Genomic DNA, 72,089 nt, shown 5'->3' with positions numbered 1-72,089 from the left:
CTTGTGGACATAGACGGGGAAGGAGAGAGTGGGATGCGCTGAGAGAGTGGCACTGACATCCATACACTATCACGTGTAAAGCGGACAGTGGGAAGCTGCTGCGCAGCACAAGGAGCTCAGCTCGGCGCTGCGATGACCCGGAGGGGCGGGATGGGAGCTGGGAGTGGGAGGGACGTGCAAGAGGAGGGGATGCATGTATCCATGTAGGTGATTCACTTTGTGGTACAGTAGAAACTATCACAATATCGCAAAGCAATTATATTCCAATAAAAAGTAAAAATAAAATAAAACCATGGGGAAAATAAGAAATTCAACAAACCGAAAAAACCATTTGTTGTTCATTAAGGGATGCTACAGAATTAAATGATGCCTTTGCTGCCCTCCGGTGGCTGTCCTGGATCCTAACAACTTGTACTGCCTTTGTCCTGCAGCCTGGTCTCACCCTGTCTTCTGCTTTCTCTGCTTTTTCAGTTCAGTTCATTTCAGTGGCTCAGTCGTGTCCGACTCTTTGCGAACCCACGGACTGCAGCACTCCCTGTCAGGCTCCCCTGTCCATCACAAACTCCCAGAGCTTGCTCAAACTCATGTCCATCGAGTCGGTGATGCCATCCGATCATCTCATCCTCTGTTGTCCCCTTCTCCTCCTGTCTTCAATCTTTTCCAGTATCAGATCTTTACCAATGAGTCAGTTCTTCGAATCCGGTGGCCAAAGTACCGGAGCTTCAGCTTCAGCATCAGTCCGTCCAATGAATATTCAGTGTTGATCTCCTTTAGGATTGACTGGTTTGATTTCCTTGCAGTCCAAGGGACTCTCAAGAGTCTTCTCCAACACCACAGTTCACAAGAATCGGTTCTTCAGCACTCAACTTTCTTTATGGTCCAACTCTCACATCCATACATGACTACTGGAAAAACCATAACTTTGACTAGATGGACCTTTGTCAGCAAAGTAATGTCTCTGATTTTTGATCATTAGATCAACCTAATGTCTAGGTTGGTCATAGCTTTTCTTCCAAGGAGCAAGCGTCTTTTAATTTCATGGCTGTAGTCACTAACTGCAGTGATTTTGGAGCTGAAGAAAATAGTCTGTCACTGTTTCCATTGTTTCCCCATCTATTTGCCATGAGATGATAGGACCAGATGCCATGATCTTAGTTTTTGAATGTTGAGCTTTAAGCCAGCTTTTTTACTCTCTTCTTTCACTTTTCATCAAGAGGCTCTTTAGTTCCTCTTTGCTTTCTACCATAAGGGCGGTTTCATCTGCATATCTGAGGTTATTGATATTTCTCCCGGCAATCTTGATTCTCTGCACTTTAGCATCCTTGTTCTCATCTTCAGTATCTGAAGGAACTGAGCCCCTCAATGGCTCATCCAGATTCATGGCTCCGTTTTGACCCCGAGGTCACAATGTTATCCTCTGCTAGACTCCATCTCCCTTTCTCCCATGTGTGGCTGAACACTCCCTTCCTCTTGGACTGGGAGGGTACATTCTCAGTAATGGTGCATTCAGTTAAGTGGTCCTTTGTTTAAAAATTATATTCTTAATTCTTGTCTATACTATGGCTCTTCATCAGCCAGATGAGCAGGTTGGGCACATCTTTTGCAAAGCTTGGCTTGTTCACTGAGCATTCTATAAGCATTTCTAGGTATACTCATTCTAGGGGACCCCTTTTCCTATGTTTTTGTCTCTCCTCATTATCCTTTTTGTGATTCAGAGAACCTCACAAAGATTTTATCTCCAGTACAAGGTAGATTTCTAATTCATAATCATTTGCCAAAATGAAATGCCTGATGCACTTTATGGGAAATTAATCATTTAGCTTTTCCTGGCACTTCCTCAAGTTTTTGGAAAACATTTCCTCTCTTCTCCCAATGGAAACAGACTTGAAAATTTACCTCCAGAATGGGAGAAAATAATGGCAAAGGAAACAAATGACAAAGAATTAATTTCCAAAATATAAAAGCAGCTCATACAACTCAATAACAGAAAAGCAAACAACCAAATCAAAAAGTGGAAAAGGGACCTGAAGAGACATTTCTCCAAAGAAGACATAAAGATGGCTAACAAGCACACGAAAACATTCTCAACATCACTCATTATTAGAGAAATGCAAATCAAAACTACAATGACATACCACCTCACACCAGTCAGAATGGCCATCATCAAAAAGCCTACAAACAATAAATGCTGAGAGGGTGTGGAGAAAAGGGAACCCTCTTGCACTGTTGGCGGGAATGTAAACTGATGCAGCCACTATGGAAGGCAGTATGGAGATTCCTTGAAAAGCTAGGAATAAAACCACCATATGACCTAGCAGTCCCACTTCTAGGCATATGCCCTGTGGAAACCAAGATTGAAAAGGACAAGTGTACCCCAGTGTTCATCACAGCACTATTTATAATAGCTAGAACATGGAGGCAACCTAGATGTCCATCAAAAGATGAATGGATAAACATGTTGTGGCATATATATACACACACACACACACAATGGAATACTATTCAGCCATAAAAGGGATGAATTTGAATCCATTCTAATGTGGTAGATGAAACTAGAGCTGATATACAGAGTGAAGTAAGTCAGAAAGAAAAATATAAATATTGTATACTGACACACATATATGGAATATAAAGAGATGGCACAGATGAATTTATTTTCAGGGCAGTGATGGAGAAACAAACATAGAGAACAGACCTGTGGACATGGTGGGAAGAGACGAGGAAACGTATGGAGAGAGTAACATAGAAATTTATAACACCATATGTAAAATAGACAGCCAATGGGAATTTTCTGTACAACTCAGGGAATTCAAACAGGGGCACTGTGACAGGCTGAAGGGTGGGGTGGGGAAGGAGGTGGGAGGGAGGTCCAGGAGGGAGGGGACATGGATATACCTATGGCTGATTCTTGTTGATATGTAACAGAAAACCACAAAATTCTGTAAAGCAATTACCCTTCAATTAAAAAAAAGTAAAATTTAAAACCATTTACAATTGAAAATGCTAAATTTCATTAAAAGATAAAACCAACATTAAAAGTGAGCTAATAAATGGAGTGACATCAAGATATTGCGTTAAGAACAATTGCTTAATTCACTGTCTCTCAGCTAAACACACTAGTACTAAAAACACAGGTGAACAATGTAAGCTACTGGATAAATGACACTGTACAGTGATCTAGTGATTAAAATGAGTATTCGCTATCTCTGTAAGCAGGTCACTTGACTCATCACTGCCTCAGTTTACTCATCTTTAAAATGGAGGTAATAACATACTTTTCTGGATTGTTATAACAAACCAATGTGTTATTTTTACATTTAAATCAAGATACAAATATAAAGCACTATTATTTGTATTCTATCTTCTTTTAGAATAAAATTAAAAGGAAAACGACATTAACACAGCCAACCAACAAAGATGCTTTCAAATGGGTCCTTTATAATTATTAAGCACACATAAGCATCTGGGAACTGATAAGTCATAAAAATAAATTTTATTCTAAAGATAGCTTCCCCTATTTATCTATCATAAATGAGAACATTTGTACTATATACAATGGATGTTTTATTCCATTAAGTCAAAACAAACCTCCAAACACAGAAAGACATTAGGTTGAAATTCATAAAGCAATGATTCTGGACTTTTAGGGAGAAAACAGGACAATGCCTTTTTAGATATCATCACAAGTGACTCTGGCCAGTCTCTGAGTCCAGTTGATTTTAAGGCACAAGGCGGACCTTAAGCAGTCAAAACAGTCACCTTACAGGAGAGAAGATGGTCTAAAATGGAAGAGCCCCATTCTGGAATCAAGGAACTCCTCTACACAATCTGGAAAGAGTGGTCAGGAAAGGCTACCCACTGAGGCGCTGCTCTCCCCAGCCCTCTGGCCTAGCTTCACCCTGGGGCCAGCATGTTTCTTCAGCCTTCATTCTGCACAACTGGTGACTTTTGCTTTCTCCTTTGGGTCTTATGAAGTCTTAACTGTCATGTTAAGAGTTAGATTTCATAATGGTTTGATTTAAACACTACAGTTATTTTTGGCACAGTAGCCTATGCCAGATCATTTTTTGGGAAAAAGCAGAACTCCCTTTAAAACTAGTCCTCACATGGAATTCCAATTTGTGAAAAAATTCAGAGAAGCTGTTCCAGCTGAAATAGGAGTTGGGGAAATGTCCAGATCTCTTTGAGAGCTCCTTTAGCCCACCCTCCAATCTTCTGATAGTGGCTCCCAGGCCACCTTCACGGATCTTCAAGGCTCTAGAATATAGAGTGTAAAACCAATGGCCTATGCCAATCTGACAATTGGCTTTCTAAGTTAAAAACTAGGATAAACTGAGTCAGTCACTAGGGAGGAGAATGCCTGAGAAGGGGAACAGGGAAATTTTTAGAGTAATAATGATGCTCTGTAACTTGACAAAGGTGTGAGTTTTACAGGTGTAAGCATGTGTCACAACCAAACTGTACCCTTAGGATCTGTGATCTCACATATATGCCTCCATAAAATAACTGAAGGCTAGACCAGGTTGAATCTGATAAACAGATTAATTCCCAGGTAAATATTGATTCACATTCACTTAACTAAAAAGATGCCCTGCAATTTCAATGGGTTTCATATGTAAACATCAGGCTCATGTTTATGGAGCACCATCTACTTTGGGCCAGTTAATACTGTAATTCCAAATCAAATAACACAGTCCAGTGGCATCAGCTCGATGGTTGCAATATGTGCCGCTGTTGAATCGGTAGTTCTAATTTATCTTTGATCAAGATAAAAATGATGTAACTGCCCTTATTAAATTGATTAAGACTTTGTATCACAATTATGGCTAGGACTAATATTGTAGTATTATTCCTAGAAAAAATTATTCCATAAAAACATCCTAGTTTCAGGTCAAATTGAAATGTTAATTCTCAAGTGATACTAAGAGTTAAGAAAGAGTCTTCCTCTTTTTTCGTCTTATTATATTTTTTCCTACCTGTTTTTGAAGCCAATGATCTGCTTTGCTGGGTGTCTGATGTCCTCTGCCAGCATTCAGAAGTTGTTTTGTGGAATTTACCAGCGTTGAAATGTTCTTTGGATGAATTTTTGAGGGAGAAAGTGGTCTCCCCGTCCTATTCCTCCGCCATCTTCCCCAATCCTCTCAAAAGAGACACAGATGTATAGAACAGACTTTTGGACTCTGAGGGAGAGGGAGAGGGTGGGATGATTTGGGAGAATGGCATTGAAACATGTATACTATCATGTAAGAAACGAAGTGCCAGTCTATGTTCGATACAGGATACAGGATGCTTGGGGCTGGTGCATGGGGATGATCCAGAGAGATGATATGGGGTGGGAGGTGGGAGGGGGATTCAGGATTGGGAGCTTGTATACACACATGGTGGATTCACGTCAATGTATGGCAAAACCAATACAGTATTATAAAGTAAAATAAAGTAAAAATAAAAATAAAAAAAAGAGTCTCATTCCAAAACAGTGGTTCTTGTACATTTAAGTTCTTAGATACGTTTGTGAATCTGCTGAAATATAAACCTTCCCCTTCAGATATAAGCACATGGACACACATGCACGTACATACATGAACTTGCACATGTACACACACATGCACACGCACACACACACACACACACACACACACACACACCAAATATTGGATACATTACAGAAACTTACTTTCCCTGAAGCCTATCCATGAATTTCAGGCAAACAATCCATTCGCTGAATATTTCTCAGCTTCAGAAAGAAGCTGAGAGTAGTCTTAGAGTAACCACGGGGGCAAGGTCAAGATGGCAGAGTAGAAGGATGTGCGCTCATCTTTTTCTGTGAGAACACCAAAGTCACAACTAGCTGCTGAATAACCATTGACAGGAGGACACTGGAACCCAGCAAAAAAAGATATTCCATGTCCAAGAACAAAGGGAAAGCTGTAACTAGATAGTAGGAGGGGTGCAAAAATCACGCTTAAAATTAAATCCCATTCCCAGCAGGTGGGTGACCCACAAACTGGAGAACAATAATACCAAAGAAGAAGTTCTCATACTCTTGCGAAGGCTCTAGGCCCCCATCAGGCTTCCCAACCCGGGGAAAGGGACTGGGCAAAGGGACTGGGAATCCCCAGGGAAATTGACTTTGGAGGACAGCAGGATTTGATTACAGAACTTCCACAGGCCTGGGGGAAACAGAGACTATTGGAGGGCAAAAACAAAATGTTGTGTGCACCAGAACCCAGAGGAAAGGAGCAGTGACCCAACAAGAGACTGAGCCAGACCTGCCTGTGAGTGTTTGAAGGTCTCCTGCAGAGGCATGGGTTGGCATAAGTCCTCTTGGAGGCCTCCAGTAGCCCTACCATAGAGCCTGCAGATACTAGAACTGGGTTGTCTCAGGCCAAACAACTAATGGGGGGAGGAGGAGGCAGAGGGGAGCACAGCCCTGCTCATAAGCAGACAATTGGATTAAAGATTTATTGAGCATGGCTCTGTCCACTAAAGTAAGACTCAGTTTTCCCCACAGCCAGTTCTTCCCATCAGGAAGCTTGCACAAGCCTCTTATCCTCATTCATCAGAAGGCAGACAGAAGAAGCAAGAACTAGAATCTCTCAGCCTCCAGAATGAAAACCACAATCACAGAAAGCTAACCAAAATGATCACATGGATCACAGCCTTGTGTAACACAATGAAGCTATGAGCCATGGCCTGCAGGCCCATCCAAGACAGACAAGTCATGTTGGAGAGTTCTGTCAAAACATGGCCCAATGGAGAAGGGAATGGCAAATCACTCCAGTATTCTTGCCTCAAGAACCTCATGAAAAAAAAAAATAATAAAAATAAAAAAATAATAATAATAAAAAAAGAACCTCATGAACTGTATGAAAAGGCAAAAAGATGTGACACCAGAAGATGAGCCCCCCAGGTTGGTAGATATCTAACATGCTTCTGGGGAAGAGTAGAGAAATAGCTGGACCAAAGTGGAAATGATGTTTAACTGTGGATGTGTCTGGTGGTGAACATAAAGTCCAGTGCTGTAAAGAACCTTACTGCACAGGAGCCTGGAATGTTAGGCCCAAGAATCAAGGCAAATTGGATGTGGTCAAGCAGGAGATGCCAAGAGTTAACACTGAAATTTTAGAAATCAATGAACTAAAATGGATGAGAATGGGCAAATTTAATTCAGATGACCATCATATCTACTACTGTGGGCAAGAATCCCTTCAGTTCAGTTCAGTCACTCAGTCGTGTCCGACTCTTTGCAACCCCATGAATCGCAGCATGCCAGGCCTCCCTGTCCATCACCAGTTCCCAGAGTTCACTCAAACTCACGTCCATCGAGTCAGTGATGCCATCCAGCCATCTCATCCTCTGTCATCCCCTTCTCCTCCTGCCCCCAGTCCCTCCCAATATCAGAGTCTTTTCCAATGAGTCAACTCTTTGCATGAGGTGGCAAAAGTACTGGAGTTTCAGCTTTAGCATATTTCCCTCCAAAGAAATCCCAGGGCTGATCTCCTTTAGAATGGACTGGTTGGATCTCCTTGCAGTCCAAGGGACTCTCAAGAGTCTTCTCCAACACCACAGTTCAAAAGCATCAGTTCTTCGGTGCTCAGCTTTCTTTACAGTCCAACTCTCACATCTATACATGACCACTGGAAAAACCATCCCTTAGGAGAAATCAAATGTTATTCCCTGAAATTTAGTTTCAGAGGAAAGCAAGGAAAGATAAGAAAGCCTTCTTAAGTGAACAATGCAAAGAAATAGCGGAAAATAATAGAATGGGAAAGACCAGAGATCTATTCAAGAAAATTGGAGATACCAAGGGAATATATCTTACAAAGATGGGCACAACAAAGGGACAGAAATGGCAAGGACTTAACAGAAGCAGAAGAGATAAGGAAGAGGTGGAAAGAATACACAAAAGAACTATACAAAAAAGTTCTTAATGACCTGGATAACCATGGGTGTGGTCACTCACCTAGATCCAGACATCTTAGAATGTAAAGTCAAGTGGACTTTAGGAAGCATCACTATGAACAAAGCTGGTGGAGGTGGTGGAATTTGATGAATTTGAACTATTTCAAATCCTAAAAAAAAAAAAAAAAAGATGCTGTGAAAGTGCTGCACTCCATACACCAGCAAATTTGGGAAACTCAGCAATGGCCACAGGACTGGAAAAGGTCAGTCTTCATCCCAATCCCAAAGAAAGACAATGCCAAAGAATGTTCAAACTACTGTACAATTGCACTCATTTCACATGCTAGGAAGGTAATGCTCAAAATCCTTCAAGCTAGTCTTCAACAGTATGTGAACCAAGAACTTCCAGATGTTGTTGTTCAGTCGCTCAGTTGTGTCCAACTCTTTGTTACTCCATGGACTGCATCATGCCAGGCTTCCCTATCATTCACTATCTCCTGAAGTTTGCTCAAACTCATGTCCATTGATATACAAGCTGGAGTTAGAAAAGGCAGAAGAACCAGAGATCAAATTGCCAAAATCCGTTGGATCATAGAGAAAGCAAGAGAATTCCAGAAAAACATCTACTTTTGCTTCATTGACTATGCCATAAATCCTTTGACCGTGTGGATCACAACAAACTGTGGAAAATTCTTGAAGAGATGGGAATACCAGACCACCTACCTGTCTCATGAGAAACCTGTTTGCAGGACAAGAAGCAACAGTTAGAACCGGACATGGAACAACTGACTGGCTCAAAATTGGGGAAGGAGTACGTCAGGCTGTATATTGTCACCCTGTTTATTTAACTTACATGCAGAGTGAACCATGTGAAATGCCAGGATGGATGAAGCACAACCTGAAATCAAGGATGGTGAGAGAAATATCAACAACCTCAGGCATGCATATGATACCACTCTAATGGCAGAAAGCAAAGAGGAACCAAAGAGTCTCTTGATGAAGGTGAAAGAGGAGAGCGAAAAAGCTGGCTTAAAACTCAACATTCAAAAAACTAAGATAGCATCCAGTCCCATCTCTTCAAGGCAAATATATGGGAAAACAATGGAAACAGTGAGAGACTTTCTTTTCATGGGCTCCAAAATCACTGCAGATGGTGACCACAGGCATGAAATTAAAAGACTGCTCTTTGGAAGAAAAGCTATGACCAACATAGACAGTGAATTTAAAAGCAGAGACATCACTTTGCTGATAAAGGTCTGTATGGTCAAGGCTATGGTTTTCCCAGTAGTCATGTATGAATGTGAGAGCTGGACCATAAAGAAGGCTGACCGCTGAAGAACTGATGCTTTCAAAATATGGTACTAGAGAAGACTCTTGAGAGTCTTTGGACAGGATGGAGATCAAACCAGTCCATCCTAAAGGAAATCAGTCCTGAATAATCACTGGAAGGACTGATGCTGAGGCTGAAGCTCCAATAATTTGGCCACCTGATGCAAAAGGCTACCTCATTGTTAAAGACCCTGATGCTGGGAAAGATTGAGGGCAAGAGGAGAAGGAGGCTACAGAGGATGAGATTGTTGGATGGCATCACTGTCTCAGTGAACATGAGTTTGAGCAAACTGTGGGAGACAGTGAAGGACAGGGATGCCTGGCTTTCTAGTCTTTCAGATTGCAGAGTCGAACATGACTTGGCCCCTGAACAAGAAGAGCCGGGGCAATGATAGGCTGCTCTCTTCTTTAGAATTTTTTCTTTTTCTGTTGAGAAATTTATTTTCTCCAAATTGGCTCATTTCTATTGAAAGAATATCTAAGATGCATTCAGCACTGTTTGATTTTCAGAGCACTGGCATATAATGCCATATGACTTACCTTGGGGCTTTTGCATAATATATATCAGTTGAATTAAATTTTAAACTCATGTGATCTTCCCAACAATTCTAGAAAGTTTCAACTTCATTGGTGGATAGGAAACTTCAAATACAGAGATATCCATGATGAGTTGGCTAGTCAGTGTAGGAATGAAAAAGACTCAGAATCATTGTTCTGGTGTCAGTCCCTTTTCTTTGGGCTATGTTGCCAACCAATGTTTTAAACAAATAATCAGCAACACCAATAGTAAAATGGTTATGATTTGTTTACCAGTTCTAAGCATTAAGCTAAAATTTGCCAAAAAAAAGAAAAACACATTCAGTCTGAACCATGAATTTCAAACCAGAATTTTAAATGTGAATTTACTCTGAATGATGACTTAAAAAAATAATATGAACATATTCTTCATCATCTGGTGATTGTCCTAACACTGAGTACTGCTACTTCATTTTAGTGTTCAAGCTTGCATTAATGCCTGCCTTTGTGAAAGCCAAATAATTCCGTGGCATCCCATAGTGAGAGAAGTTTCTGGCAGTTCAAATAGAGAAATGAAATGACAGATCTCTGTTCATAGAGCTCATAGTAGTTTGAGAAATCTGCTCAATAAATCCTTGTTGTTGAATAAATACTTAGTTTTGAAAATAATATTTAACTTTTCTCCAGAATACTACTTTTGCAAGAGATGTTATAAGTATAAAGAAATTATTTCCTATTCCAGAAGTAAATGGATCAAATTCCCATTTATTGAATATTTTAATTCCCTTAAAATATTAACCTTAGTGCTAATCTTTAGCAATTAATTAAGACTGGCATGTAAGAATTTCTTGCTGGAAAAATTTTGATAAATTATGAGGTCTGACTAACTTGAACTATCAAACAAATTCTTGGAATTTTAATTTTCATTTAAAATTTAAATTTTAAATTTCATCTTGTACAGCATATTTATGCAAGTAAATCTCTTCTACACTGGAACCAGTGAAGCCAAAATGCTGAAAGTTATGGAGGCTGACATGAAGCCTCATTATGTTAATTTAAATTCAACATCAGTGATTTACTGTTGGCAAATGACATTATCTGTCATGTTAAATGAATACTGCTAACTTACACTGTGTTTTTATTTGATTTGTGTATTCATCTTGATTTTTAAATATTTATGATTGAATAAGGCCTGCAAGTGTGAACAACTTATTTCTAGATTCAGGTTTATATGTTTAAATAATATCATAATAAAAATTTAAATCCATATTGTGGAGGTCTATGAGCATATATTTCCCTTAAAAGGGATCTATGTGTTATTCAAGACCGAGAAATGCTGGTCCAGATTAGCACTGATTAATTTATCAGTATTCTTGAGATGTATTTTTGCCACTTCATTATCCAACTTTTTGGGCTTATTTACATGGATGTCATGACAAAATTTGTCAAATACCTTGATGAAGTCAGTATATTTTTGGTGCCTTTTTGACATTTTTCAGTTCAGTTCAGTTCAGTTGCTCAGTCACGTCCGACTCTTTGTAACCCCACGAATTGCAGCACGCCAGGCCTCCCTGTCCATCACCAACTCCCAGAGTTCACTCAAACTCATGTCCATCGAGTCGGTGATGCCATCCAGCCATCTCATCCTCTATCGTCCCCTTCTCCTTCTGCTCCCAATTCACTGACATTTTCAGTGTCTTTTAAACATTTTTGACATTCTCATGGTCCATTCATTTAGTGATACAATAAAAAAAAGTAACGAATTTTGGAACAAAATTTTGGGATGACTTCATCTATCTGGAGACTCAGTGAAAGCTCTATTTGTTCTATGTGATCCACTCTGAAGCCCATTCTTCACTGAGAGAAAACAGAAGCCAAAAGAAGATTTAAGTAGCTTTTGTATTACATGGTAAGATTGGGGACTATAGGAGCATAGTACTCCACTTTGGATAAGAAAGGGCTAGTAGGGAAAGAAGATTCAAACATTGGGGTGCAGTTTCCATCTCTCAAGAACCTTGCTTCTTTTGTTCATCTTTCTGTTTTGAGCATCAAGCTTGGTACTCAGCATATAGTTTGCTTTTAATAACTATTTAGCAAGTGAATGGATGAGTAAATGAGTGTAAGCCTTGAAACACAGCCTATTCTACTGATTAAACAGACACCTGAAGAATTTCTTCTCAATTCAGAAACACAGCTGATTTTTTTTTTAAAATCCCAGGTTACTTCATTTGTGTAGTCTCCAAATTCAGCACCTTTGCTCCTTGTGGTCATTCTAACTTTTAAAAAACTCAAATAGAAGGCTCTCCTCACATGTTTCTCAATCTTGAAGTGGGAGGAGACGCAAGATTTCCAGGGACTAGGGGTTGTCACCCCTTCTCTTCTGGGAAATTAAGGAGAGAAGACTCCAGCTGTCCAAACAGTGGAGGCAGAGACCTCTCCTTTATCTCAAGAACGAGAAGAATTCCTCTTTACTCTGCTCAGAAGTCTAGAAGTTCAATATGAATACAAAACAAGATTTTTAAAAAATCAGCTTCAGGAAATTTCTGTAGTTACAGTCATTATACTGTTCACTCAAACACCCTGCTTTGACAAAGTACTCCCCGGTCACAGCTCAGCAACCTATATCCATCTTACTTTTGCCTTTGCTTGGGAGGGAGACCTAAACAGACATTTCTCCAAAGAAGACACACAGATGATCAACAAATACAGGAAAAGATGCTCATTAATAGAGAAATGCAAATCAAAACTATAATGAGGTGTCACCTCACACCAGGTAGAATGGCAGTCATCAAAACATCTACAAACAAAAAATGCTGGAGAGGGTGTGGAAAAAAGGAACCCTCTTGCACTTTGTTGGGAGAACACTATGGAGAACAGTATGGAGATTCCTTAAAAAACTAGGAATAAAAATACATACGACCCAGCAATCCCAATAGTGGGCATATACCCTGAGAAAACCATGACTCAAAAAGACACATGTACCCCAACGTCCATTGCAGCACCATTTACAGTAGCTAGGACATGGAAGCAACCTAGATGTCCAGTAACAGATGAATGGATAAAGAAGCTGTGGTACATATATACAATGGAATATTACTCAGCCACAAAAGGAATGCATTTGAGTCTGTTCTAATGAGGTGGGGGAACCTAGAGCCTGTTATATAGAGTGAAGCAAGTCAGAAAGAGAAAAACAAATTTTGTATATTAATGCATATATATGGAGTCTAGAAAAATGGTACTGATGAATGTATTTGCAGGGCAGGAATAAACATGGAGACATAGAGAACAGACTGTGGACACAGCAGGGGAAGGAGAGGTTGGAACAAATTGAGAGAGAAGCGTTGAAACATATACATGATCATATGTAAAATAAATAGCCAGTGGGAATTTGCTGTATGACACAGGGAGCTCAACCCAGTGCTCTGTGACAACCTAGAGGCATGGGGTGGGGTGAGAGGTGGGGGTGGGGGTTCAAGAGGAAGGGGATATATGTATAACTACGGCTGATTCACATTGTTGTATGGCAGAAGCCAGCACAATATTGTAAAGCAATTATCCTCCAATTAATACATTTTTAAAAAGTATCAATAGCATTGTTCATTTTAATTCTAGATAAATGTTCTAGAATGAAGAGCTGTGATTATGATCAAACTCTCAAATTTCTACTTGAATTTCAGATTACTCTCCAGAAATCAAGGACCTTTTCACAACAGAAAGAACTTGTTTTTTGCTACAAAAGGCCACACTCATCAAATAATGGTATATTTGAGGAGAGATGGCATAACTAGAAATAGAATGGTTAATAATGCCTAGCCAACATCTACTCTTAGAATAAAAACTGTCACATTGTCAGCATCCCATCATGTGCTCATATGGCAGCAATGCTTATGGCTCCATGTCACTCTTCATCAAGCAGTATTTCTTTCTCCCCTTGACACTGAGTTGAACTTTGCGACTAACTGCAAAAACAAATAGAATATGGTGGAAAAAACACTGCATACTTCCAATGCAAAGCCATAAGAGTTCCACCCAGCTTTCTCTCCAAAGATGACGTCATGAGGAAGTCCAGGTCACATGGACAGGCCACATAAAGGTGTTTCTGTCTTCAGCAAAAATCTCAACTGTCAGCAGCATCCCCACTAGACCTATGAGTAAGCAAGCCTTCAGATCATTCCAGGCTCCACCTTCAAGCTACCCTGAATGAAGCTGTGTGGAACAGGAATAACTATTCCCACCATGACCTGCCTGAACTGTAACTGAGTAAGTAAAATAATTGTGGTTACTTTAGGCCACGAGGTTTGGGGTTGTTTGTTATGTAGCAATAGACAACAACCAGTAAGCAAATATTGTTATTTCATTCAATCTTCATAATCACAGAAAGGTAGATATAATTACCTTCATGTTGCTGATGAATAAACAGGCCCTGTGCTGAACCATGGAAATCCATTAGTGAGTAAGGCAGACATGATTCCCGTCTTCAGCAAGCTTTAGGGTAGTTCAGTTCAGTCACTCAGTCAAGCCCAACTCTTTGCGACCCTATGGACTGCAGCACACCAGGCCTCCCTGTCCATCACCAACTCCTGGAGTTTATTCAAACTCATATCCATCGAGTCGGTGATACCATCCAACCATCTCATCCTCTGTCATCCCCTTCTCCTCCTACCTTCAATCTTTCCCAGCATCAGGGTCTTTTCAAATGAGTCATTTCTTCACATGAGGTGGCCAAAGTAATGGAGCTTCAGCTTCAGCATCAGTCCTTCCCATCAATATTTAGGACTGATTTCCTTTAGGATGGACTGGTTGGATCTCCTTGCTGTTCAAGGGACTCTCAAGAGTCTTCTCCAACACTACAGTTCAAAAGCATCAATTCTTTGGCACTCCACTTTCTTTATAGTCCAACTCTCACATCCATACATGACTGCTGGAAAAACTATAGCTTTGACTAGATGGACCTTTCCCTTCCCAGTAGTCCCTGTATTCCTTCCCTATAGAACTATAAGGCATAAAGCCACCTGAGGCACTGCTGACCCTTCACTACACATATGAGAACAAAAATCATGTCTTTCCCTAGACATTGTCTTAGTTGTAATAGTCCCCAGCAGAACTAAATCAATCATATGTTCCCTTTGGCTTCAGATGCAGTGTGTGTGTGCATGCATGTGTATGTGACAATTTTGTTGTTGCACTAGAATTTTAGACTATGAATCTTAAACTATGATGGTTGGCTTTCTTTCTTTCATTTGAGTCTTTCAAATATTTTTTCTGAACTTTCTTATTATTCAAGTACTATAGGTTTAATGGAGGGAAATCAGAAAATGTAATGAATAGAAAGTAAATTATCCAAAAATGTCTGTATAGACAGATACCTCTATTAAATATTTTAGCAAGTAGGCTTCCAGGAATTTGCTATGCCGGTATATATATATATATATATATCTCCTTTCACTCCTACTCTTGCTGCCCCACCCTTAAATTTTCGTTGCTGCCTCATTTCCATACTAGTAAGCTTTCTTTTAAACAATCACACTCATAGCGCTCCAGGCTTCACATCAAAGCAAGCCTCACTGCATCCTTAATTAACACACTAGCACCTAAATCAACTAACTTTATTAATATCCTGCATCCTGTCTTGCTTCCTGGGATGAGCGTTTTTGGATAATAATGCTGTTAATTTCTCTACGTCACTTCTCAGTTTTAATGTATGTCCTTCAATCTTCTGGTTATGGCCTCGGCCCCTACCTACTGCTTCTGTCCTTGCAATCCACATGTAACCAACCCTGTCAGCTTGACCTGACCTAAGATTCATTCCACCTAGAGAATGCACATACTTAACATATCTGTGCCCTGCGGGAACATTCCAGGCATCAGATTCATTCCGCCAACCTTCAGCACTAAGGAAGAAGACAAAGTAACACGTTAATCAGATGGCAGAATTTTGCGGAATGTACGCTAGACTAAACTTCATGATTTCTTACAAATTCAAAAAGATTAATGGACTCCTACGTTTATTGTAGCATTGTTTACAATAACCAAGACATCAGTTCAGTTCAGTTGCTCAGTTGTGTCCGACTCTTTGCAACCCCATGATATAGAAGCAGTCAAAGTGCCCACAGATAGATGAATTGATAAAGAACAATGGAACATTACTCAGCCATAAAATAATGAAATCTTGCCATTTGTGACAACATGGATGGACCTAGAGGGTATTATGCTAAGTGAAATAAATCAGACAGAGAAACACAAATACCATACGATTTTGCTTATACATGGGATCTAAAAAAAACAACAACAAATGAACTAATATAACAAAACAGAAACAGATTAATAGATACAGACAACGAACAGGTGATTGCTAGGAGCAGGGTATAAGGGGAGGAGTGAAATAGGTGAGAGAAATTAATAGGTACAAACTCCCAGCTACAAAATAAATGAGTCATGGGGATGAATGTACAGTGCAGAAAATACAGTCTATTGTATTGTGATAACTTTGTATGGTGACAGAAGATAACCAGATTTTTGTGGTGATCATTTTTGTAATGTATAAAAAGATCAAATCACTGTCATACACCTGGAATTAACACAGTGTTACAGGGAAATTATACTTCAATAGAAAACTTTTTCAAATAAAAATTTTTAAAACTTTTATAATTTCTTACATTTTTACCTTATTCACATTGGTACTAGAAGTGAAATGACCACTTGTTATGCTTTTCAAAGCCAAGTTGATTTACTCTCTTAAGGTCAATGTTAGTAAAATCAACTTGGCTTTGAAAAGCACAATGAGTTTAGAGAGGACTCCTTTCAATTTTTTAAAATATTCTTTTACTTTAGTAAAGAAAGGTCATTTAACTAAACATAGAGTAACTTCGGTGTTTAAGGACTGCTCAGCCTTTGGGCTCACATATGTTCCTGTGTATTTACAATGATCTCAGATATCCAGGGTCATTAACACATCGGCTGTGACTTTGAAGCATTGGTTATGAAGTTGTACTGCTCCCATTAGCAACATCCCACATTCTTGAATGGCTACCTCTGAATCCTAGTTTTAGATGATTGTGGCAATCTGGGTTTCATTATTTAAGAGAGATAAGATGACATATTGGGTTGTTCCCACTATCTCAGGATAGCAGCCTTAAGTATTTGGAAAATGTAAACACAGAAATATTTAGGGATTTGAAGAGAGTAGGTTATTTGCTGACTGGAAGAGAAAGAACAGAAGATTATCACCCAAACAATGTTGATATTGGGTTTTATCTTCCTGCAACAAGCAGACCATAGTTGAAAGAGTCTTTTGCCATTTACCATGAAACTGTGGATTTACTCATATCTCTAACATCTCTCATTTATTTTTAGCCTCCTGTTTAGTCAGTAACAGTGGAATCTGTGTGCCAACATGTTTTTAGCAAATATTGTCCAGATCTGCCGGTGATATTAGCTGCTCATGGCCATGACGAGACACAAACCAGGCAAAGTGATAAAGAGAAAAGGAGCTTTCAGTGAGGGAATGTTCAGAAAGATTTCATAAGTTATAGTTCAACTGCATTTATGAATTTCAGTTTATTGCCCCTTTTCTTTTACCTCTTACAGTACTCATGTCTGAAGAAATGATCCTGGAAAATAAAGTCATTTTGGATTATCTTATTCATCACATGGACAGATTTTATAGCCATTGGGCTATATTTTGCAATCTTTATTTCCAAAAAGACAGACTTCTATTTGCAACTACTAAACACTGCTCTGCTCCTTAAGAGACAGTCTTCCCTCAGGAATGAAGAGCGGTCACACATATCAGAACTTAGCAGATGTTAGAGTTTAGATCAGTCCTCAGGAAACCTGGATAAGCTGGGTTTCCCAGGCTGAGGTTTTCAGAGCAATTAAAACTGCATTGCTGAATGTAGCTTCCACTTGAGGTACTCATTCTTTCTATCCCTCATATGATATTCTCAGTTCAGTCACTCAGTCATGTCCGACTCTTCGCAACCCCGTGAATCGCAGCACACCAGCCCTCCCTGTGCATCACCAACTCCAGGAGTTCACTCAGATTCACGTCCATTGAGTCAGTGATCCCATCCAGCCATCTCATCCTCGGTCATCCCCTTCTCCTTCTGTCCCCAGTCCCTCACAGCATCAGAGTCTTTTCCAATGAGTCAACTCTTCTCATGAGGTGGCCAAAGTACTGGAGTTTAAGCTTTAGCATCATTCCTTCCAAAGAAATCCCAGGGCTGATCTCCTTCAGAATGGACTGGTTGGATCTCCTTGCAGTCCAAGGGACTCTCAAGAGTCTTCTCCAACACCACAGTTCAAAAGCATCAATTCTTCGGCACTCAGCCTTCTTCACAGTCCAACTCTCACATCCATACATGACTACTAGAAAAACCATAGCCTTGACTAGATGGACCTTAGTCAGCAAAGTCATGTCTCTGGTTTTGAATATACTATCTAGGTTGGTCATAACTTTTCTTCCAAGGAGTAAGTGTCTTTTAATTTCATGGCTGCAGTCACCATCTGCAGTGATTCTGGAGCCCCAAAAAATAAAGTCTGACACTGTTTCCACTGTTTCCCCATCTATTTCCCATGACGTGATGGGACCGGATGCCATGATCTTCATTTTCTGAATGTTGAGCTCACTTCCACTGTATAATCATAAGGGATATTCTACATTGATTTTAATGAGACCACCCAAATGGAAAAGAAATGTGACCAGCATTTATCAGCATAGTTGAAAATATAAAGCCAAAATCAAATGGTCCGAGAGATATTTGCTATTTATATTATCTGTTTCCTCATGTGCATAAATAAAAGTACCAAAGAGAGGAACAGAAGGCCAAATCAAACAGCTCAAAAACTATAGGGCAAATCTACAGTCCATTCGCCTTCTAATTTCATTCCAGTTCTTTGCACCAACCAATTCCAGTTCTATAGCACTACACAGACTTACGGAAGTTAGTCATTATTTTGCTCTGTGACACTAACTCACAGTGGGGTGAATAGGCAGTGAGACTGCAGGAGGTTACAGCAGTTGAACAAAGGGAAGCCAGTCCAATATATTTTTTTTCTTATCTGAAAGGGCATTTTAATGTCACTGAGAACAAAAGAATTATCTTACTCTCTCCTTTTCTTACCCCTGACCATCAAGAAAGACTTAGAAATGCTATTGTAATTGTGACTTACATTTCATCATTTCTTGACACTCTGGAGTACATCAAAAATGAAAAGATAATGTTTTACCTTGAATGACTGAAATGGAAAAACCTTCTGTTCATGGGATCTCTCTGGAATGTAGTGATTTGTGTGATTGCAATCACAGAATCAGCTAAAATAGCATACGAATTCTCCAATGTCTTCTTTCTGTCAAAATGAACATTTCTATAAAACAACCTTTACAGCCTGGAATGGCTGCCTGCTTTCCAGAAAGAGCTCTAAATAGGTATTAAGCAACCAGTAACTTTGTCTAATGGAGAACAATTAGAACCAGTCTCAAAGTTTTGAAAGGTTATTCTAACCTCTCCCCTTCCTTTGCCAAGATTAGATGGAATCAAGAAAATAAGGAGCTTGGAGATGAGGCATTTGGTGGAAGTTTCCTTAGAGACATAAACGAGTCAGCTTTATGTTTAAAAGTGAAATGCACTGGTGCCTTTAGAGCAATTTTTGAATTTTTAATTATTATGATTAACTGGGAGGAATGGGACGCCATAATCACAGAAAATCTCCCTATTCAAAACAAACAAATGAATAAACGTCTCAGATTCAGAGTTGAACTAATCCTATTAGTTTAGGCAGGGCACATCATTATGCATCCATGCAATGTTCGTCATTTTTTTGGTTATTTTTCTCCACTTGATTTCTTATTCCCACTCACATAATTTACACTGCAGCCCCCTCTCCAAAGTACCTCACATACGTCCATATATATGAATAAATACTTATAAATATACATTGTGTGTGTGTGTGTGTGTGTTAACTCACGTGATGGTACTGTGGTACAGATACTGTTTTGTTTCTTACCTTTGGGACAATACTATGCTTTTTAGATCGACCCCTCTTGCTATATGGGTACCAAATGTATCCTTTCCGACTACTGCAGAGTCTGGAGTGTGCTTCTGTCACTTTGTTTTTATCATTCCCCAATACAGACACTTAAGTGACCTATAACTCCCCAACCCAATAAGCAACACTATAATAAATATTATTTTATTGTCCTTCGTGGATCTGCAAGAGTGTTTCCCTAGGGTATGAATCTAGGAGTAAGAGTTCATGGTCAAATATGCATACAACTTTACTAAGCACTATATTCACTGGAAGAACTGATGCTGAAGCTGAAACTCCAATACTTTGGCCACCTGATGTGAAGAACTGACTCATTGGAAAAGACCCTGATGCTGGGAAAGATTGAAGGCAGGAGGAGAAGGGGAAGACAGAGGATAAGATGGTTGGATGGCATCACTGAGTCGATGGACATGAGTTTGAGCAAGCTCTGGGAGTTGGTGATGGACAGGGAAGCCTGGCGTGCTGCAGTCCATGGGGTTGCAGAGTCGGACGCAACTGAGTGACTGAACTGAACTAGGACGTACTCGAGTTCTCTAGGGCAGCCAGGCCAGTTTGTTCTTCCATCAACAAAAATGGAAACTTTTGTCTCTCTTCAATCTCGCTAAAATTTGATTTCTTTCTAAGTTTTGATAATTTAATGGATATCAAGTACCTTGTTACTTTAACAACGCTGAGATATTGGCATATCCTTGGGGCGCAGGTTGAATACATTTTTGTTTGTATGAGGGTAGTCATACTAGGTAGGAACATGCAGTTGCTTCAGAATTTGAGAATGGGAAAGAGAATGTGAATGGATGCCAAGCTGAAGCGGGTATCGAAGGCAGACATAAATGCTCAGCTTAGTCTGTTTTGTCAGCCCTGCCAAGGATTCGTGAACTACACATACATTTAATAAAATCCTTTTCTGCTGAAAATAGAGAATGTTCTGTTGCTGACAACCAAGAAGGCTGGTCTATGTAGTAATTGGTACCGTGTCCTGTGCTTAGTCACTCAGTCATATCTGACTCTTTGTGACTGTGGACTTCAGCCCACTAGACTCTTCTGTCCATGGGATTCTCCAGGCAAGAATACTGGAGTCGGCTGCCATGCCCTTCACCAGATGATCTGCCCAACCCAGGGATTGAACGCAGGTGTCCCTCATTGCAGGCAGATTCTTTATTGTCTGAGCCACCAGGGGAGCCCAACTGGTACCATAAACGGTTGTAAACTCTCAAGGAATAAAATGAGAATTTAGGATTGGTTATTCACATAGATCAAGTCTGAAAACAGTGACAATCTGGTTCCTATTATAAGATAGGTCATACAGGATTTTTTCTGCAGACTTTTATTTTTCTATATACATTCTGGAATCGATTTTATGAGAGGCTCAAAAATACTCTAGGATTTTTATTAAAACAAAACCGAATTTATAGAATAAGTTTGAGATAACTAATATCATTATAACATTGTTATCCACTGGTGAATATGGTATGGCTTTCTAGTATTTCCTTATTTTATATCCTACAATAGTATTTTTAAAATTTCTCCAAAAAAGTTATGTAAATTTTTTGTTTGATTATTTCCAATTCTGGGGGATATTCATTTCTCCTCTAGTTCAGTAGCAATCCAGTCTTGATATCCAGGAAATTATGGACTACTCTTTTAATGTTAACCATTATAACCACATTACATTACCACTATAAAATAGAAAGGGAATGGCAGAAAAAAATAATACAATTGCTTATTAAGTATAAATATATATTTTACAGGTTTTTAAATGCTCTTGTGAATGATGCCTGGATTTCTAGAATGCATTTTCTAGTTGGTTGTGCTGATATAGAGTTTGGGTGAAGGAAACTTGCTACACTTTCTTATTAGTTCTCAATTTCTCAGTTGATTCAGCTTTTTTTTAAAAGTCAATTATCTTATTTCCAATGATGATTGTTAGTTTCTCCCCTTCCAACATTTACCCTGTTATTTATTTTATTGTCATATTTTGCTGATCAGGCAAAGCACTATATTAAATAGAATCAACGTTAGAGAAAGTCTATTCTTAATCCAGTGTTGAAGTGAAAGCATGAAACGAGAAAGATGACACTTTGCCATCTGGCTTCCCAATTTTCCACCAATCCCCTCACTGCCACCTGCCCATCCCTGTACTCCACTGTTCTCCTTTTCTGAAAACTGTCTTGCTCAGTTACAACTAATAGTTTTCGGGATGTGTAGTGGGAGAGAGGTTGAGGAGGTGGCAAAGCCCAGGGCCTGCTCATTTGCCTACATTTATCTTATTCCTCCCTATCTTTTCCTGGGCTCGAAGATTATGGCTGTGTTACTAATCTGGGCTTCTCTTTTCATGCCTCAAGTTGCAACAGAGAACAAGATTCATTCAGGGCTCCCCTTTAGACCTATGCTATCTTCCATCTGTGGCTCCTTGCCTCTTTCTGTCTAGGATCTCATTTCAGAGGAAACCTGAAACCCAGCCAACTTTTCTCTCTCTAGAGACGTCTCAGTCTTTTCAGGATTAAAAAAAAAAAAAAATCATCATTTTCTCTCTCCTTTCTGTGGCATCTTCAGGATTGGATTTAGTGTACAGTTCCAGAAATTCCTTCAAATAGCATCCTACATTTTTGCTATTCCGGGACTTTTGTCTTAAAATGAAAACAACGGAGATGAAACTTGGCTGATACTGAAATAAAGAGGTAGCCCCATGGCCTCCTGCAGCCTCCTGCGTGGCCGACTGTGAAACATTACGTGCGAAATATGGTGGAAGTTAGCCAAAGACTATAAAAAGGAAGCTGAAGGCTAGTCCATACCTATGCAAATCTTGAGCTAAAGACAGATTTCTCTAAAAGCTGGTGTCATAATCCTGAAAGGTATATCCCAGTTCTTAAAGGAAAACTAGCAGGGGAGCTGGTTGGAGCTGAAAAGGAAGATGTACTCATAGTCTCTTTCCACATTCCTAAAACCTAACTTTTAGTCTGTAGAACTAGAGGTTGTGAAATTGGGTAAGAGAAGAAGAGAAGATCAGCAGATCGTAGTACAGAAAAATGGTGGCCAGACATCTTTGCTTTTGAACACCAAAAGCTGAGACATACCTCCTGGGCAAAGAAAACACACCGACGAGATGGCACGTAAGATAAACCTCCAGCAAAGCTCTGGTCTGCCTGTCCCATGCCTCCTGCTTCTTCCTCACATTACTCTCTCATAGGAAATTAGTACTTCTCAAAGATAAGCATGAATCAAAGAAGTGCTGACACTGGTACACAGATATTAGATGTAAGTGGAGGAGAGGAGCATAAACTAAAGATAAAAACCTACCTCACAAACTGGAACTTTTAAAAATGAAAAAGATGTGCTTGAGAGAATAGTTCATTATCTCAAAGCAGTTATAAATAATGGCCAGTCCTCACAGACTTCTGCTGTTGGAGCCCCCTATTTTATGAAACTCCAGGTCAGCTCTCCCTTGCTGGATGCACAGTTACTCCGGGGGGAGCACCCTCCTGGCCCAGTTCATGGTGGGAGCCCTGTTACCTCCTGTTCTCAGCCTTTCTGCCCCTTGCTGGGTATGAACCCGCCACTCGTCCAATGTGTTCCCCCACTGCAGGGCACATTTCAGACATGTTAAAAGTCCAAATGATGCTCACCTCCTACCTCTCCCATCAAATTCTCTTTTAGGAGTAAAAGAATTACCAAGTAAGTATTCAGTATGAAAAGAAAAGATTACATTTTGTATGAATTAAAAAACCAGAAGGATACTTGTACATCTATAGGCAAATATATTTTTCCACATAGCATTTAGCTTTCTTTTTTTTTAATTGTGGTAAAGTATTCATACCATAAATTTTATCATTTTAACCATTTTTAGCTGTACAGTTCAATGGCATTAGGTACATCCTCTTTGCCATGCTTCCGTCACCACCGTCCATCTCCAGGACTTTTTTGTCTTCCCAAACTTCTAGCCATTAAATAATAACTCTCAATTGCCTTTTCCCTCCAACCCCTGGAAATCATTACTCTACTTCTATCTCATTGAATTTGAGTTCTTTGGGCACTTCATATAATCAGCCTTTAACATTCTTTTAAGTGTTCATTCAGTATTCTTAAAATGAAATAAATCACATTTTATAGAAGTCTTAGAGTAGTCTCTACTTTGCACATTCTTATTTTCCAAACTGATTCAAGCAAGATTCATTTTAAGCCATAACTTGTTTGGATGTAACAATGTTACCTCTTTTTATTTTTCCTGGGATGAACAAAAAAGTCTCTCTGGACTTTAAAAATTTATTCTATATAGAGAAATAAAACTGAAGGAGAAATTAAGAAAACAGAGTTACAGAGAAACGCTTTCCAGAAAAGATCCAACTGAATTCAGTGACTCGGTTGTGTAAGTTTAATTCAATCAATAAGTAAGTTTACCAGTCGGTTTGAAACCACAGGGCTGAATATATATGTCCTAGACTGAAATAGAAGGCAAGTTATTTGGCTTTGGTTCACCATATAAGCACATTCATAATTCAGAAAAAGAAAACATAGTCAGGCATTTGTTCTGATTCCTGGTTTGGAAACTTTCAAATGCTAAAACTGTTAAGAGACTGTAAGATAACTCCTGAGATTTGAAATGGATTCACTGGCTCTTTATAATAGATAATGACTTCTTATTTATTATTCCAGGGTTGCCTTGAACTTTGCGTAGATAAAATCCTGAAAGACATCATTCACTAATTGTCAATCCTTTAATGAATTTATACCTTGTTTCAGATTCTGCATGGAGCACTGGGGAATAAAGATACTATATTCAAGTGCTTCGTGAGGGAATAGATGATAGGAAGGTAGTAGGTAGCTGAGTAGTTAGCTGATTAGCTAGTGGGAATGGAGAGGAAAAGAGGGAGAGAGAAAGGAAGGAAGGGAGAAAAAATGAAAATATAATGTGGTAAACTAAGAAATCTAAGTAAAAGGTAAACAGGAGTTCTTTGTACTCTTCTTACAATTTTTCTAGAAGTACAAAGTTATTTTTTTAAATTGTTGCAAAAAGCATAAGAAAATAGGATATGTAAATGACTAGTTCATTTAGAAAGTTATGTTATAAAAGAATCTTCCAACGTTATGAAAGACTCTTCCAACCTTATTTTTTAAATAAATGATTCCTCATCATGTTAATGGATATTTTGAGAAAAATTGTGTTCCATGGTAGTAAGTTTGCAAACTATCTACTATTCACCTCTTGTAGAAGGTCTAGTATGCATTTCCACATATTCAAGGATCAGAGAAGTCCCCCAGGAACGAAAGCCAACTACTTCATTCTGTTTAACACAGGATATCCCAATGTATTTGACCATAGAATTCTTTTTCTTTTTACAGTAGCATTTATTAATTAGAGATTTCATAAACACCCCTGTAATATAAGAAACATTAACTCAACTTGGGTGCTTTCAAATTCACTTACAAGAAGGAAGCTACTTGTAATGTTGTTGTGTTGCTGGGTTTATGTAGATACAATTGCATTTGGTTCTCAAGTACCTTCATGTGTAGTTAGAGACATGTGGCCCCCTCTTTAATTGGAAACTCTTATTCTTAATATGGTATTTATTGAATCTCATGCTGAGATAAATAGTTTTGGTTTATGTGATTTCCCAGGAATAATTGCCGAGTTTTTAAAACAGGCAACTTAATGAGTACAATTAAATGAACCACTGAGATAAAATAAGTCATCAGTTCAGCCACCTATTGTGAATCAGTTGATCTTAGAGCAGATAAAGTAAATGCAAGCTCATTGCACTTTTCCTGAGATTGCTAAAGGCACATTACCAGATAATTTCTTCTTGTTCCCTTTAAGTCTTTCCTCAGGATTCCACAAGAGGAGAGGATGGCTTCAGAAATGTAACATCAGGCTTTTCTCTTCACCAACAGTGAAACCCTGGTTACACAAACTGTATGCTTCTTTAGTAGAAAAAGGTTGCATTTGGATACTTTGAAAAGTTCTAAGAAGCAGTTAAAAGTAGTTTTTCTTTCACTGAAAAAAAATCAATAAAAATCTTGCATAAGATTTATTTCTTAAGTGAGAAAAAGACTTCGTAGAAGTGAAATTAGAGAATGCTAATTCTTAAAGTACACAAAATAAATGTGTATTCAGGTGTTATTGATTAACTCCAATATTCTGCTTTCTTCTATATGTACATTTAGGACAAATACTCAATACCATATCAAAATTGGAAAATACTAATTCAGTTTTGTAAGGGTATAGTGAATTGTCTCCATAATACTATGCAATTTCTAGTAATCATAAAAATATTTCCTAAGTTTTCTCTATAATTATACATGTAAATTCATAGAACAGAATACAGTGATTCTTGAAGGGCAGGTATCATCTAATAATGCACCAATTTTTATTCAATTAATTGACTATGTTGCTAAAAAAAAAGAAGTGCCTTAATATAAAACATTAAGTAGATAAAATTAGAAAAATGCCAAAGAGACAAGGCTTCAAAATGTCAAACTGTCACTTTTCAATGATACTCCTAACAAGCATATTTCTTCATTGTTCTTTATACCTATGATCAGCACATGATGTAAATTGTCATTTAACCATGTTAATTAGTTACCTTGATTTCTTTGACTAACGTTGTGCCTTAGATTGTATGAAATAATGAAAAGTAAGAAAAGAAAGGGGGCTTCTCTGGTGGTTTAGTGGTAAACAATCCGCTTGCCAATGCAAGAGACACAGCTTCAATCTCTGATTGGGAAGATCCCCTGGAGAAGGAAATGGCAACCCACTCCAGTATTCTTGCCTGGAAAATCCCATGGACAGAAAAGCCTTGTGGGCTACAGTCCATGGGGTTGCAAAAGAGTAAGTCACAACTTAGTGACTAAACGACAACAAAGAAAAGAAAGACAGAAGAACTAGCTGAAGATACAAAAAGAAGAACCCAACATGCCCTACTGACTCAAGAGGCAGTTTTTGTATTGAAGTATAAAATGACATAATTTTCATTTATGATGACAGGTTGCTATATGAAAAATGCTTATTACGTTTTTTCTTGGTTAGACCAAAGGAAGAGAAGATAAGTTTAAATTATTTACAAAAGAACTACAAGTCAGAGTTTAGTTCAAATCATTGAAACATTTCCTAATCACCTACTACTCACTCATTCACTCATACATTTCATCCTAGAATTTATAAACTGTAGCCCCTGGCCAGCCACCAGGCTTTACTAATAAAGTTTTAGTGGAACAAAGCCTCTGCCTGTTCCTTTTATCTTCTATGGCTGCGTTCACACTAAAACAGCAGAATTGAGTGGTTATAACTGAGACTTTGTGGTCAACAAAGCCTAAAATATTTACTATTGGACTATTTACAGAAAAAGTTTGCTCATTTCTGATTTAATCAGGCATTTAGTCATTTTTTGTGTGTTTATGTGTTTTTCAGAGTCTAACAGTCACTAGTCTCAGTGTTAAGAATAAATCAGTGAACATTCATCGGTAGTCTCTGCATCCATGGAGTCTAACGAAGGAAATGAATAAAGCAATGACATCAAGAGTGTGACCCAGTCTAGAAAAGGAAAGGAACAGCAAACTATGGGAATACCGATCAAAGGCACCAAGACCTAGAAGAGAGAGGACTAAAGGAAGGGTGATTCTGGAAGGAAATGATATCTAAGCTGAAATCTGAAGGATGAATAGGAGTCAGTTAGGAAAATAAGACCCAGGGCTGTGAGAAGGAAAGAGTCAGAGGTGGCTTCACATGCTGGGTGTAGGGATAAAAGAAAGTGTGGCATGGGTGATATCCAGTCTGGTCTGAGCACAGACTTCTAGGGAAAAAGTGGTCAAATGAAAGCTAGAAAAGCAAGCAGGACCCGCATCATGCTGACTCTTGTAAGGAGATTATTCTAAGGAAAACAGAAAGCCATGGAAGCCTTTAAACTATGGACAGATACCACTAGATTTGCATTTTAGAATGACCACCTAGGTTTCAGCATGAAGTTTGTAGGGAAAAAGGCTACCACTGTAGGGACAGAATTCCTGGCTATAGCCAAGTGAAGAGATTGGCAAATCCTTTCCCCTTCAAAGCAACTATAAATCTGGACAAAATTGACCCAAAAAGGGGGGAAAAATCATTTCCCAGAACAATCTGAGAAGCATTTAACAATCTGAGAAGCATTTATATGTAAAAATCTACTTAACTTCTCAGGTAGGAACACTGGGAACCTATAGTGCTCTGACTGTGAGCTGCTCCCGCGCCTCGCCCTTCCCCCGCCACCCCCCACCCCCCCCACCCCCCACCCCCGCCCCCAAAGCCCAGCTGACAAGTAGGTTTTCCTGGGCAAGGCAGGTTTAAAGGACCAGGACCTTCTCTCTGACTGTCAAAGCAGCTCCCTCAAGTTGGTCTGGTGAGAGAAGTCCGCACCCAGCCGTGTTATCAGTGGAAGTGATCATCACAATCCTGGTTTGAGTAAGGAATATTCATAATTTCACTAGCCTGAGGTTGTGGTCACTGTGGGAGAAGGTCTATTTCTTGCTAGACTGGGCCAATGTGCAGCAGACCCTGGAGAAAAACCAAACTAGTTACAGATGCCTGGCCAACCCTGGAGCAGAACACGTGCAGAGGAGACCCAAAAGGGCCCAGGAGAAAGTAAAAGCCTGGGCACATTTGAAAATGGCATGAACTTTGACCACCACCCCCCTTACCCACACACATGTCTATTGGCAGAAGACAGATGCCTTATGGGTCTGGAGTGGTTGAACACCATCTCTGTTCCACCTAGGTCTGACCCAAGTGATGCAAACAAGGGAGTGATGTCAAGGAATAAGCATAAGACTATTTTTAAAAAGCAAAAGACCATAAGCAGAGACAGCAGCAATCACAAACCACAGAGGACATAGATTCCCCAGATCTAGTTGAGGAAATTCCTAAACAGAAAAATAAACAAATCAACAAAACTGCAATAATAATCCTCAAGGGTGAGAATGCTGCTTTAATATGTCACCTATAATGTCCAGATTTCAACAAAAACCACTAGACACATGAAGAAACAAGAAAATGTTGCCAATACTCAGGAAATAAAATAGTCAATAAAAACTTGCCACATGTCACTGAGGTACATATTTTGGCAGTTCACAGGCCCTGAGAAGCAGACCAAGATGAGGTCAGATGTGCCAAGAGATTCACTGGGAGAAATGCTTGTGAAGGATGAAGGAAGAAGGGAGCCTTCAGATTGCAGTGCAGATCTGAGATCCATGACGTATGGAGGCACTGGAGGATTTGGGTAGGAAGATCCCGAACTGCAGTGAGGTTCTAAGCAAGTCTTGGCTATAACAAAACGTCTCTGAAGGCTGACTAGTAGAGGTGGCCAGCATTGGACAGGCTCAGCTCTGGTACCCATACTACATATGCTTCATTATTGGCAGAAGTAAGGGAGGGGCTCAGTGTGAACAGAGACACCTGAAGATGCAGCACTGAAACATAAAATCTTCCACGTCCCCATAATACATCCATTCCTGTGCACTCACCTCCATCAGCCTCTTCATTCTATTTCATTCTCCTCTTTGACTTGCCAGGTTCATTCAGGCCTTCCCACTGTACTTGGCCATCCTTTTCTCTAGCCTTCTAAGAGCCACCTTGACAAGTGGGTCTTCCTGACCTTCTGGGGATGCACCAGGGTGTTAAATGATGTGTCATGAGAGAGAGCCCCAAAGTTAATGAATTCTTTCTTAACCTTTCTTTGGTTCCAACCCTATTGATCAAGCACTCTCCGAATCCAGTTCAGGGATAATCCTCCATTCTTCATGGTCCATGCTAGCTAATTCTGAAAACTCTTACAGAGTGTCATTTCTTCCTTATCAGCCCCAGGACATCCCCAGCCAGGTCCTGGGTGGGGTCCAGGATGGAGATTTAACCCTTGTTTTTCCCCCAGCAGCCAGGAAAGGAGGTGGGATCAGCTCCTGAGGGAACCCCTGCTGCCTTGCAGGTGAAAGGTCTCTTCCTTGCTTGCAGCAGGGAGTGACAGCTGTCTCTCAGGGAAGGTGGGAAATCTCTGCAAGTTCTAAGCATTTAGGATTCCAGGTTTTTCCAACTGGGGCCTTGACTTCAGCTTGAAAGACCTGCCTTATCTATTTAAAAATCTCTTGACTCTATCATACTAATAGTTCCTCTTTGCAGCTCAGCTGTTTTTACACTTCCAATTTAGAAGACATAAAACCCTTCTTAAGCTGGCAAAGAGGCCCTCTGGCTCTCACACTTAGCCTTTAATGGTTTGTTAACCGCTCTCAATTTCTCATTATTCCATCATTGGACATCAATATAGTTTGTTAATAATAAGGCAACTCCACTCGTCATAGACATTAATCCCTGCTGTCTTTCACATACCAGAATCATTGTACTGTGGAGGGCACTGACAATCATTGCAAATGTCAAGGGCATTTTTCACCATGGGACATATTCCCAGGTCACCACTGTGGGGATCTTCAGCAAGTGGGCCTTGTGCCAGAGACTTGTTATGCCATCCCCACTCCACTCATGAAAGGGTCCCTTGTGTCAGCTAGACAGTGAGTGACGAGACCCAAGCCCCATGTGATCATCAGTCCCTACTCCTGATACCACTTATCTCCATTTAGGACTTACAAGAAACAGACAGTAAGGTGTACTGGACATTTTGGGGCAAGGGTAAAGGGAAGGGAATGGGAGTAGGCATGGAAAACCTTTAGACTGCAATGCAGGTGCAGGTGTGACTCTTGTAAAAGGAGAGAGGAAAGGAAGGATTGGGTAGGAAGAGGTTTAGACCTCAGTGCAGTTCACAGAAAGTCTCGGCAAGACTGATGAAGAGCTTCTGAGAAAAGGGTACCATTAGAAGATTCTTGCATCAGGCTGGCATGACCTGACTCCAGTACCCACACAGTTCAGTCATTGGCTCACTCAGTGGCTGCGAGCAACCAGGAAGGGAAGGTTTGGATGTGAAGGTCGTGTAAGCTCTCAGCTGGAAGTCAACTGTGACCCACAACAGTTCCTTTTGAATGATGATGTGGGCAGTCCAACTCCATCCGCCTCTACTTGTGTCCTTTGCCAGGGTTTCTGAGGCTCCCTGGACTAGACTGCTTATATTCAAAGGTCTCCTTTGGTTTGAATTTCTGCTCCTACTTAAGCACTCTGCCTCCTACAGTGATCTCACCACCACTTCCAGCTTCCTCAGTGTTCTCTCAGCATCTATACCCCAAATTTGAAGACCTCCACGTCATTTCCCAAAGTAGTCACCCTATCCCAGGGCTATGATAGGTATCTGACATGTGAAAGACCTGATGGTAATGGATAAAATTCCAAAAAAGAGAAAGAGCTTAAATTTTAATTTTAGATGTCATCATGTTTAAAGGCCACTGGCCCTTCTCTGCCGCAAGGAATTTCTTACTTTTTTTCCCCATCCACTTCTTATGTTAGTGTTAGTTCTCAAAATTCACCCTCTCTTGAGTTGTCAGGAAGGAAAAAAATAGTCACTATTCCTCTCTTTTGGATCCCTATATATCGTATGCAGACAATCTTTTATCTCTACTGTTATCTTAGTAAGATTCTGGAGTCTAATCAGGCATTAACTGAAAATGGGTTAATTAGGTATTTATATTAAATATTATGGCAATCCTGGATTCCTGGTACTTTCTTATATCTTGGTTTTGACTACTTCTGACTTTTTTATTTGTTAACAAATTATTAAAAAACTCAATCTCAGATTAAACAGAACGTTATGATAAACCTGATGCAAAGATACAAGAAAACAAATAGCTATAAGCCACAGCCTTTTCTATGCAATTTCTTATCTCAAGTTCATTTTCCAATCTATTGACATTTTTATCTTTGAAAATGTTCAGTAATGTCAAATGTACATTAAAAGACTACATATCAATTTATGAACAGATGTAGGCATGTAGCCAACATGTATAAAGGAAAATGGTTTAAGGAGCTGATTCTTTGATGTGAAGGTTCTTTTACAAGAATTTTCTTTATCTCCCTCATAATAAAAAAAAAAAAGTAAGAGTCTGGTTCAAAGCACAATCAGTCTTTCATGGTAAAGACAATGGATGGAAGCAATTTGAAGCAAATGCCCTTGATTAAATAGATGACTATTTGACTTTTTAATAAATAATCAACATGAAAATAAAAGCTAGATCTTTTCAAGTTCACATGGGTCTGGTTTATTTTAGCAGAACTGAAATGGTATATGTACTTTGAATTCTGTAGCTTAAATATTTAAAAAAGACTCCTTGGAAATCTTAAAATAACCCAATTTCATTCATGCACCAAAGCATGGAAAACTGAAGGCAAATCAAGATCCCTAGAATATATATTTGCCTTACAGCATCACCTTGTACCTGTAGCTTTGATTCCAAAAATGCCCTTGCGTGTGTTTGTTTTGAAGTCACTTTTGATGGAGGAGGTACGTTCTGCAATACACAGATAAACAGGAAATGAACCACAGAAGAAAAAATCTATTAGTTCCAAAACTCAAAGAGAGTAATTACCCCAGCACTGCACATTTTTCCCTTTTCCAATTTAACATTTTCTCTCTTCCCAATAATGCCATATATGATTGCCCCAAAGTTCAACCAGCCTATTCTGCACTTATACTAGTTTATGGGTACAAACAATTTCTTCTCTTACCTATAAGTTTCAAAGAAAATTGTCCTTGTCCACAGATGTTCTCTGTTGAGATGCCTCAGCAGTGGTACCTCTGTTCCTGCTGCAGGAAGACCGTTTGCTCTTCTATTGACAATGCGTGCTGGCCCTTAAAAGTCAAGCTGTGTTTTCTGCCCAAGGGTCAGGATAAGGTGTTCTCAGTGAGTTGGAGAGCCTTTCTTCTTCAACACACACAAAGCATAAAAATACAAAACAGTAGCTGTGCCCGGCCACACCCAAGCTTAATTCTCATTATGTAGTTCTCTAAGTAGATGTTCAAAGTGAAAGTGAAGTCGCTCAGTTGCGGCTGACTCTCTGCGGCCCCATGGACTATAGCCCACCAGGCTCCTCCATCCGTGGGACTCTCCAGGCAAGAGTACTGGAGTGGGTTGCTGTTTCCTTCTCCAGGAAGGATCCAGGAGACCTTCCCGAGATCTTCCCGACGCAGGGATTGAACCCGAGTCTCCCGCACTGCAGGCAGATGCTTTACCATCTGAGCCACCAGGGAAGTTCAAGTTAGGTGTTAGCTGATTTAAAAAAACAAAAACAAAAACAAAACAACAACTTAACACCTACTTTTTAAGTAGGTGTTAGCTGAGTTTAAAAAAAAAAAAGATTCCCTGTGCTCCCAGTCTACTTGTCCTTTGCTTACAACAATGACAGTTTTCTTAAATGATGAAAACTACTCAACTTGCACTATTCACATCCACCTGGAACCTCAGAATGTGACCCTATTTGGAACAAGGACTTTGCAGATGTGATTACAGTAAGGAGCTTGAGATGAGATCATCCTGGAAGAGGGGAGGGCCCTAAATTCAATGATGAGTTCCCTTATAAGAGATAGAAAAGAAGACCCAGACACACAGAGAGAAAGCCATGTGAAGACAAGGGCAGAAACAAGAATGAGGCGTCTATAAGGCAAAGAACACTAAGCACTACCTGCAGCCGCCAGACCCTGAAGTTGTTCAGTTGCTCAGTCGTGTCCGACTCTTGTGACCCCATGGACTACAGCACGCCAGGGTTCCCTGTCCTTAATCATCTCCTGGCGCTTCCTCAAACTCGGGTCCATTGACGTGGTGATGCCATCTACCCATCTCACCTTCTATTGTCCCCTTCCCCTGCCTCCAGTCTTTCCTAGAATCAGGGTCTTTTCCAATGGGTTAGCTCTTCACATCAGGTGACCAAAGTATTAGAGCTTAAGCTTCAGCATAAGTCTTTCCAATGAATAATTAGGATTGAGTTCCTTTAAGACTGACTGGTTTGATCTCCCTGCAGTCCAAGGGACTCTCAAGAGTCTTCTCCAATACCACGATTCAAAAGCCCCAATTCTTTGGCACTCAGCCCCTTGGAAGAAAAGCTATGACAAACCTATACAGTGTATTAAAAAGCAGAGACATTACTTTGCCAACAAAGGTCCATACAGTCAAAGCTATGGTTTTCCAGTAGTCAGTCATGTATGGATATGAGAGTTGGACCCTGAAGAGAGGTGTGGAACAGACTCCCACTCAGAGCCTCTGCAGGCAACCAACCTTGCTGACACCTTGATCTGAGACTTCTGGCCTCTAGAACAGTGAGAGAAGAAATATCTGTTGATTTAAGTTTGTATAATTTGTTATGGCAGCCCTAGGGAACAGATACTATGCATGCAAGTGTGCTAAGTTGCTTCAGTTCTGTTCTACTCTTTGCAGCCCTTGGACTATAGCCTGCCAAGTTTCTCAGTCCATGGGATTCTCCAGGCAAGAATACTGGAATGGGTTGCCATGCCCCTCTCCAGGGGATCTTCTGAATCCAGGGATTGAACCCAGGTCTCCTGCATTGTAGCAGGATTCTTTATTGACTGAGCCACCAGGGAAATTCATGCAACAGATACAGTGCATAATTATTTTTACACACATCTATGCACATGCACCCACCATTATTACCTTGGAAAGTTTCCGTAAGGATCAGTGGTTCTCACTGAAGGCTGTACTCTCCATATAGAAATATATGACACTGATTTGGGTTTCAAATGATTGGAGGATGCTACATTCATACTGATTCCACACAATAAAACACTATTCAGTCATTTGCATGGCTTTTGAATATCAAGAGTCATGTATGTGGGCTTTCCTGGTGGCTCAGGTGGTAAAAAAAAAAATCCTCCTGCAATGTGGGAGATCTGGGTTCAATCCCTGGGAAGATCCCCTGGAGGAGGGCATGGCAACCTACTCTAGTGTTCTTGCCTGGAGAATTCCACGGACAGAGGAGCCTGGTGGGCTATAGTCATGGGGTCGCAAAGAGTCAGACACAATTGAATGACTTTCACTTTCAGTCATTTATATAGATGAAAAATTGATTTATATGTATTCGAGGCAAGAACCATATGTTGCTGAACAGAAAGTATTTTTGCATAGTTTCAATACACATGCATTACCTGAAGTTTTTAGGAAATACAATTACTGTAAAGTTAGGGAAGACTGCCTTTTTTTTCGAATCATACCAGCACAATTGTGTTGGTCTGCATTTGTAGATGTTGCCTCAAAGCATTAACATGGCGTGGTGAAACATAATTTCACCATGCCTGAAGATTTACATAATGAAATAGATATTGTATTAATCAGGCTTCTCCTGAATAATACAAAGAGATTTATTACAAGGGACTGACTCACGTGATGGAAGCTGACAAGGCCCAAGATCAGCAGAATGAGTTGGTAAGTAGGAGACCAAGAAGAGACAACGCTGCAGTTTCAACCTGAAGGTCAAGCAGAGCTGAGGGTTCAGTTCAATTCTGAAGGAAGGAAAACAACCATGTCCCAGTTTAAAGGCAGCCAGGAAGAAAGAATTGTTCCTTGCCCAGAGGAAGGTCATACTTTTTGATGTATTCAAGCCTTCAACTGATTGGATGAGGCCTACCCACATCAGGCAATGGCACCCCACTCCAGTACTCTCGCCTGGAGAATCCCAGGGACGGGGGAGCCTGGTGGGCTGCAGTCCACGGGGTTGCACAGAGTCGGACACAACTGAAGCGACTTAGCAGCAGCAGCAGCCCACATCAGAGAGCACAATTTACATCACTCAGTCTACTGATTTATATGTTAATCTCACCTAAAGACACACTCACAGTCACATCCAGAGTAATGTAATGTTTGACCAAACATCTGGGCACATGTGACCCAGTCAAAATGACTCATAACATCAACTACCATAGATATTAATATACAAGCTGTTTTTCTTCCATTTCTACCTCATATTTTACTCAAAAGATTATATTGGTTTCTAAAAATATAGTTGCATAAGAAGGTTATATTATTTCTGAATTTCATTTTCAATAGTTAAGAGATCATTAAACATATTCATTATAAGGAAGAGTCACTGACTGTTACAGGGTTGAGCAGAGCTAATCTGGACATGCTACATTCTACTGTGATGGCTTCGTAATTCTCCACATGTGGACACGCCATGATGCATTTAATTAATTAACACTTTGGTAGTTCCTTTTTTTCTTTTTTTACTATTACTAAGAATATCATGGACAATACCCTCATATATATATCTTTGCACATTTTACAATATTTCTATCTAATAGATTCCTCAAGAAAGATTTCCTCAGAAGAGTATGCACATTTAAAAGGTTGATAGACACTTCAGCAGTAGGTTCTAAGACACGAACCATTTCTTCAAAGGAAATTATATACGGTGGTGGTTGAAAAATGTTGCTTCCCATACTGGTAAGCAAAAGATGTAGCCATCAAGCTATAACAGCCACTGTAGTTACCCCCAACTGTGCATCCTTAGGGGATTCAGCATGGAGAAAAGCAGGATACTGCCCCTAGAGAGTTAAAAGTGCGTATTAGTTGCTCAGTTGTGTCCGACTCATTGCAGGACCATGGGCTGTAGCCTGCCAGGCTCCTCTGTCCATGGAATTCTGGCAAGAATACTGGACTGGGTAGCCATTCCCTTCTCCAGGGGATATTCCTGACCCAGGGATCGAACCTGGGTCTCCTGAATTGCAAGCAGATTCAGAGATTCAAGGTGAACATTAAAAAAAAAAAAATGATTTCAGTGAGCCCAGACTCTTGCATCTTCCCATACACAGAAAAACTCACTAAATTCATTAACCCGAGATGTCTGATTTTCTTTAATTAACAGTAACACTTTGATGTTCCTACCACCTGGTCTTTGTTGCAAAACTCTTACATACCCTGGCTCCTCCATCACTTCTTCAGAGCAGTCCCTCAGAGCTACCTGGGAAGCTGTCTTTTGGACTTAAGTCTTCAGTCTTTCCTGCCAGATAAAACATAATTCTCAACTTTTAGGCTGTGCTTTTTTTTTTCCCCAATCAACAATACCAGTAACTATAAAACAGATGTAAGTAGAGCTGCTTTTGGAAAAGGATGAAAATCCAGAAGACCCACCCATTCCTTTCTTGGCCAAGGCAATCCCCGGGTGTCTCGCCAGAGCTCCTCAGGCTTCAAGAGCATAGCTTGAAAACACTGGCCCTGAGATGAAATCTGCCCCTTTCTTGGTGGTTTAGGCTTTGCAAGGCTGACCTCCCCTATGAGACACCTTGATAGGTTCCTTCTTACTCCCTCTGACATCTAGCTTATCATCATCAGGTTAAATCGTGGTCCGTGTATCAACTGTATAGGCCAACCCACTAGAATCCCATGCTATCTTCATTATCATTATTTAGTTTCTTGAAATGTTCTAAATACATGTACTGAAAAGTCCATAACATGTAAACATACAGCTTAATAAAATAGTGTAATGCACATATTGACAGAGCCACTACAATGATAAAGAAATAAAATAGCACCTCAGACACAACCACTTCACTCCTTGCCAAAGGTAATCACCATACTGATATTTATGGTTGTCATTTCATTGTTTCTCTTTGCACTTTCACTCCAGTGTATACTGTATATAAGTTAATACACCAGAGTTTATTTTTTGCCTGTTCAGGGACTTTGTATCAAGGGGCTAATATAGCGTGCATTTTTTGTTCTTTGGTACAATAGTATTTTTGTGAAGTTTGTACATGCTGGTACATATGGCTGCAGCTTTAAAACTTTTTTATTGCTATGCTGCATTTAATTCTATGAATATATCACAATTTATTTTTCCATTCCATTGCTAATGAACATTTGGTTGTTTTTCAGTTTAAGGCTATTAAATAATGCTGCTAAGAACTCTCTTATACATGTCTTTTGGTTCCCATAGTCCTGCATTTCTATTTCACACATTACTGGAGATACAATTGTCGGAATATATGATATGAACCTGAGCTTTCCATTCTAGGTTACTCTACTAAATAAACAACTCTACTGATTGGTTTGAAAAAGTATTTGTCCTGTAGATTACTTGATAACCATGTGTAACTGCAATCATCATTTTCTCAGATATCCCCCATAATATTTTATAAAATGGAGGATTGTATGGAGTGTCTCTTGGGTTGATGAAATGTTCTAAAATTACACAGTAGTTATGGTTGCACAACTTTAATAAACACCAAACCCCTCTGAACTCTACACTCTGAAAGGATGGATTTTATGGCATGGGAATTATATGTCAATTAGGTTGTTATAAATAAACAAGTTTTAAAACATGATGATAAGAATTCAGGATTGTTGATGACAGAAGCAGTATAATAGGGGACTTTTTTGACCTCCAACCATCCTACCAGGAATTATTGTGGGGGAGGGGAGAGGCAAGGAGCAGAAGAATGTGATGGGGAAGTAAAGAAGGAGAGAAGGCAGTAAGAAACTGGTAGATTTAGACAGCAGCTTAGGAAAATATTACGGCCATTTGTATTATCTGATTATGGTAAATAAAGACAAGAAAATAGAACAGAATTGACGGGCTACTTTATGTATTTAAATATAATTTAACATACAGCACCTCTCTATATGCAAAGAGTGTTGATATGTTCATGGAGTACACAAGGGAAAGTGAGTTGCAAGGATGAACTCAGGGTCACAGGGCTAATATATAGAGATAACAATAGCAACACTGTAGCTAAAACTACTAATTCACATTTACTTTTGTGTCATAAAGTTTTCAATCCTGGCTGTACCACTTACTATCTGTGTAACATTGTGCAAGTTACTTAGCTTTTATTGATCTTACTTCTTTCATCCAATAAGCTACTATTGTGCATTTCAGTTCCAGAAATGTTGTCACATGAATTGCCACTGTCTCCTCACTTTAGTGGAGGATGTGCAGTCGTAGACGCATCAGTTAGAAGGTTTGCACACCTACCCTTCACCCCACACCCCTGACATAATCACCTTAATGGAGTAAGACTGATGGCACCAGATAGGAATATCCCTGTGTCAAGAGAACACAGAAAACTGCTGTTCTGCCTGAAATTAAAGAAAAGGGAAAATACTGTCTCAACAAATCATCCTATCACACAAGCATCCTACTAGCTGAAGAATTCTAAGCAGCATAACTACAAAAGCCCTTGCTTGAACTGTGTGCTATTCTGTGCCTCTTAAAGATAGGGGGTGAAAAACAATTTTTTAAAATCCACAAATGATTCTTTGAAATAATACCTTTTTATTTATTTATTTTTGGATGCAGTGGTGAATAAGTTAATTTTTGTTAACACACACGTAACACAATTTATACATCCATTTTGTTCATTGAGAAGATTTGGGACGTGTAGAAGTGCCCAGAAAACTCCAACAGTCTGTTGTTATCAATCGCATCAGGGTGACCACTTCAGCGGTTGAATGTCACTCTCTATAACACTTTTCCTCTATAAATGAAAGCCTTGTTTTATAACTGGCCTGGATGCTTCTAATTTTATTGGAACTATACTAAGAAGTTGGTTTGCTGTGAATTCCTTCCTTGTGGCTAAAGGTGCATGAATTCAATACAGTCTCTGAGCCGCCACTAGGTCTCACACCACCCATGTCCCAGGTGGAATTAAATGTCCTCGAGTAGGCTGCTTTGAAATTCTAGTTTTAAAAGCATGCTTTTTAGAGCAGCAAAGCACAAATGACTGCGTATATATTTACTGCACTTTATGCATCCTGTGTATAAAAGATGTATTGAACATTTATGAGGGTTCTCCTCTGAAAATTTACAGATCATAATAGAAAGTATGTTTTTGCATTTTTACCAAAACCTCAGACTCCAATAGACTGAGGACTTGATGGAGCCAAGAAATAAAAAGAGAGAGCTGATTACCACAATATATAGCTTTCTTGGCACAAATAGATCTGTTTCACTCACCCAGGCCTCGAGGCAAAGGAACAAAAGAAGCTGGGCAGTTTCAGCACCCTTTGCCCACATCTGCCCATGTTCTGCCCTTTTTCTCCTCAAAGAGAAGGAGGGGAGTAGAGGCAGGCAGTGCCCATGAGTTCTGAAAACTAACATAAAGGGAGATCTTGGGGACCCTTTTTATCTTTTCCCATCACATATCTAGTACATTTTTCTTGACTTTCAAATTTTTAAATTACCATACATCATTCAAACAGCAGAGGTCTAATTATAACAGCCTCCAAATGTTTGCATTAAGTAAGCTGACTTATTGCCAAGGTGATCTAGAAACAAACATTCACTGCATTTATTGTTTGAAAAGTATTTAAATATGCTTGACTTCCTCCCAGCTGCCTACAGGGAACAGTCAGGGTCCAACAGGGAAACGACTTTATCATTTCTTAATAAAGGGAAATCAATGCAGGGAATTAGGTACAAGGGTGAAAGAAGAGCTGAGAGCCAAACAGGAGAGCAAGGCAAACCAGAGATGAGCAATGGCAGAGAAAGCCAAAGGGAGGCAGCGGGGTTTCCAGAGCCCAGAGCTAAAGTCACAGGACAGTAGCTGGCAACTGAGTGGAGCTGTCCAGGGGAGCGGAGTCACGGGGCACACGCAGCCATGCTGAAGACAGCATTCACAGCGGAGAGCTGTCCTGCGTGCTCCCTTCCCCCTGCAACCCCCAGCCTCCTCCTGTTCTCACATTGTCCAAAGCCAGAAGCCAGCTGACACAGGAGGCTGGGAGTCATCCCGTAGGCAGGTATCAGCCCCACTGCCTTAGAGAGCAGAGCCGGGGGAGAGAAACGGGCCTGAGGACACACTGAGATCACATCTTCCTTCACCATGCTCTGACTTCTTAAACTAAAGAAAAAATATATCTGAAATGAATTCTCCAGCTTATTGGACAGTGGGAAAGACTAGGTTCTGAAGGCTGCAGCAGCCAGAGAAACGCTGCCTTAGCTCAGTTCCCCTCCCCTAGGGTAGCATCCGTCGTCACAGGTCTTCAGCAGAAGGTCTGTCCAATGGGACCCGTCACAGACTCAGGCAGGGGACCAGTTGCCTTTTTCCTGACTGTCTTACACTGTCTCAGTATTTTCTCATATTTATTCACACAGGAATGCTTGTGCAGCATTTTATGAGCTGTCATGAGGGAGAATGGCTGTAGCATAAGTCCAAGGCTGACAGGGTGCTTTCACCTCACGTCTTCCAGAGCTTGGAGGTACAAGGAGAGAAGAGAAAATGTAATGTGAGCAAGTGGTGAGTTACAGCTCCTATACTTTTGGGGAAGTGGCTAGAATAGAATCACCTTCCTTTTCTTATTCTTCTCTTTTTTAAGGAGAAATAAATACACCTAAGAGAAATATTCTGGCTATCTAAGGGTGGGGAACCAGAGTGGTTAGAAGGAAACAGCTGGAATGTGTCTGTAGTGGGAAAGGACAAAAAGGCTCTTTCTGTGCCATCAGTGAATCGTTGCTGCGAGAAAGCCGAAACGGCAACCTCTTTGCGGCCAAAACAATTCTCCCCGAGGCCAGTTCCCAGCTTCCCATGCACACCCGGGACACTCCCAGCTGTCTGGCAATGCTGAGTGCTTCTTGACTGACCAGTGCCTCAGATCACAATGGAAGGTGCCATGTCTAAGGGACCTTGGCATCACACATGATGGAGGGGCAAGGGGGGTCTGGGCAAACCCTGGAGACAGGACACTGGCTGACGTGAGGAAAGAGGACACTGTTTCCTTCAATATAAGCGGCATCAGTCAGTCAGTTCAGTGGCTCAGTCATGTCCGACTCTGTGACCCCATAGACTGCAACACGCCAGGCCTACCTGGCCATCCCCAACTCCCAGAGCTCGCTCAAACTCATGTCCATCAAGGTGGTGATGTGGCATCTATCGAGCACTTGTGTATGCCAGGTTCTCTGTTGTCTTGTTGAATCTTCCCTGAAGCCCTCTGTGGTCACCATTCTCAGTTTTCTCCTTTCACAGATGAGGATCCTGAGGCTTGAGGTTGGGTTATTTGTCCAGCGTCATGCAGCTAGTAAACTGAGATTTGAGACTCTAACCGAGGTCTGTCTCTGTCCTCATATCCAAAGCTCTTCATCACTGTGCTACTCTATATATCGGCTCTGAAGGAAACTCCGTGGACAGTTTCCATGTTCAGTGCAAACAGTCACTGACCTCTTCACCCATGATTTATGGAAGAGATAGTAACGCAGAATCATTGCTTGTTTGCTCTGTGTAATGTCTGAATGCAAATAATCAGTGAACTCTTGCTATCTATTTAGTCTAAATGATAGTCATATGGTATCTGCTGATGTTCTAGAAGCTACTATGTTCTGAATCTCTCCAGCAACAAAAACCCTAGAGAAGAAATGCTCTATTCCTGCAACTTTTCTTTCCCATACCTTCTCTCAGCTGAAATCACCAAAGACTGGACTTTTTAGGTTCAGATCCTGGTCAGTTCTGGAGTGACTCCTAACTTCACCATCAGGGTAATTACTTATTATAACAGTGTTTTGCCCAGGATCCAACATACTTGTAAAGAAGGATAGTTAATTCAGATGCCCACTCCATCCTCCTCTCTGCCAGCCCATATACACAGACCCATATACACGCAGCTCTCATCTCGGCTGCATTGCTGGAGTCCAAGAAGCTCATCTCTATTGTGTAGACACTTCTCCCTGGATTCTTACAACATTTATAGAACTGAGACAGCATGGGTGGCAAATACATTGCACATATACTGCCAGTTTCCTTTCCTGCGCCCACAGAGTTAGGGTGATCATTCAAGTTGTTACTCAACCAGCATTGAGAATGTACAGGACTAAATTACATGAAGACAACAGGTATGAGCCCCGGCAGTCTCACAGGAGCATTGCTCATTGATCCTATCCTTCGCATCAGTGATCCTGGCAGCCCTTCAGAGATGAAAACTAGGCATAATCATATAATTGGCACTTTAGGACACTTAAAGCTCATGTTTACATGCACGCTACTTATTTCACTTTCTCGGTGTGAAAAAGTGGAGTGTCTACTCTGCAAATTTCCAAGGCAAGGAGCAATGAACTCTTCAAAGAAAAGGAAGCCATAATCTCTGCCCACAAATAGATTATAGTCTAGTTTTGAAGGAAAGACAATATAAATAAATGTATAAATAAGTGCATTTTATGAGTGCAAGCATTCTGTTCCATGAATGTTCAGTGAATTTCCCAGGGCAAATGAGAAGACCAGCTAGCAATCTGTAAGGCAACTTAGGCTAGAAGGTAAACATAAAAGAATATAGCTCAGATTTTAGATTCAAAAAGTCCTCGATTCAAATCCTAAAACTGTATTTTCTAGATGGGTCAAAAGGTGGAAAACAGAAAATAAGTTGGGGGGAGGGGATAGTCTTGTAGAACTGAGCCCTTAACCTATGGACTCTGATGCCCTCTCTCACTCCAGGCACCCCCACAAGGAGAGCATCAGAACCGAGTTCAGCTGTAGGACACTCGGCTGCATCAGAGGATTGCCTGATGGTGTGGCAAAACCAACCACGAATACCTCGCCATCACCACCACACTGGAATCTGGGTGAGAGAGTCACGGGCACTTGAACCTCACCAAGTGCCCCAGTCACCAGAATGGGAATTCAACAGGAAGATTTCCTAGAATGAGATTCCAGGTGGCCCTTAAAGGATGAGCTGGATTTTAAAAGACAGAACAAAGTCCTCAGGGGAGGATAAATTTTTTCAGATACTTTGGAACACATGACTCTACAGAAGGCAGGTATTCTGTGAAAAGTAACTAGTTTAGCAAGATTCCTCTAAGTACCACATTAGTACCTGGAGGCCAGTTTAATGTGAATTGCAATGAATATTTTCAAGCCAGACAAACTGTCTGCAAGATTACTGAGGACGCACAGAGTGCTATAATGACCTAGAAGCAGAGGACCATAGGCATTGGTAAAGAACTTGTGTAGAGCCAGTCTCTTGGGAAGATTCAGATACAGGGTTTAAATTTTATGAAGCATTATGATTCTCAGTGACGAATGAAGAAAGCTAAAGCAAAAGTACTCTGCCAAAAATGAAAGAGGGTCTGAAAGACTTGACAACAGTGGCAATTCTGCCTGCCAATGCTGTGGAATAATTCATGAACCACATAGCAATTGAGTGGTTTAGCAACAATTACGAGACGATGAATGCATACTTGGAAATGGTACTCTTTCTGCAATAATAGAATAATAACAAGTTAACAAATTCTAGGTTACTCCTATTTCTGAGAGTTTGAGGAGACAATTAAAAATGCATAGGTATAACCCTGACTTGTTGAAGACCCCGATGATCCATAAAGACTTTATGAGTAAGAGCTTTCTACATTTGGAAAAATGTAGAATCTACATAACTCAAGGATACATTGGTCTGGTTTTATATTTACTTAGTGTGGTAGAAAGAATAATGGCCCCCTAAAGACATCCAAGTCCAAATCCCCAGGACCTGTGAAATGTTACCTTATGTGGCTTAAGGGATATTGTAGATTTAATTAAATTAAAGACCTTCCGATGGGGAGAGTATCTTGGATTATCTCAGTGGGCCCAATGGAATCACAAGGGTCCTTTATAAGCAAAAGAATGAAGTAACAGAGTCAGAGTCAGGAAGGAAATGTGATGACAACAGAAGCAGAGGTTAGAGTGATTTGAATAAGGGACCATGAGCCAAGGGATGCAGATGGTTTTAAAAGCTGGAAGAAGGCAAGGAAGTGGATTTTCCCCTAGAGTCTCAAGTAGGACTCAATTCTGCCAACTTCTTGATTTCAGTCCAGTGAAACCCATTTTGGACTCCTGCCCTCTAGAGTTGTACCAAAATAAATGTCTTAAGACACTAAATTTGTGGTAATTGTTATAGCAGCAATAAAAAACTAAGACACCTAATATCTTTCATTATTGTTTTCTTCATTTCTTTGCTTCATAAATTTAGAACCCAGTAAGCCAAGTCCAATACTGGAGAAAATTTCAACAAACCTATTCAACAAAGCGTGAGAAAGATGTAGCTCCAAATTAAAATCATAGATTCAAATAAAAGCAAGAGAAATAGGGAATAATACCATAAGTTTTATGCTATACTAGCCTAGAACCCGGAGAAGACAATGGCACCCCACTCCAGTACTCTCGCCTGGAAAATGCCATGGATGAAGGAGCCTGGTAGGCTGCAGTCCAAGAGGTCACTAAGAGTCAGATACAATGGAGCAACTTCACTTTCACTTTTCACTTGCACGCATTGGAGAAGGAAATGGCAACCCACTCCAGTGTTCTTGCCTGGAGAATCCCAGGGACGGGGGAGCCTGGTGGGCTGCCGTCTACGGAGTCGCACAAGAGTTGGACATGACTGAAGCAACTTAGCAGTAGCAGCAGCAGCCTAAAACCATCTTTTGTTAGTTGGTAATTCAATTTATTTATATGTTTTCAACGTCTCTTATAGACTATGTTAAATCTACCACACTCCCCCTAGCAAGGCTCTCTTCACAGAAATTTCTTCCAAATATTACATGGAGGCCTGAACATTTTAAAGGCAATAAATTTAAAAGGTAAGAATTTCAAAAACTTTTATTTAGAAGTCGTGATAGATCCCTTTGGGAATTCTCCTCTAATTTCCCTGATAATTTCCATCTATTTGGGAACTGCCCCTTGATCCACAGGGCCTAAATACAATCCTCCCTTCTAGCTGGTGTGACATGGAATAAGGAAGGGCCAAGAAGAACTTTGGGCCCAAACTAGGCCAATTATTTCCCCTGGGAATCTAGAATTTGAACTGTGAGATTCAGAATCTGGGAATTGGAAACAGATTCCAATTCCAGTTCCTTTCATTTCAGAAATTTAGGAAGACTGTGATTAATATTCACAGCTGAATGTTAAAATTTCTTAGGCCTGGTTGTTAAACTCTTCCTTGGATTCTGTAAGATACTCTACATAGCAAAATATTTGTGTAAATAGCCCCTGTTCTCACCCCTCTCTGGACCAGTGTGATCTTTAGTTCTTCCAGTGGTAATGTTCCCTATCTCATGAATCTGGGATGACCTTATGACCTGCATTGAATAATGGGATGTGGTCAAAATGATGTATAAGTTTCCCTTCTGTCTGTCTCTCTCTCCCTGTCTGTGTCTCTTTTCTCTTCTCTGCTTCCTATGAGAACAAGTTCAGTGTAGCCTTTACGATAATCAGAGACATGCTGCTGCTGCTGCCAAGTCGCTTCAGTCGTGTCCGACTCTGTGCGACCCCATAGACGGCAGCCCACCAGGCTCCCCTGTCCCTGGGATTCTCCAGGCAAGAACACTGGAGTGGGTTGCCATTTCCTCCTCCAGTGCATGAAGGTGAAAAGAGAAAGTGAAGTCACTCAGTTGTGCCCGACTCTTAGCGACCCCAGGGACCGCAGCCTATCAGGCTCCTCCACCCATGGGATTTTCCAGGCACGAGTACTGGAGTGGGGTGCCATTGCCTTCTCTGAGAGACATGCTACCTACCCATTTATTACCTTAGTCCCAGAGAAGAAGCAGTCAGTCACATGTGGGTGAGGCATTGAAGCTATTCCAGTTCCGCCAGCCTCTACTGGATCTGCCATCTGATCACAATGCATAAGCAAACCTAGACAAATCAGCCAAGCCTGGCCCAGAGCAGCAGATCCATCCATAGGACTCACAGGTGCACAAGCAATAATATGTTCATGCTTTAATTTAATTTATCATGAAGCAATGTCTAATGGATATATCCTAATTTTCTTGCATGTTCTTGTATTTATATCAAGAAATATTTGTTGAGTTTCTAATAAATACCAGATAAGTTCTTATGTTAAGAATACGAGGTTACTGTAAAACAAAGCCCCCACTTTCAAAAAGCTAGTACTCAAGTGAGCATTGTATAGGAGATGAGAAGACAGACAATAAATAACTGGAGAGTAAAACTATGGCATGACAAATGATTCTTATAAAGAATACAGAGGGAAGGTATCTCTCCAAGATGACGTTTGAGCAGACACCTGAGTGTACTGAGCATGTATGTTAGTCACTCAGTAGTGTCCAACTCTTTGTGATACCATGAACTGTAGTCCACCAGACTCTTCTGCTTATGAACTTCTCCAGGCAAGGATACAATAGTGGGTTGCCATTTCCTCCTCCAGAGGATCTTTCCGAACCAGGGATCAAAGCCAAGTCTCTTCCATTGCAGGCAGATTCTTTACCATCTGAGCCACCAGAGGGGACAGCAAACGTACAGGCCCTAAGGAGGAGAGAGAAAAAGGATTTGTGTTTCCCGAGCAGAGAGGTGAGGGAGAGAAGGGCCAGAGGAGAGGTCACAGCAGTGACTTAAGGTCAGACCTTGGGAAGTTCGAGTACAATGACAGGGACCTTGGCTTTTACTTTGAGCAAGATAGGAAACAAAGAGCTTTGATCCAAGTAGTTAAGGGAAAGGGATCACATTTGAGAATGCTCACCCTGGATATAGTGTGAACAAACTCTACAGGGATAAGTCGGGAGTCACCCGTCTGATAACTGGAGGGACAGGCAACAGAAATGGGGGGAAGGGGAAGTTTTAGAGAATCTGGCGTTTGGTTTTGGATGTGCTAAGCTAGATAGTGTTTTCAGACAGCCTTAAAAATAACATCAAGTAGATAGTTGGCCATATAAACATGGAGCTGCAGTCAGAGACATGAATTTAGGAGGTTTGTGTATAGTTGGACTTGAATGATTGTGAGTCTCCGAGAAATCCTCTAGGGAGCATAGATAGAGAAGAGAAGAGCTCTGGGGCTCTCTAATGATTTATCCAGGCAGATAGGAAGAACCAGTAAGAGCTGAGAAGAGAGACCAGCCAGGTACAAAGAAAACCAAGTGGGGTTTCTACCAATCAGCTCCTTTCTTTTCTCTTCAACCTAGCTTAAGCTGGTTTCTGTTTTTTAATGTAATAGGATAATATACGGAGATTTTAAGCAGAGGTTTTCCTTTCTGAAAAGGACCCGTGTTGCCTCTCAGCTCTCCAAGGCCTGGATCCACGGCATTCACGGCTGCATGAGGAGGGCAGACACAGAGACAAAGACTTCCACTGACGTAGTTTTTTTTGTTTTTTTTTTTTTTTAAGTCGTGGCAGGCATAAAACCAAAACCATAAAACACTTTTTATTTTTGAAAGCTAAGAGTATAAGAGAGAGGGGGTTGGGTTTTGATTTCCAAAGGGCTGAATGGAAGAGTAAGCCAGAGCCTGAAATAGAGCACAGAGCCACGGAGGAAATCATGCAGGATAGGGGATAACTACAATTTCTCACCCCACAGGAGGGAGATAAGATCCTTCCTGGGCAGCAGGGGAGCTGGAGGGAGAAATCAGGAGCATCTAGATGCTGGTGAGAAGCTTTCCTGCCTGCTCTTCATCTGCATCTCCACCCCCACCCCTCGACCAGGGTGGAAAGCCCTGCTGGGTGTGGGGCCAGGACATCAGGTTGGAAAATCCTCTGCTAAAGGGCTTGGCTCCCAACTTCCCATCCTGAGTGCTAAAGGCACTAACTCACAATGCATCTCACACTAATTCAGGAGAGTAATGGTTGAGTGCACCTGGTGGGTCTGAGTATTTAGGCAGAGAGAGCCCGGTCCAGTAGACACCTTCCCTCTGAATTCTACAAAGCCAGAACAAGGCACAGATAAGAGTCAAGGTTTCCTCATGAGCCAAGAGGGGATGTAGAAGGTGCCTGCAGGTTGAGGGCCTGCAGTCCTTCCAAGGAGTTGCCAAGGCCATAGGCAAGGTCCCAAAGGTAGAGAGCTCAAAATTCTGATCTAGTTAGAAGCCTCTGCTAAAGTTCAAGAAGCGGAAGCAACAGTGAGACCACTGTGCATTGACCCCGTGGGTTACAGAGAAATTCCCTTATATCTGAGCTGTGGCAACAACCTTTTTTTTTTTTTTAAAAGCAGTTATATTTGCAATGGAGAGATCTCTGCTTAATCTAGACATCAGACTTTTAGATGAACATGCCGTATTACTTAGTCAACAACTGTAAATTCTATTGAAAACATTTGGGTGACATTTTTATCACTGTTAATATGGGCAGTCCCCAATTGGTCATTTGAAATTTATTCTATCATATAAGTGGTGTTATAAATAGTGGCTAGCTTCCCATATTAGCTCAGTAAGTGTAGGTAATCTATAATTGAGTTACGACAGTCTAGTTGGCGCCAGAGTAGTGCAGTGAAGAGTTTTCAATCCCTAGCATAGCCTACTCACAATAGATCTTCAACTACATGCTTAGCTTTTCTAGGCATCAGTTTCCTTATATGCAAAACGGGGATAATATCTTTCCTCGTAGGTTTGTTGTAAGAATTAGTAACAATTTCCAGAAGGCACCCAAATTTTCAGTGTAACTGATCTTGGCTCAGGGTTAGAAATGGATCACAAGCTGAAATCAAGATTGCCAGGAGAAATATAAACAACCTCAGATATGCAGATGATACCACTCTAATAGCAGAAAGTGAAGAGGTATTAAAGAGCCTCTTGATGAGGGTGAAAGAGGAGAGTGAAAAAAAGCTAGTTTAATACTCAACATGTCAAAAACTAAGATCATGGCATCCGGTTCTATCACTTCATGGCAAGGCAAATGGATGGGGAAACAATGTAAACAGTGACAGATTTTATTTTCTTGGGCTCCACAATCATTGCGGACTGTGACCACAGCCATGAAATTAAAAGACACTTGCTCCTTGGAAGAATCGTTATGACAAAACTAGACAGCATATTAAAAAGCAGAGACATCACTTTACTGACAAAGGTCCATAAAGTCAATGCTATGGTTTTTCCAGCAGTCATGTATGGATGTGAGAGTTGGACCATAAAGAAGGCTGAGCACCAAAGAATTGATGCTTTTGAACTGTGGTGTTGGAGAAGACTTTGAGAGTCCTTTGGACAGCAAGGAGATAAAACCAGTTAATCCAAAAGGAAATCAACCCTGAATATTAATTGGAAGGACGGATGCTGAAGCTCCAGTACTTTGGCCACCTGATGTGAAGAACTGACTCATTGGAAAAGACCCTGATGCTGGGAAAGATTGAAGGCAGGAGGAGAAGGGGACGACAGAGGATGAGATGTTTGGATGGCATCACTGACTCAATGGACATGAGTTTGAGCAAACTGCAGGAGATAGTGAAGGACAGGGAAACCTGGCCTGCTGCAGTCCATCGGGTTGCAGAGTGAGACATGACTCAGTGATTGAACAACAACAAAAGTTAAATGCAGTCATAAAGTGAAGTGAAAGTTGCTCAGTTGTGTCCGACTCTTTGCCGACCCCATGGACTCATTCATGGAATTCTCCAGGCAAGAATACTGGAGTGGATAGCCTTTCCCTTCTCCAGGGGATCTTCCCAACCCAGGGATCGAACCCAAGTCTCCCGCATTGCAGGCGGATTCTCTACCAGCTGAGCCACAAGGGAAGCACAGTCATAAAGGTGGGACCCTAATTTGAGTCTCTTTCTGTCTGGACTTGTGCCCACTCAGGAAAAGCCATGTGAGCACACAGCAAAAAGGTGGCTAACTGCAAGCCAGAAAGAGAGCTCTTGTCAGAAACTGACCATGCTGTCCCCTTGATCTTAAACTCCTGCCTCCAGAACACTGTGTCTAGGTCATGCATAATTTTTCATAACAGCCTGAGCAGACTAACACAGCTCCCTCCTCTGAGATCTGAGCTTCCAGCCCTATGGGGCCCCTTCTTCAGTTTCTCCAGACTCAGAAACAGTCGCTATTTTCATCAGTTGCCAGCTTTCTGATAATTTGTGTTCTATTTTTACCTTTTCAGTTCTTCAATATTTAGCCAATTCTTCATGATAAGGTTTTTTGTTTGTTTGGTTTGGATTTTGGTTTTTTGGTTTCTTTTAAAATTCATAAGTGGTGGTGGTTTCTGACGGTCGACTAGACCTTGGTGCAACGCGAGCAGGTGTGGGATTCTCCTGGGTGTGTCTACAGACTTGTTAGCAGAAGTGTCCATCTATGTACTTTTCCCACTCTCATCTACCCCCAAACATTCTACCAAACTCCACCTGCCACTTCACACCTCTGCTCACTGCTGGTCTGCACTTTTACTTCTGAAAGGTCCTGGGTCTATACTCTTCCTCCCTCTTTATCCAGCTGGAGGATGTACCTGGGTTTTGGTTCCCTTCCTTCACAGAACACCATTTTTTACATTCTTATCTTAGAATTGGGCTGCACCACTTCCCTAAACCTAGGCCCAGCATTCCATGTTTTTCGGGATGGGATAAGGGTCATAACCTAAAATTACACACCCAAACCAACTCCCTTAATCGAGCTGTTATTTTTTTTTTTCAAAGTTTTAGAACTTTCTAATTTTATAGCCTACAAGTTCTCCAAGTAGTTCCAGCTTGTTTTCCTGATGGCAGCAAAGGGAATTCCACAGAGTAGGTGAGGCACTTAAGTGAAAAAATAATTACTTTGTTAGTGAGGCAGGCATTTTAGTTTGGGGGCAAACTGAAATAACGTTGCACTTAGCTGTGCATTTAAAGAATAATATTCAAGCTATACCTCAGTTTCACACATCTTCAGGTTGCTTTTGCATACTCAAGATTTGTTTTTTTTGTAACATATTTTTAATGTTATATTTAAATTGCTTGTATGTTTTCATTTATTGGATGCACTGGAACAATACAGGCTTTTTGGAGAGTTTATCTTTCCTTTCACAGCAATATTCTTCTTTCTATTATCTCTGTTTTGTCCTTAGGCTATCTGGTTTAGTTTAACAGACTTTCCTTTACCTAGCACCATAAATCCCACAAGCACTGAAAAATGCTAGGGAACAAATATAAAGCACTCTCTTAAAGTACCCTCTTATCAAGTTATCTTGCAGAAGATAATAACATTTTTAGGTCCTATTCATGTCAAGAATCTTGTTTGCCAGAAAAATACTTCTTGTAAACCTGTTTTTATAGCCTTAGGCATGGGGGAGGAGGAAGGCTGGAGAACCATTCTCGGATATAAATTCCCTTGCTTTCTATTAGGCTGAAGAAAATGAAAATTCTCACCTACGTTCTAACATGAAAAGCTAAACTCCAATAAGCAGACATTTTCAAAAAACCCAGGAAGCCTCAGGACAAATAATGATCACAAGGATTCAACACAGTGATCATTGTAGCCTCTGCTAATTTCTGCTCTTCCATGCTTCTTGGGATACCTGGCATTTATACCACTGGGATGGGGGCTGTAATTTTTTAAACCAAAGTACAAAACATACTATCAAATCAGTCTAAAATTTTCTCATGTATATATCTGGGGACAATAGGGAAATAACAATAGACAGGCTGTCGCAAGAAATTGCAGTATGGCTGCTCTATCCACACCAGATGTGCAAAACCTACCAGGCAAACCAACAGAGGATTTGTGGAAGTGTTGTCCTGTCTTAAATGCACAAGGTTGGCATACTTCTTCTATAAGGGGCTAGAGAGCAAATATCTTAGGCTTTGTGGACCACATGGTCTCTGTTTCAACCACTCAATTCAGTTGTTGTATGACAAAAGGAGTCACAGATAGTATGTAAACAAACCAGCCTGACCACGGTTGATATCACTCTTTTTTTTTTTTTAACAGAACAGGAAGAGGGTCATTTTGGCCCATGGATCATAGTTTGCCAATTCCTGTTTGAGAGTGTCCAACAAAACTCTTTTCCATAAAAACAAACATGCCACCAAAAAAACTCTACTCCACTTTCTTAGTATTCCATGAAACAATCTACACAAACATGTAAACGTAGCTCAGTGGTAAAGAATCTGCCTGCCAATGCAGGAGATGCAAGAGACACAGGTTCGATTCCTGGGTTGGGATGATCCTCTGGACGAGGGCATGGCACACCACTCCAGTATTCTTGCCTGGAAAATTTCACAGACAGAGGAGCTTGGCCGGCTGCAGCTCCTGGGGTCTCAAAAAGTCAGACACAAGTGAGTGACAACATGCACATGTACCTGTAAAAACACACAAAAATGTTGTCCTTTTTCTTTCACCTTTCTGAAATGGGGCAGTGAATTTTCACTCTCATAGAAAAAGGCATTTAGTACCATTTTGTCATTTCCTGTTTGCTACATGCAAGACATTGTAACTAACAGAATCATTTATGGGCAAAGCCTGGGTTCTAAGTTAACCTCTTCCAAAAGGATAAGTGTAAGAGCATTCCAGGCCATTCTAAACCAAATAACCCAGTAAGGACAGGTGAAGGCTAATGCCTTTAATGGCACTCAGGAAAATCATTCAGCCAAGACAAACAGAGATGGCTGTCAGTGCTATGTTGACGAACTGGTGGGTGGCGTATTAGAAAGGAAGTGAGTGAGAGGAATATTTGGAAGAGCAATAGAGGATGAAATTCTTTCCAGACCCTTGAGGCAAAGGTTCAAGTTCAGGGTTGAGGCCAGTGGGGTCATGCAAAAGAGGTTTCATCTACTAAAGTTTAATGATCCAGTTCCTATGGGATTCTTCTTTTTTTCTTTTTGATAAATCACCGAAGTTTTAAAAACCCAACCTTTAAAGAATTGTTTTTAAAGTCCTCAGAGTAAGGAAAATAATATTAGGAGCTAATATTTGAGCATTTATTGTATTCTAGTTTTTTATTTTGTTTTTAATTTATTTATTTTTTGATTGAAGGATAATTGCTTTACAGAATTGTGTTTGTTGCTGCCAGACATTAACGTGAATCTGTGCTCTAGTTTTATATATCACCATATTTAGTACTTATTATTATTATACCCAATTTATAGGTGAGGAAACAGGCTCAAAATGGTTAAGTATTAATAACTTGCCCCAGGCAAGTTAAGTATTGCCCCAGGACATGTAGCTATTAAGAGTCAGGGCCAGGGTTTGTAAGTGGGTCTGGCTTGGAAGCCCACATTTTCAGTCTTCACATGGTACTAAGTTATTTTCATTACTCACTTCTTATTGATAGTAAATCTTCAGGTCATAAAGATTTTGAAAGTAATTTTTAAATAAATGGTAAACTAAGTTCTAACTCTCATGTTTCAAAGACACCCAAGATCAGATTTTCCTCCCACTGAGTTGCTTGAAGTTCTGTTACTAAGAAGATGATGTCTTAAATTTGGAAGTTTTTATTCTGGGTCAGGAAAAAAAGGAATTGGCAAGAGAAAGAGTTTAGTAAGTTTAATAATTAATTTTTATAAAATGTTTTATTTAATTAATATGTTTCCATGAAGGTTTGGACAAAATATTTTTGGGCCAGCTCATTGATGGAAATAAAATAGAAAATATCAGTTTACATAAGGTGCATGATGGTGGAGAGGGAATTTCACTCAGTCAGATGCAAATAATGAGCAATCTAAAAAAAATATATATATATATATATGTGGTAGTTTAGTCACTAAGTCGTGTCTGACTCTTTTGCCTCCATGGACTGTAGCCCTCCAGGCTCTTCTGTCCATGGGATTTCCCAGGCAAGAATACTGGAGTGGGTTGCCATTTCCTTCTCCAGGGGATCTTCCCAACCAAGGATCAAACCTGTGTCTCCTGCATTGAAGGTGGATTCTTTACCACTGATTCACCAAGGGACTCCATATATACACACACACACACAATGTATAGGGCTTCCACCATGGCTCAGCAGGTAAAGAATCCGTCTACAACACAGGAGACGTCGGTTCCATCCCTGAGAAGATCCCCTGGAGGAGGGCATGGCAACCCACTCTGGTATTCTTGCTTGGGAAATCCCATGGATAGAGGGGCCTGGCAGACTACAGTCCATGGGGTTGCAAAGAGTTAGACACGACAAATTTATGAATTTTTAAGGGCTTCCCTGGTGGCTCAGATAGTACAGAATCTCCCTGCAATGTAGGAGATTAGAGCTTGATTCCTGGGTTGGAATTAAAGAACATTTCCGTATTATACCCAGCCAGTCTCTTGAAGGCACATTCATCTTCTTAATCAGACATTATATCTTCCTTTCTACTACGTAATGCACATCTTTTAAGTCCTACCCTTGCCAACTTAAGAAATTCTGTCATTAATATCGGGGTTATATCACCTCATTCTTTAAGGTGGGTTTCATCTCTGACAGATATGTCCTGCTTCTTACTTTTCATCATAGAATTTGACATCATTATGTGCTACTAAACCTGAAGTCCACTGATTCCCTGCCCCCACAATTTGGTCTTTGTTACTTTATCCTATGGGTTTGGTCTGTGGTCTGTGGATGCTTTCCTTTCTTTTCCTCCTCTGCCTCTCCTCCTCCTCACTACAGAGATTACAAAGCTGAGAGCAGGGAGGGAAGAGCCTCAGGAAGACAGTTTCTTAGGTACTAGTTACAACACGTAGGCTTTGTTATTTATTTATTTAAATACTTTTTTAAAAATTATTTTGGCTGAAGAAAGTCAAATAAAGGAAGTCTGAGGAAAAACATCTCTCTCTGGGACCTCAGCTTCAGCTGTTTCTCCTTGTTTTAACAAAATCACTTTTGATTCTGAATTTTTTTGCTTCCAGAACCAAGTTGATTTTGAAATGTTAGGCATATTCCAGGACCCAAGACCCCATGGAGTTAAACTGTCTGCCTATTATTTAGACCACCCACCTGCAGTAGATGCATAGTCTGTCCAAACTCCACTGAAATGCAAAAGCCTGACTCACTATCTCTCCAAACAGTGCCCAAGAGGGTTTGCTCCCCTTTAGAACTGCTGAGCTAGACAGGAATTTCACTCCTCTGGCCCAGTGTCCCTTGCAGGTGGGGAGGGAAAGGGAAATTAAAACACAAATTCCATTGCTGCTGAATAAATGTTGAACTCCAGAGACTAGTCTATTTAAAACTGGAGAAGGAAATTTGGGCTTCATATACTTATGCACTTGTGCTTCCATTCAGATGTTTCTTTTTTGTTCTTTTTTTTTTAACATATAAGTTCCCATGAAAAGCATTCTCTTTTCAGTAGCGTAATCAAATGTGAAATAAGAAAACGTCCATGTTGAAATTACTTTCAGATCTTCTTTATGGGTCATGCAAGCAAAACACTCATATTACTTTATATTCAAATCCAATTTTAAAATAAAAGCTTGAAGCCTCATCTTATTCACTAAATGACTTTTGACTATGTCCAAAAGAGTGGATCCACTCAAACTTTGGCACTACCAGTGGCATTTAAAAGAATGGAAGACAGTGTAAATGTGGTAGGCAGAATTATAAGAATGGCCCCTAAAGATTCTCACCTTTGTGTGATTCCCTCCCCTGTGAATATGATGGACTATCACTCCTGTGATTATGTCACATTGCATGGCAAAAGGGCTTTTGCAGATGTAATTAGGGTTGCTAATTGTTTGGCCTTAAAATGGAGATCACTTGGTGAACTAGGTCTAATCACATGATGCCTTTAAAGACAGAGAATTTTCTCTGCTGGTGACAGATGAGGAAATTAGAGAGGCTGCCATCATAAGAACTGGAGACACCATCATCGTGTGGAAATGGAAGGGCCACATGATGAGGACTGGGTGCAGCCTCTAGAATATGACAGTAACTGTAGGTGGCAGACAGGGCTGAGTCTGGATTCTCCAACAGTCCAAATGGCTTAGGAGTGGATTCTTCTCCCACAGCCTCCAGATAAGAACTTAGCCAACCCACAGAACCTCAGAACTGTGAGTAACAGATGGGTGTTGCTTTTAGGTCACTGAAATTGTGGTCATTTATTTGGCAGCAGTAGAAAACTCATACAAAAGGAGATGAAGGGGGTCTTGAAGGGGATGAAGAGCCCCAGAGGCATTCAGAGTCATAACGGCATTCCTGGAACAAGCATCCTCCTTTCAAGGAGAGGAGACGCCTAGGCTGGGAATAAAGTTAGAGCAGATGGATAAATTCTGAGGTAATTCTTAATATGTTATTTTATAACCATGTTCCATCTGCTGTTTTTGAATCCACTTCTCAGAATCCATTTCTCCACTCCAAACCCACAAGGAGGACAAGGAGACTGGTGAGCCTCCTTGACCAGGCCAGCATCACACAGTGGCAGCAGCTTGGGCACATTGGTTCCTTCCTGTCCTGCGAGTATCCCTTCGCCTTTCAGGAAGTGAGGGCTACAAGACTGTACTCTCTTGGACACCTGCTCTTACCACACCATTCATTAGTCCTGACTGGCTCCTCCAGCCCCACTAAACAAGCTGCCCAACCACCTGTTAGTCGATGGGTCATTTTCTCCTCCGCCCAAAGAGGCAGAAAGCAGGGTGGTCCAGAGAGGTCCTTACTTGGAAGCTCTTTACTAGCCAGTTGTAAGTTACTCCCAGGGAAAGCTGAGATGCAGGACCAGGGGTTCCGAACAGAAAAACAGCAAGAGCAGCCAAAAAGAAGGAGCTAGAAAAATAAACAGGAGATGTTGAGAGAAAAGTAAATATATAGACTGGTCCAACTTAATTTTGTTGGGAAGACTTACGCTGGCTTGAGTCATTTTAAGAAATTAGGTACTAAGCTATGAGATCTGGCTCTTTGATCTTATTTATCATTCTGAAATCCCATCCATTTGAATGTCAGTCTTTTCTTCTCAGTCTTACTGTGTTGATTTCTCTGCAGTACTGTCACTCTCTCTTAACTTGAAACTTCTCTCTTAGCTTTCCTGACACTAGCCTCTCCTGCTTTTTCTACTATATCTCTGCCTTCTTCTCTTTCTCTTTTTTAAGATCATGCACCTCCACTCACCGTAAAAACTGGTATGTCCCAATGACTCATCCTTGACCACCTTCTCACTCTTGCATTCATCCTAGGTTATTTCATTCACTCCTATGGCTTGGTTTCAACACCCACATATGCTGATGATTTCTAAATGCCTATCCGAATCCATTCCTATGCCTTGAGCTCTAGAGATGTGCATACCACCGTCTCCTGGACACTGCAATTTGGATGTTCCCATTGGTACCTCTAACTCAACATATCTGTTCCCCAAATCATGTTCTTTTTCCTTGATCACTTATCTGGTTTAATAATAACACCATGCCCCAAATATTAACTATAAATCTACCTACTGTGGGTGTCAAATTCTCATTCTTGTGTCCTAAGCACCAAGTTACTTAGACGAATAATAAATAGTTAACTACTAACGAGGAATAGTCAGCCAATTATTCCTTAGCTTCAGGAAAAAATATATATATATAGCAAGACAAGAAAAGTCCAGTTCATTAGTTGGTAGGGATATGAGTGAACAGTGTTTCCCTGATCAAGTCTATTTGCCACCAGGAGCAGAGCTTTCACAGGGAAACCTGCTTTAGATGAGGCACAGTCTGGTACTGACAGGATAATCCTCTTCTAAAAAGTATCTCAACCTAGTCATAGGAGCTCATGCTTCTCCCTAAACTGTAAAAGCTTAGTCCTTTGATGATTCTAAGCCAGGATCCTGGCAGTTCCCTTACTTGAGTAGCTAACTCCCTAATAGCTTTAGCTTCCTATTGAGGAACTAGCATTTTCTGGAACAAACAGCCCATAGAGAGGGCTTCCCCCACTGCTTCAGGTCCACTTGTCCTTATTTCTTTCACACAAGCCAGGAAGATAATTTCCACATACCTCTTGTTACTCTTCCATTTAATCATAATATAATCCTTCATATGCAAACATGAAAACAGCAATCATGTTTTATTCCAAGTTCTAATTGCATGTAGCAATCATGTGCTTTCACTAAATTATTTCCATCAAGCATACATAGCACCATTATTTCCAGTATGCCAAAAGACCCACCTGCATTCTCCCACCCCCATCAGAAAAACCAACTCAAGTTTCACACATTTGCTTTGCAGTTTCATATGGCGTCCCTCCCCCATAAACACACACACACACACACACACACACACACACACACACACACACCCCTCTCTACATCTCAAATCTGTGTGAGTTCCACTCCTCTGTTACACTTTCCGTTCCCACCAGCATCAGACTTTGAGATGCTAAGTGTGCTCCCACCACTCCCCTTCTTTCTTTTGTGCTTGGGGACCTTATCAGCGGACTGTTCTTACCCATTTCCTGTTCCTCCCCCCTAACATGTCAATTTCTGTTCCTCACTGGCAGAGCCCCTATTCCTCTCTTTTCTTCTTCAGTAACACCTAAACTAGCCTTATTAACATCAACTAACAGTTAACCTTTCTTATTTTTTAAACAACAACAACAGAAATATAGAATTTTTTTTTTTTTAAGGCAAAAGAGCATTCATTTTCCTGTGTTCATGCTGAAGTTCATTTCTCACTTGAGGAATTGTGCATTCTTTTCCTTATTCCCTCCCAACTCCCCTTTTACATCACATCATTGGAAACAAGCCTAGAAGTTAGTTAAGCTATGTATATAAAAACGAAAGCTAGAGAAAGAAAACATGTGATAGTGAGGTGGTGAATTACTAAGCGCTGGAGTTAGCAAATGTTTGAATTTTTGCTTCTGCTCTTCAAAGTTTTGTGCTATTGGGTACATTCCAAGGTAGGCCTCAAGTTATTGCCAGAAGGGTCATCTCAGTAGGTTTTCCTTTTACTTTTTTCCAAAGATGTTATCAATCAAGCTTTCCCAAAGGCTCAAGGGTTATTAGCAAAGCAAAAGGGAGCCTCAGTGTCTCAGAGGCAGGATCACCATCTGCTGCAGGAAGCGGGAACTAAACCACGCAGATTCGGCCTTGCACTGGGTCTCTGTGCTTTGAGAAAAAGACTGAGAGAGCTCTGAAGACTTGAAAACACCCAGCATGACTTCACCATTAAAAAAAAAATCCTGGAGTGTTCCAGAAACATGAAGACAAGCTCAGTACTGTACAGCCAGGGGAGGCACTCCTCTGGGACTAGTTCGTGGAATTAAGAAAAATGACTTTTGAGAAGTAGCTATCTCAGAACAATCAGGGACTTTCCCCCTATTTTCAGAGCTGAGCTACATGCTCACTAGTCTTAAATGCAAAGGTTGACTATAAAATAAAACAGAAAAAAAAAAAAAGGTATGCTTTCTATGTGGCCAGCTATCAATCTGCCTAGCCTGAGTGGGGATTCTTGTCCCAGCAGAGAGGTGGACTGTGTGTTTGTTGTGTTTGTTTGTTTTTCTTTTTTAGTATCGCATTTTGGCCATTTTAGTTGTGACAGGCTTTGAAATTTACTATGAGCCACCAATTACAGTCTAAGTCTGGGATTATGAATTCACTCTACTATTCAACAGGTGCGAAAAGGCACACAGTCTCTCTCAGCATCAGTTTCCTGATTTATAAAGTAAAAAAACAACAATTCTGCTTCAAGGCTGATTTCTTACTGTTGTCACGGCCCTGGTATAAATGTTAAGCCCTCACAGGGAGCTATCCTATCCAAAGTGTGTCCCTCCAATCACATAACCACTTTCTGTTATATTACCTCATTTCAATTCCTCCCCCAAACTCTGTTTTTTCATTTGTTGAATGTCTCCTTCAATTAGAATATAAGCACTCTGAGAGTAAGGACATTTGTCTTTGATGATTCATTCAACAAGTATTGCTAAGTGGCTTCTGGTTGCCAGACACCATTCATGGCGATGGGGATGCATCAGTCAAGTACGGAATTCAAGAGCCTATTTTCTGATAGAACAGTCAGAGTCTTGACAAATAAGCAAAGAATATATAATGCATCCAGTGGTGACGGAGGCTTTGAAGAAGGATAAAGAAAGGTATGGGTTTCCCAGGTAGCTCAGTGATAAGAATCTGCCTGCCAATGCAGGAGACACAGGAGACGTGTGTTCCATCCCTGGGTCAGGAAGATTCCCCTGAAGGAGGAAATGGCAACCTGCTTCAGTATTTTTACCTGGAAAATTTCATGGACAGAGGAGCCTGGTGGGCTATAGTCCATCAGGTCGCAGAGACTTGGACATGAGTGACTGAGCACAGAGGCAAAGCAGGGTAAAAGAAAGAAATGCATAGTTAGGATGGTGTAACTTACATAGAGTCATCAGGGAGGGTTTCTCTGAGTAGATCACATTTTAAAGGAGACCTGGAAGAAGTAAGTGAGCAAGACCTGCAGATATGTGGTGTATTCCAGAAAGTGGGAGTTCTTAGAGCAAAGCCCCCCACTCGCCCTTGGTTCCAAGAATAACAAGGGCTGTGTGCCTGGAACAGTAAGTGAGGGGCCCGGTGGGAGAAGACGTAAAGGAAGCCCAGCTCATGGAAGAATATGTAGTTCATGCTGAAGACGCCCGACTTTAAGTGAGATGGAAACATGGCTGGTTTGGGGTAAAGGAATGACTTCTTGGTTTTTGAGTCTCACTATGCAGCTGCATGGAGAACAGATTGAATTTGTGCTTCGAATTGAATTTTTGAATTGACTGGAAGCAATGTGACCTGTAGAGGTTAAAACAATGATCCAGAGAAGAAATAAAGGTGCTTTGAAAGGATAGTACCAATGGTGGTAGTGAGAATGGCTTCAGTTCCAGTTATATATTTTAAGGTAGAGGCCACAGGATTTCCTGACAGATTAAATGTGGGTGGGGATGGAGGAGAAGAAAGAGAAATCAAGAATGTCTCTCAGGTTTGACCTGAAAAGCTAGAATAGAGATGAGGAGCTAACTTGAAGAGAAGGTTAACAAGAGAAAGAGGGAGGCAGGATGAGGAGTTTGCTTTTAAACATACTAATAAACTTTGAGATACCTATTAGAAATCCAAGTGGAAATGTTGAATAAGTTAGATATACTGACTCAGAAGTTCAAGGGAAGATATAGAGGCTGGAGATATAAATTTGGGCAACATCAGCAAACAGATAAAATTTAAAACCATCTCTTTCACCATTGTATCTTTGATGCCCAACACAGAATAGATACTCAATAAATATTTGTTGAATGAATGAATGAATGGTATGAGGATCAAACAAGATAATGGGTATGAATGTGTTTTTCAAACTATAAATCCCTCTGTAAAGAAAAGGTCATACTCAATATTATAGTACAATTATCTTACAAACCTGGTATGCTGCAGTCCATGGGGTGCAAGGAGCCAGACATGACTGAATGCCTGAACAACAATCTTACAAACAGAAAACCTTTGAATGAGCAGTAAAGATTTAGCAAAAGTACAACCAGAAATCTTGCTTGTAACAGAAACAAACTCCAGATGGCTTCTTTCCTCCTCCCCCTTTTGATATTTAAAGTTGATACTGTCTTATACTATAATTAAGGGCAGTAAGGAACCATAAAAAAACTGAATGCTAGCGAAATATAGCAATTTTTTTTTCAGCGATGGCTCTTCAAGTTGTCAAAAAGATTTTCACATATTTTCAAGCAGTTTCAGAAGGAATGTTTTTTAAAAGGTAATTCTAAAACTGTATGAGTTTTACACGGACTTTCCCACACTAGATCACTTCATAATTCTAAATCCAATTGGCATTATTTTGCACTAAGTGAAAATAGCCTTGACTTCCTTACATCAGAGCCCATTTTCATTTTCTTAAAAAAGTTGCTTGATGAATCTTATTACTTGGCAAAATATTGCCTTGGGGCTTAAGTAACCATCCTAGAAAAATCCTCTAGTAAATTTCACATGATTGAAATTAAAAATTGCAAATTATATTTCCTCTATTGCTTATGGAAATATAACAAGGTTAACGGTTTTCTATCTATGAAAGCTGAATGTTGTAATATGAAGACTTAAATTTTTTCTTGGAGTAAGAGAGGGGATAGGTAGGTAGATGAATGAATAAGTGGATGGGTGAAATTATTTACAAAACAGAAAGAGTGATAGATATAGAAAACAAACTTATGGGTACCAAAGGGAAAAGGGTAGGAGAGATAAACTGGGAGATTGGGATTGACATATACACACTACTATTAATATATATAAAATAAATAATTAAGAAGAACTTACTGCTTGGCACTGGGAACTCTACTCAATACTCTGTAATGATGTACATGTGAAAAGAATCTTAAAAAAGTGGCTATATCACTCTGCTATACAGCAGAAACCAATACAACATTGTAAGTCAACTATACTCCAATAAAATTCTTAAACAATTAAAAAATAAAAGCTACACATTTTATTTCCTCTATTGCTTATCGAATTATAATAAGGTTAAGGGTTTTCTGTCTATGATAGCTGAGAGTTGTGAGATAAAGACAGTTTTTCTTGGAGCAAGAGAAAGAATAGCTAGGTGGAGAAATGAGTGAATAGATTGGTGGTGGAATGGATATTGGATGAATAGAAGTGAGGGTTGGGAGAAAGAAAGGCAGGAAGATATCAAAGAATGAAGAAGAAAATAAGATATTCTGACTTTAACAAGGAACCAAAATAATTCAATAAGATAAGTCCTTTTAAAAATTGGCTGGTATAATTGATATCCCTATTGGAAAAATAAACCTTACTGCTAATCTCACATAATACACAAAAATTAACTTGAAATGGATCACAGAAGTAAGTGTAATAACTAAATCTATAAACTGTCTAGAAGAAAACATGGGCAAAAACTGATGTTGATTCAAGCAAAGAGTGTTTAGGACACTGAAAGCATGAGATATAAAAGGAAAATTATTATATATTAAATTTCATCAAATTTTAAATATTTTCTTTTTGAAAATCACTAGCTGTGGTTTTTCCAGTAGTCATGTATGGATGTGAGAGTTGGACCATAAATAAAGCTGAGCACCAAAAAATTGATGCTTTTTGAACTGGTGTTGGAGAAGACTCTTGAGAGTCCCCTGGACTGCAAGGAGATCAAACCAATCAATCCTATAGGAAATCAGTCCTGAGTAGTCATTGGAAGGACTGATGCTGAAGCTGAAGCTCCAATACTTTGGCCACCTGATGCAAAGAACTGACTCACTGGAAAAGAGTCAGTTCTTCGCTGGGAAAATTAAAGGCGGGAGGAGAAGGGGATGACAGAGGATGAAATGGTTGGATGGCATCACCAACTTGATGGTCATGAGTTTGAGCAAGCTCTAGGAGTTGATGGACAGGGAAGCCTGGAATGCCACAGTCCATGGGGTCACAAAGAGTTAGACGCAACTGAGCGACTGAACTGACTGAATGAAGCCTCAGAAGGACAGAGTGAATATAGCAGATAAAAATATGTTAACAAATATTGGTCAAAAATATGCCAAATACACTTAAAAACATCAGTCAACTGATCTAATCAGTTTAGTGAACTTCAAACAGATAAATACAAAGAAAACCAAAACAAGGCTCATTATAAACTGCTGAAGCCCAAAAAAAATAGCAGCCAAAGTACACATTACATACAGAGGAACGATATTAAAAATTAGAGACAGCATAAGTCTAGAGAATAAAACTTTCAAATGCTAAAAACAACAAAAAAACAAACAATAGCAACAACAACCAAAAATCTTTCAAGCTAGAGTATTCATGCAATGGAAATATTCTTCAGAAAGGAAGGCAAAATGACATTTTCAGATAAATGAAAGGTGAGAGAATATGCTGGTAGCCAACCCGCACTGTAAGAAATGACAAAGGAAGTTATTCCAGGTGAACAGAAGTCATACCAGCCTTATAGGAGGAACATAAGACACTAAAGACAGTAAATATGTGATTAGGTATAAAGGCCATTTTTAAATTAAAAAATTTAAAAGATAATGACTATGTAAAGTAAAATAACAACATTGTAACACATGCAGCAGTTACATATGTGAAATCAGTAGTACAAAGATGTTCAGTTCAGTTCAGTTGCTCAGTCGTGTCCGACTCTTTGTGACCCCATGAATCGCAGCACGCCAGGCCTCCCTGTCCATCACCAACTCCCGGAGTTCACTCCGACTCATGTCCATCAAGTCAGTGATGCCATCCAGCCATCTCACCCTCTGTTGTCCCCTTCTCCTCCTGCCCCCAATCCCGCCCAGCATCAGAGACTTTTCCAATGAGTCAACTCTTCGCATGAGGTGGCCAAAGTACTGGAGTTTCAGCTTTAGCATCATTCCTTCCAAAGAAATCCCAGGGCTGATCTCCTTCAGAATGGACTGGTTGGATCTCCTTGCAGTCCAAGGGACTCTCAAGAGTCTTCATGTTAGGGTTGGTAAATAGAATAGGTGAATATTGTAATTGCTAGAGCAACCACTAAAACAGTAAGAATACAAACATTGTAATTAAAAATCCAATAAAGGGGATATAATACAATATGGATAAATAATTTATTAATCCAAAGTAAGGCAAGAAAGAAAGAATAAAGAACAAGACAAACAAGAACCAAAGAGATTTACACCCAGTCATGTCAATAATCATATTACATTTAAATAGACTAAACACTCCAATTAAAGACAGAGCTTATCTTACTGAATAGAAAATCCCAATATATGCTATTTACAAATAATGCACTTTATAAAGACACAGGTAAACCCCCCAAAACACAAATTTTGGAATTAGAATGATAAAAGAAATCTCTCTACAAATCCTGCTGATATTAAAAGGAATATGTCAGGACATTCAAACTGAAACCTTAAAATCTAACATCATGAGCCAGCTGGCTAAATGTTCATTCAGAGTAATGACCAAGAGTTAACATAAACCGTGGTTTGTGCTAAATAGTTCATGTGTATCCTTTCAGTCTTCCCATGGCCCTGTAGGATAGATATATTTTTGTTCATATTTAGTAGATGAGGAACTCAAGACTTACAGAGAGTAATTGACTTGCCCAAGGTCCTACACCTTGTTAAGAGCAGAGACACTTAATGGCTTCACATCTTGGGATTATTTTTAGTCTCAAAACTGTCTCATTAGAATGAATCTAAATGAATATATTATATTTTAAAGGAAGAACAATTTTTTTCTTCACTGAAACGATTTTATAGCCTGACGGTCACGAAGGAAGAATGGAAAAGCTACTCACTGAATTGCTGCCACTGTTGCCATGGAAACCTGAAAAGAGATTACATACACATCAGCTTTACAACTCCATCTTTTAATAGGTGCAGAACATAACAGGCTGCTGATTCCTCATGGAAAACTCCCTGAAAAATCCATTTAATCAAAAACCTCCTCAGCTTTTTCTCTAATACAAAAATCCCAATTCACACAGTAAGTTGAACTTTGCCAGATAGGTGGATAATGATTCTCTTTTTCTGAACTGCTGCCCATTCTCTGCCTGTTAAGACGTGAACCAAGACCAAACCAATTTTAAATAATACTGAAAAGCAAGAACAGTGCATAGGATGCATCTGTCTTAAGGGCCAGATCAAGAGGTGCTGAGAGGGACATGTGGGCACGGATTTAAAGGAGTGGTAAATATCACTGAGATAAACAGGCAAACAAATCAGTCTCTCCCAGACAACGGAGGCAGCATCCTTTGCTACAAACAAAGTAAAATGCTCTTTGGCAGCACAGACCAATCACTGAGTATTTCTGTGATACTCAAGGATAGACGTATGTGTGTGTGTGCTGAATTGCTTCAGTCATGTCCAGTTCTTTGCAACGCTATGGACTGTAGCTCATCAGGTCCCATTGTCCATGGGATTCTTCAGGCAAGAACACTGGAGTGAGTTGCCATGCCCTCCTCCAGGGGATCTTCCCAACCCTAGGAACAAACCCTCATCTCTTATGTCTCCTGGATTGGCAGGCAGGTTCTTCATCACTAGTGCCACCTGAGAAGCCTGAAGAAGTACAGAAGTACACTGTCAACTAAAAGTCAGTGGTCGTGGTAAGATAAAATTCTGAAACTGACTAAGACATAAGTCTGTTTACAAATAGTGATGTCCTTGCTTATCTAAATTCAGGCCAGTTAATGAGCCTCTCTGCAAACTGATTTAAAAAGTCATAAAAGAAAACTGAAGCAAGAACAGTATGTATAGAAAAGTAAGATATGATTTGCCTTATTTCTTTTTTCATGATGTTTAACTCAGGCTCAGTCCAGTAGAAATGATTTAGTAAATACCTTCTTTAAGATTTATTTTGGTTGTAAATGGTAGAAACCCCAAAGTAACAACATAGAATTTTGTTTTTGAACAACACAGACTGTTATCTCTCTCATATTTAAGTCTTTAGAGATCACCGAGAGTTGCTATGGCAGCTCTGCAATCATCAGAGACCCAGGCTCTCCCCAGTTTGTCATCCCACTATACTCTGCCTGTGACTTCCAACTCACGCTCCAAGGTGGCTGTTCCCACCACGGCCCACATATTCACAACAGAGCCAGCATAAAGGAAAAGGAGCGGCAGTCCCTTCCGTTTTAAGGACACTGCTCTCTACTTTCATACACTTCCTACTTAATTCCATTGACCATGCCCCACATGACTTGGTCTACCCCTGTTTGCCACAGACAAGCAGAACTCAGAAACCACCAAAGAGGAAGGGGGCAGTTGTTCTCCACATGGTCCAGGGAACCATAGGAGTCAGAATTTGATATTCATTCATTCGTTCATATATTCACTCAAGACACAATTGTTAATCATATGGTATGTGTCAGATTCTAAGAAATAAGAAAGGTAATATGACACAGAAATCAATACATCATTTTAACACAGTGTGTCGGGAATCTCATAGAGGTAAAAATTAGCAAACTTTGTTGCATTCCAAGGAAAGTTTTTGAGAAAATTGTCATAGAGGAAATGCCATGTAAAATAAGTTTTTTTTTTTTTAAATATATGACTTTGCCAACTATTCTGGTGGAAAAGAGTAGGGGCCTAGGGGGAGGGATGCAAGAGTCAGTAGAGAGGGTTGGAAAATAGAGGAGGCATTCCAGGCAGAAGGGAGAACGGACGCAAATGTGACAAAATATGGGAAAGCATAGCTTGCTGGGAGCTCTGTACATTTCCACAGGGGGTGGGAAGGAAGAAGGGAGCCAGGGAGGAGTGGTAGATGACACGGAGATGTAGGCAGGCTGGAGAGGCTTGCGATCATGCTGTGCTCACTGGAAAGCCACAGGAGAGGTCCAGGAATGCGAGGATCACAAATAGTTTGTGTTTTGAACCATTAGTCTGGAGGGTGTATGGAAATGTGGGAGACAAATGGGCATAACTGAAAGCAGGAAAACTGTTCATTTATCAAGTATTTGCTGAGCACCAAGTCTGTGCCAGACCCTATGGCAAGTGCTAAGGATACCAAATGGAGTGCAACAGAAAGAGGAGCCTTTAAGCACCCACAGCAGAGGGGGAGAGATGAACCAGTGTTTTAACAGTATTCTGTGATTTGTGTGACTGCAGGAAGGCAGACGGTGACTTGACCTTACTAGGGAAGTTTATTCTCCCAGTCCCTTGTCTGTGGAGCTATGCAAGGTCATCTGGTCTCCACAGAGCTCTCATTTTTTTCCTCCCTCTTCTAACGCTCTCACTTTCTCTTCCTCTCCTGGTTTCCAGAACCACTTCCTCCCCTTCCCCACGTGGGCATGAGAGCAGTCACAACAACCCTCTACCTGTAGGGTATTACACTATCCCTGTGGTCTCTCTACACGATGGCCTTTATAAATGGTCCCTCTATTAAATTCTCAAATCACACAGTCGGTGTGCCAACTGTTTCCTGCCAGGAATCTGACTAATATAATCACCATCCTCATTGATACTCCATTTCTTCCTAACTCTTGTGACTTTTCTGTGTAAACTGGAGCCTCCAATTTTCTAGGAGGAATGATCCAACCCCCAAGTGGTTCATAGCTCTTGGTGGATAGGTCAAAGGTCATAATCCATTGTGCTCAGGTGAGTTCAGATGAGTAAAACTAAAACTTCTTGCTACCAAAAAGTTTCCAGATTAGTGGGGAAGAAAACCTTGTGCATTATTGAAGTAAAATCCACCTAACTAATCTTTGGCATACTTTCTGGGCATGGCATGGTTTAAGCAAGTAGTCTAGATAAAATTAAAACCATTCTTTCCATGAGGAGATACTGATCAAAGGGTATAAACTTCCAGTTATAAGATTAACACATTCTGGGGATCTAATGTATAGCATGGTGATTACAACAAAAAATATTGTATTATATACTTGAACATTGCTAAAAGAATAGATCTTAAATGTTCTCACTACAAAAAAGAAATGGTAATCATGTTACGGGACAGAGATATTACCCATTGTAAGGTAGTAATCATTTTGCAATATATAAATGTATCAAATCAACACTGGTACACCTTAAATTTACACACGTTATATGTCAATTATATCTCAACAAAATCAGGAAAAAAGGTTGCCCCCGTCCCCCCCACCCCACCCCCCCAAAAAAACTGGCTTAAAATAATCAAATGAAAACTCAGGGACACACTGGAATTTGTGCAAGGCCACAAGTACTGGAGCTTATCCAAGAGGGAAGCAGGATTTGAGTTCAGTTCAAACTGCCTTCCACTTCCTATTTATTATTTTTTTACAGTTATTCAACAACAGTAGTGGGACTCCCTGGTGGCTCAGTGGTAAAAAAATAAAAAGAAATCCACCTGTCAATGCAGGAGACACAGATTTAATCCCTGGTCTGGGAAGACCCCACGTGCCATGAAGCGATTAAGCCTGTGTGCCACAACTATTGAGTGTGTGCTTTAGAGCCTGGGAGCCACAACTACTGAAGACCACACACCCTAAAGCCCACACTCCACAACAAGAGAAGCACTGCAGGGAGAAATCCGTGCGCTGCAACTAGAGAGTAGCCCCCACTCAGCCCAACTACAGGAAAGCCTGTGCAACAACGAAGACCCAGCACAGCCAAAAATAAACTAATTGGTAAAAAATATATTAGCAAATTCATGTTTGTTCCACCCCATCTCTCTCCCATGCTAGAATTTCATATCTCAGAAACTGCTCAATAAACATCTGTTAAATAATTTTTTAAAAATCAACACTTCCAATTCCCCATTCTAGGGGAATTGTATATTGTATACCCAAAGTGAGTGTTCAGTTCTAATCCAGTCAGGGTGGATCACAATACAAACATTTGGCACCCTGGAGGGAGAGGATATTTCCAGAGAAAGTGTACTGGTACAGGAAGGGCAGACATCACTAAAAGCATCTATCGCAGCAGACAGTAGACCCTGTTCATGTTTCTTTAAATGGATTATTTCCATAAGGCAGATTATGATGTGCCAAGAAAGACTGATTTAAAGCCTATCTTGTCATAAGGTATTCAAGGTTTTTTTTTTTAAGAGAAGGGATAATAGCGTATTTACAACTCAATTATATTTCTATTATTCTAGTTCTAGTCAAATTAGGCATTCCTTAGTTCCACAGTGATTTTTCACAGGGAGGGGTGTTGTCACACCTGCTACACAGCTGGGTCCAAGGACTGCCTGCATGCTCCCAGTATGCTCTGGGGTTAGTTTCCATGCCAACCAGTCTAGGAGTGTTTCCACCCTATCTACCCGCTCCAGGACAGACATTAATAGAATAGACATATATGAGGAAGAGTAAAAGACAGGTTGAATAAGTGTATGTAATTATTTTTGTAGCACTGAGGTCCTAAATTATTCCTTATGCTAGTCCTCTTTATAACACAAGATAATAGGAGACAGATTATGATGTCTTTCATGCTAAGTGCCCAGAGCTCTTTCAAATATGTTATCATATTATCCTCAGAGCATCCCTAAAAGATAAGAAAGGTCTTATTTTGCAGACTGGGAAACTAAGGCACAGAATGGTGAAACGTACATCTCACACATCCGGGATAAAGCAATTCCAGTGTTAGAATAAAATCCAAGAATACTACCTGTAAAATAGACATTTTTCACCTTTTTTTCTCCCCTGTCTCCATTAGCTTTGTGCTCCAGAGAAAATCAATTCAATACAATTTTGATTAAATATCACCCTCATTATAGTTAACTGTAAAAATAGCCAAAATGGCGGGGGTGGTAAAGTTAGTTAAATGGTAGGGGTGGTTATTAGGAAGGAAAACTGGATAAACTATTAAAGAAAAAGCAGGTGAATACAAATTTTGGGTTACAGAAAAGCAAATATAAATGTTCAACAAAGTATTTCACCTAAATTTTTCAAGGAAAAGAAATGACTTGGCTTTGATAAGCATATATGTGACTCAGAGAAACAATAATATGATGTCAAATATGGCCAAGATTGTCAAGAGATACCTCAGGGACTGAGAGGGAAACTCAGGAAGATGTGTTCAAAAAAAAAAAAAAAGGAAAAGAGTTAAAATGTTGTCGGCTCCTCATTTGTATACCTATGGCAGATCTGTGTTGATATATGGCAGAAACCAACACAATATTGTAATTACTCTTCAATTAAAAATAATTTAAAAAAATAAAAAAAGAAAGCTGGAAAAAAGAATATATTATAAAAGCCCAAATCTTATATTCTAAGAATGCATAAAATAAAAGAGTTAAAAGCCAAAAAAAAAAAAAAAAGTCAGCCTCTGTTTTATCTTTTCTAGAGACTGTATTTGGCCTCAACAACCTTAGGGAGAAGAGATCAGGAGAGCAACCTGTGAAGGGATAAAAAGATGTAAGACACACTAAATCCTGTTTAAGTGCTGACTCCATTGTCTTAAACACCTCAAGATTCATCTCACCTCCCTACTCCATACAAAAAGCTACAAACAAAGAGACAGCATTCTAGCCAGTAAATGCAGAAATGTGATAATATAATTTTACGCCCCTAGACAGCATATTCAAAAGCAGAGATATTACTTTGCTGACTAAGGTCCGTCTAGTCAAGGCTATGGTTTTTCCTGTGGTCATGTATGGATGTGAGAGTTGGACCGTGAAGAAGGTTGAGTGCCGAAGAATTGATGTGTTTGAACTGTGGTGTTGGAGAAGACTCTTGAGAGTCCCTTGGACTGCAAGGAGATCTAACCAGTCCATTCTGAAGGAGATCAGTCCTGGGTGTTCTTTGGAAGGAATGATGCTAAAGCTGAAACTCCAGTACTTTGGCCACCTCATGCGAAGAGTTGACTCATTGGAAAAGACTCGGATGCTGGCAGGGATTAGGGGCAGGAGGAGAAGGGGACAACCGAGGATGAGATGGCTGGATGGCATCACTGACTCGATGGACGTGAGTCTGAGTGAACTCCGGGAGTTGGTGATGGACAGGGAGGCCTGGCATGCTGCGATTTATGGGGTCGCAAAGAGTCGGACACAACTGAGTGACTGAACTGAACTGAATGTTTCTCCAAAGTAAAAATTAATCACTTCAAAAGCAAGTCAAATGTTAACAGCCAGTGACAAGCTAGTGTTAGATGTTCCCTGCACCCAGAGATTTGGGTATCCAGAATACTTATTCTGGACTCAAACGTACATATACACACATTTATATTTGTTTCTTCCCTCTCTTATTCCCTTATCATACAACATAAGATGTCAACTTTATATCCCAGTATTTAAGTGTTGTTAAGTTTGCATCATAATATTTCAGTCATGGGATAGCAAGAAGAGTAATCATGACTCAACAATTTACCTCCTCTTCTGGGTGAGGCATTAGTGCATTTTCAGTTTGCAGGATAGCTGTATTATGTCAGGTAGAATTTGTCCCTGTTTTTATTTGGAGGTTAAGTATGGTCTACTGAGATGTGTATGAGTGCCAAGTTGACAAGAAGTGCACTTGTGATGAATAATTTTACATGTTAAGGTAACCAGGCCACTAA

Source organism: Budorcas taxicolor, chromosome 10, assembly GCF_023091745.1.
Source record: "Budorcas taxicolor isolate Tak-1 chromosome 10, Takin1.1, whole genome shotgun sequence".
Classification (NCBI taxonomy): Eukaryota; Metazoa; Chordata; class Mammalia; order Artiodactyla; family Bovidae; genus Budorcas; species Budorcas taxicolor.
Note: the sequence above shows the minus strand (reverse complement) of the source record.